This window comes from Aquila chrysaetos, chromosome 4 (genome assembly GCF_900496995.4).
Source record: "Aquila chrysaetos chrysaetos chromosome 4, bAquChr1.4, whole genome shotgun sequence".
Taxonomy (NCBI): domain Eukaryota; kingdom Metazoa; phylum Chordata; class Aves; order Accipitriformes; family Accipitridae; genus Aquila; species Aquila chrysaetos.
In genome coordinates, this window is record NC_044007.1 from 35,969,555 (window position 1) to 36,041,643 (window position 72,089).

The window sequence follows — 72,089 nt, forward strand, 5'->3', positions numbered from 1 at the left end:
AAACAAACTGTGTGTATATACTGAACACTTAATCAGCTGTGATCTGCTTCTTCTTGTGTTGTTTCCAACAATATATTTTTTAATTTAGACTGAATAGGGAAGTAAACAAAATCACAGTTTGCCGTGTTTGCAAGAACGCTATTAATATCCAAGCTAATATTTAGAGTCCTAACACAATCCACGTAATAAAGTTTCTACTAACATTATAAGCACAAAAAAAGGGACCCAGTGTAAATATTTAAACCACAGAGATCTTTATCCAGCCGAGGCTAGCATATATGGAGGTGGCAGCTGCAGACAGTATTTCAAGTCTTTAGCCAGCTTCTGACACAGGCAAGGCATGGCCTAGCTCTGATGGAGAAGTCATACAGCCTATTTTTCCATCATTTGATGTCTCAGTTACTATGAGCCAGTTGAAAGGCTCACAGGATTTTCAGACTTCCAGCTTGTATATCTGAGACTCTTTTAGACACAAACATCTTACAAATCTTTCTAACACATTCCTATTTTTCAGCAGCTCTCAGTTGTATTTTCATTTTTCATGGCAAGATACTCTTGGCTGGAGTGACTGATTACCTTGGTGTAGTTTTAACAATACTTTTAGGGAAGCAATTCTTTTTCGAATGGCTTATGACTCTTAATAAACAGAATGAGTCATGTTAACAGATGTGGTATTGCCTGCTACCAGATGTAAGCATACTGCTATCTCGTGACTTCCTATGCAACCTAATTGATTGGCATATGGCTGTCATCCTATTTGTTGCTCTGTTTAAATAATGTAATCACTGTGGGCACTCCAAACACACATTTGGAAGTTTAATGCAGTAGGCAAAGCTGACAAATGTTGTAAAAGGGTAAATCATTTCAGAGGATCTAAGAGAGTTACAAACCACAATTCAATGGAGTATTTACTGCTGTGGGGATCTTTGAAACATCCTAGTAAGAAATAAAGTAAATTGGCTACTGTCATGGATGTAAAAATACTACAAAAGGTCAATCCAGGTGGACTATTTATAAAAAATTATATGTACTTACAAATCAATTTGCTTATTGCCAAAGAGGAAGAGACAGTATAGAAGCAGTAATGACCAAGAATTCTCCTTTCTTTCCCTGCTGCCTGCCTCCCTCTCCTTCCTGCCTTCTGCCTGCCTCCTTCTCTCTCCCTTGGCCTCTCAGCACTTCTCTTCCTTTCTTCCCTCCCCTTCTTCCCTGACATAAGGTTTGGGCTATTTGTTCTTCTCATTGTAGGAATATCTGGAATTATACATATAAACTCAGGTTCTCTACGAAATTGTGAAAGACAGAAACTTAACTCCCTACTAGTTTTGTGTAATTCACATGCCATTCCATGGAGTTTCTAGTAAAATGAAAAAGATTATTCATAGCTATTTCAGTAAACTATTTTATCTAAAAATCCAGTGTCATTTCAGTGACAATGACTACTAGGATGCACTATACCAGGTCCTACTAGGTTTTTTTGGTTTGTTTTTTTTTTTTTTTCCCAGCAACTAAAGAGTGACTGTGGGCAAAATCTGCAGAGTTCTAATAAATATTTATTAAATAATTACTTGATGTTAATACATGCTTTTTCCATTATAAGCATTCACATAAAATCTACAGGTTTTAATAATAGCAAATATAATGGCTAACAATATTGGAAAGAGCACCTCCTTCTTTGTCTTAAGTATAACTGAAGCTTTTCTGAAGTTCGGTTTTCACATCATATTTCATCCAGATTAATGCATACATATATTTTGACGTATAAGTTTCTGTGTGTTCTTACATCAAACTGAGCACATTTGTAAAGAAGACCAGATAAAATATGTTGATTACTATTTTTAATTCCTGAGTATAAATACAGAATCTCTCTGAGACTCAATATAATATACTCAGGGAAAGCATATGAGCTGGTTAGACTTAAGAGGAAAAGAAATTCGTAATACCTCATACTTGTTTAGCACTGAATACAGGATATTAGAAAAAATCAACTATTTGTCAAGTACAAAGACAATTACACAATTGACAAATGAGTCCTAGTTGCTTTAATCTCTTTAGTTTTGAAATCAAAGGGATACATTTTCCATTGAAGGCATCCCATTATGCCTTTCTGGGTTGGTTAAACTGCAAAAATACAGCAGATATAGCTTTTATGTACCCAGTATTTGAGAATCCTGTGCTAGGAAGGGAGTGGCTCGATGCCATACCTATGTCCCAGAGCAGTTATAAGGCATGCTAATGTTCTTGGTGCTGAACCAGTAACTCAAACACTGGTACAGCCAGTGTACTACTGGAACAATTTTGACTTTCTTCTAATGTATTCCAGTCAAGAAGAAGTGAAGGATTTTGAATTTGTTTGAAAGATATCTTTTGGTTTGGCAGAATAGATGAGATGATTCACAATGATTTGTATTGAAGTAGTTCTGTCAAAGTGTTAAAATTCTTTAAATTACATACTAATGCCTTAAATATACTGCATAATATACTTCATACTGTCATCCCATTGAAGTCAGCTGTATCCTTAGTTATCAGAATTTTCACTAAGTAAAAAATAATATCTATCAAAGAAGCAAGGGTGTAATGCATTTTTTGCAATGTGACATTAACTTTTCTCTTTCAATCAAATGAAGTGGTAATGAAATAATATATGAAAAAAACAACTGTCTTTTCATAAAAGCCACACATTCATTGAGAAGATAGCACAGTGCAAGCGCTAAGCTTGAACTTAATACAGGTTTTATCTTTAGATATATATTCTACATTATTTTAGCAACATTAATCTTGTTTCTTGCTTTGAAATCTAGTGCAGTATCTCTGTTCCAGAGAGCAGAAATGGAGTCATGAGGTAGAGAAAATGTTGAAGAAAAATCAACAAGTTATCCAGGATATATTCAACTGGATGTATTTGGGCAATATTTCTGATTAAAATCTTCTAATTGTCAACTGCCAAATGGTTTCATCTTTTACAGATCTGAGTCCCTGTTGTGTTTTGACATTATGCATGAACTATGCATATGTTTTCTCATCTTCAGTTTGTAATGAAACTCATTAAAGCGCAACTTGCCTTCAAGGAAGAAAACACTTGAATAGTATTTCACTAGTTTCTCAACTACTCTCCGCTCTCCCTTCCTCACAGTACAACCACATGCAGATACCCTCTAAACACCCCCTCTCCTACCTCTCCATTTATCCCTTCTTTACTTTTTTTTTTTTTTAATTAATCTCAGCTCTGGACTCACTAGATGTGATATCTAAAATCATTACTTTGACTTTACCACTGCTACTCCTTCACACTTTCCCCACCCTATGGAAGGTATTTTCACTAAAATATCTTTGCATTTACTTTTTCTTTTTTTTTTTTACCATCAATTCTCTTTGCTTTCTCTGCTGCTTTTGATTCTGTAATACCATTTAATCCTCTTCTCTGACACAGTGTCCTTTGCTGCCCTTTTCTGCTTTTCTCTGTATATGTTATCACCAGTTACCACATGACTTACGGAGTGCTGCCACTTCCTCCCCAAACTCCTTCTGACTTGTATGACTCCTGCGATGGAGCAATAAGCCTTTCACAGGTAGTCTTCCTAATCCTTTAGTGTCAGTCTTAAAAAACAAATTCTTAAAATGGATAAATGATTCAGGTTCAGATCCTTGTGATATTTAAGTACCTAATTCCCATTCATTTGATCAGGGCCTATTTTTAGTTTGATACTTAATGACTTTTAAAGGTTAAAGAATGCTTTCAATACTTATGTGATGAGGTCTATAAAAGATGCTGCAAAGTTTATTTCCACACTGTATACAGCCTAGGCACTCCTCTGGCTGACACAGTTGCATCCTGGAGGTCTTCCTTTATCACGCTATACTGTCTCTTTCTTGCTTTTTCCTTAAGTGGGGTATCTAGGAGTTAGGGACCTAAATACCCTTGAAGCGTGGGTCCCAGTGTTTCTCAGCCCTCATGCTCGATTTGTAAATCCCTACCCCCAGAGGGATACAAGAAAAAAAATGCAATCTAACCATCAGGAAAAGAGAGAGGGAGACATCTTTGGAACACTGTTAGTCTGTGTTTGAGTAGTCAAAAGCATGACTTCACTCTCAGGGCAACAGAAAGGGTTACAATGAGTTCATTAGTCCCATTAAATGTTCTGAAATTAAGTCCTAATGTACACCTGGAATTCTTGAAAGTGCTGTTACTTGCACAGCTGCCTGCTTTAATATTCATAGAAATAAAAAACTACAAATTGCTATTTGAAAACAGTGAGAACAAACAGGAACAGGTCCCAAGAAACTGTTAGGATTCGGGGGAAGAAGATGAAAGAATAGTTTGGTTTGCTGAGTCTGAGAATAGCTTCAAACAAAAGACCATGTTAACCAAGAGGAAATGGTCATCCCCAGATCATGAATAAATTTAGACTGGAAACTACAGAAACATTCCTAACTATGAAAACAGTAAGGTATTGGAGAAGCCTTTTAGCAGGAGCAATAGGGGCAAGAAATGTAACTTTAGGCTTTAAGATAGAATTTGTTCACCTGATGAATGACATGGTGAGACCACTTGGGTTATCAGATGACTGAATTTAGCGACTATAGAAATCCCTTTTTAAAAACCATTCATTTTGAAGTTTCTCTGCAAAAAATGACATGGTGATTTGAAGTTTTGATTTTGAGGAAATTAGGTTTTCTGACTGAGAACCACTATTCAATATCCACAAAATTCCAACCACGTCCCTATTAATGAACCAGTGCCCTGTATTGTCTAGTTACCTGCTGTAACAAGAGTCTGTGAACACAACACATTTCATGCTTCAAGCACTGTATGGCAGCACTGGAAAATAACTCAAAGTGCACTGGTTAAGTCCACAAAGTCTATCAAGACCACTTTTTCTCAGGTTCTGTATTTTTTAAAGATAATCATGTTGTGTTGTAAAGCTTCAACTATCATTTAGACTATTTTCATATTTACTGAGATAGAGACTCCATAGCCAAAGAGACAGATAAATAGAATTATGTAGTGATGGTAGACAACTTTTGTAGGGAGAAATGTCTAAATTGCTTGATTGTAGCGAGGTTAGAAAGCTGTTCTCCCTCTGTCTCCTTGAGTCACTAAGCTATCTGGTCACGAACAGAGCTAGCATGGCTGAGCTACAATACTTGGTGGGTTTCAGCAGGTTGAGGAAAGATGAGCTGCAGAATCAGAAGCTCCGTCCTTGTCAAATGTCAATTTAGGAGACTTTATCTAAAAATACATTTAGATAAAACTTTCTCTAAATTTAGAATAAGTATTTGATTCTAAATATTTTGGTGTTGTCCAGCTTCTATGTGATCAAAATGATAGAAAAGCTTTAAAATGTGCCTCTCTGAACCACAAAGTGAATTCCTTGTCTGAAAATCAGTAAATTCTGAAGCAAGAAGATGAAATCACACAGAACTTGAATTTGTGATACTGCTTGGAGTACATAAGCTACTTTCCACAGATTGCACAATTATGTATTTTAGTACATGTGTTCGGACAATTTGATTGAAAACCATCAAATTGATTGAGAAAACATTGTTCTGTATCAAAACGTTGGCCACAGTAACTGTTCCAGCATCAGGGAACTGTGTAGTCCGACTTTCAGTCTAATGCAGATGGGGCCAAAGAGTCATTTGAGAATTAGTTTAAATGAACTGAGCAATTTTGTGGTGCTTTGCAAATAAAGTGCAGAAAACAAAGTATGATTTATATTTCAAAAAGAAAGCACATGCATCTCTTATGCTGCCCCATATTGCATTAGGTATTGATCACAGTCCACTACTTCTTATATGGCAATTCTAATTTTTGAAACATTTATTAGTAAAGTGAATCTTCATAAGTAGACAGTATTCCTCTTCGGTGATGTTTAGATCTTCCATTAAAAGCAATTAGTTCACTGCAAATAGGTAAACAAGTACCCTCCAGTGACTACCTAACAAAACTGAAACTACTCTAAGATATGGCATTAGAAAAAAACTTCTGGTATGGAAGGTACATTTGCAGCCAGAAATTAAAATGGATGGGGTTGGATTAGATGTATTAAAAAAAATAAAGCTTCAAGGAACACTTGATGAGTATAGATGCGCCTCCCACACTGAGCAATGTGCACCTACCGCTTTTAAATAATGTCTGTCTACACAGAGCAAGCCACCAGATGACACAACTGGTGGCTTCACACGTCACAAGAACTTACTGATATAAGCATCAGACAAGGATTCAAATAGTCATATCTTTGTGTTCTTTATATATGTGTTGCTTCAGAGAGAAACCACCTGCAAACTTCTTGAATGGTAAGCGTAATATAGTTTTCCTGTAGCTGAGATTCTGTCACTCAGATTTTTGTTGGGCCTATTTTTCTTTTGCTTTTAGGGAGATTTCTGTGTTAAAAATACAAGGTAGAATATTTGAAATTCATATTTAAGTGTGAATTTGGCATAATTTCAGCTAATTGAAGAACTGTATCATACATATCTTAGTGAATTTTAATAAAATCTACTTTTTCCAAGCAGAAAAATGCAAGTAATATACAAATAATATGGCACCCTTTCATGTTCAGTATGACTTTACATTTCTTTTTATTGGCAAAATTTTTCCACAATCTAGTTTTTCTTTTGGCCATCCAACATTGTTTCTTTTCCCCAGTAGATCCATATGAAAAAATATCCTAAGTATTGCACCTACCTTGCTGGTAGATATTATCTTTATTTCTAAGTAATGTTTGTAAAAATGAAATATTTCGTTATATTTGCTTAGACTAAAATAGATTATTATTACTGAGAGTCTGGTCATAGTTTTGTATGTACTGAATATGAAATAGAAAATATATTTCAAACAGATACCGATATCTATTCCATCTAGTAAGCATGCAGAACTTAATCTTAGTCAGTGAAACATGATCTCTGAACAACTTTGATATGACTACCATCCTTCAGTTAGGACAGGAATGTCCAGGACTTGAGGAAATCAAGTTAAAAGTCAGCAAGTCTTGAAGACTAGCTAAAATATGCAATACTGTACTTAAAGTAATTTCATTAAGGTATTTTGGCCTTTTTCTTCCTTCCTGAATTATATTTGTTTAAACTGACTAATTTAAAAAGAATCTATATATTTCCCTATTTTACAAATTCAGGTATGTAAGCATAATTTTCATTCAATTATACATGTAACCATTTTCAAAATATTTTCTTTCATTTTAAAATTATATATATAATTTATTTGCACTATATAACATACATTTTAATAATTCTAGTTTTTAACAAGTCTTTTTTTTCCTAATGTGATAGAAATATAGTTTAATATACCGAAAGTTCTGCTTCACAATTTCAGTTCAATTGCATGGGCAATTCACTGAGAAGAAATAAAAGTGATATAGGCATCCTGCAAAATAAATTATTGATATTTGAAAGAAGTGAAAACCTGGTGTAATATGACATAGGTAATAAGAACTGCATTCTATTTTGAAAATTGATATTTTATTGCAGTTATACCAGTCCGTGATGGTCCATAGAAAGCATATATTGAACACTTCCAGTGTTGGCTGCTTCTGTGATATAGATTCAATTCTTTATTCCTAGTTACTTATACAAGAGGTTCAGGTTAACCACTGGAAAGGTAGGATCCATGTCTCTCTCAGATATTAGAAATCATGGAAGTGCTTTCAGAAAATGCTTGTACATAAGAGAGTTAGAGTTAAATGAATCTTAGTTCAAAAAATGAAACTATAGTCAGCAGAAGCTAAGGCGAAGAGAGAATTTGGCTGGATAATATGTACAGAAAGAAAATAATGTCAGGGCAAGAGAAGAAAGAGGATTAAACAGCCCTGAAGTATAAACAGAGAAGCCAAGGGAGAAGAACAGGCAAGAGAGGAGATAGCAGGAAGGACAGAGATACGGTCAAAAAATAAGTTTGAAATGCCAACATGAAGACAGTTGGAAATAATGTGCACTATTGTTTTACTAATGCTACTTTTCCGTGCTTGAGGTTGCCACTCTTCATTTTCTGTGCTTGCAAACTGGTGACAGGGGAAACATCCATGAGATTTTCCATCAGTGGTTCCCCAGCACAACTATAAGCATGAAAAAGTTTGAGCACTCTGGTTTAGCAGCAAGATACACACCGTACTCTTCGAGGAAAATAGTATCAGTATGTCCTCCTGAAAATGCTGACATGCGTTTTTCCACAATTTTACCTATTTTTATGATCCTAAAGTCTAGTTCATTTCTCTCTGTTTATTTGGGTTCCCTGCCCCTCTGCCCCTCCAAGTTGAGACTTTTCTACTTCATTCTGATTTCAAGCACTTCCTGGCACAAATAATCTTTGATATAATAGTTATTTTCTACAAACATGAGTATGGGTAGATTCACACTCACCTAGTAATTTTTAACATATTTCCATCGCTATTTTAATCCTTTAATGATGAAATTTCTTTTGGAAAGCATCTTAGTTTATATCTAAAAAGGTATATCAGACATCCTACAAAATAGGGAAACTCCAAGACAGTGAGCTTAAAATTTAGTGTGTGTTTTCATTAGGAAATAATGACTGCATGGATACATTCAACAGAATGATAAATAAAGCAGTTAATATAGCTGTAGTAAGGAATTACTCCTATTTATTTTGCCTTTCTGTTACTGTATACGGTAAACTCAATTATATTCCAAAAGAGTGTAATGAATTACTAGGACACATTCTGACAGGTTTTGCTTCATACAGTCATTTTTAAGAACTTCCATCTTTAAAGGTGTTTATCAATAACAGGTCAATATCAAGAACCACCAGTGAGACTAGATTATATCTCTGAAATAACAAGAGTCATCGAAGCTTTTTCGAGCTCTTCAGAGAAGAAGAGAGGGTAGGAGTTGTGCAATTAAGATGTCTTTATAGAGGACAGATTTTGCTGCATAGGATGTCCAGAAGAGAAAAGGGTTTCTAAGTAGGCAGATAAAGAATGAAAAGCACCATTGCAATGTGGGTGCTGTTCCCCAACAGGCACGGCAGCATATATACTGTGTAGGGGAAATCTGTGGATACATGTTAGGACAGCTATGGTGATGTAAAATACACAGCTGATGAGGAAAGACCAAGTAGCACTAAGAAATAATGCTTTCTGAATGTATCATTGGTCAGCAAGAAAGTGCCTAAATTAGACTGAAGGTAGGATTTAGGCTTCTGAAATCTAGGAGTGTGTTGCCTAAAACAAACCCTTGCCTAACCCTTACATGTATAAATATCCTGAGGCATCTCTATCTTCAACCAGATCTAGTTGAAGATGTCCCTGCTCGTTGCAGGGGGTTTGGACTAGATGACCTTTAAATGTCCCTTCCAACCCAAACTATTCTGATTCTATGTATTTCATTACTAAGATTCTCCAGCTTTTTGGAGTTGGTATAACTGGAGGTATATCTTCACAATATCCAGAGCTGAAGTAAATTTGTCCATAATAAGCAGTGTAATGCATACATGGCATGCCTCAGCCTGACTGGACTTTATGGACCAGAAAGTTTCTGAAGCCTGATAATTCAGCTTTTCCTAAATTACATAGTTAGGGGAAGCCCAGGATTCAGGTCCCTGCTTCACAGATGGTTACTGGGTTTGGTCAGGGGTAGCTGAATGTAAAACCACAAAACCAGTCCTCGAGGCAGGAACAAGGTAAGTTTTCCAGTGTGGTAGGGAACCAGACTTCAGCACTGTGACCCTGACAGTCTCTGGCTGTACATTGGCACAGGCTTCAACAGCAGGAGTAAAGAGCATCATTACCAGAATGCAAGCTGCCATTTGGTGGCCACAATTGCTTTTATTATGAAGCAGACAGAGTATGTTTTAATCTCTTTAGTTTGAGGAAGTCATATGATGCCTGGCATGTAAGAGGCCCTCCACTTGTTTATAAGATAGTTTGCAAGAGATGGCTTAGTTCCAGGCTTCACAGGAGGATTACTGTCTGAAATGGGTATCTAAGTCACCCCTCACCTGTACACACTCCACTCGGAAGCATCCAACTCTCATAGGGACAGGGAATGCATTCACTTTTGCTACCATACACCTAAACCTTTTCTAGATCCAGCTTATATACTTGAAAGCATTTGTCTAGGAGTTAACTTGAAGCCAACAGTCACTGCAATTAATTGCTGGGCTGTACTAGACACCTTGGGAAGTATCCTTACCAAGAATGCTCTCATGGAGTGTCACCTCACTTACTTATTACAATTGATATTATCCATAAGATCAATTTATATTTACTTTCAAAGCATAGATTATACTCTATGGGCCTCTATTTAAATTTCTTCTTGTCCAAAGCATTAAGAGTAGGAATCAATCTGTAAGGTATTATTTCATAACTGATTATCATTAGAAAAAAAAAAAAAAGACTCTCTGGTGTGGTGGAATGAATTATTGTTTTCTAAATCCTCTTTTTTTTTTAAAATAAGGCATGTAATAAACCTGTCAATAACTTAAATTCTTCTGCTGAGCATAGCAGCATGTTGCTTACTACAGCAAAATCTCAAGAAGAAAAAATGCAATGAAAAATCCATTAGACATAAGTGTAAAATATGAGTTAAAGTCATCTTGCTGGTTTAAAAAGACAGTAGCATTTTTCTCCATGGTAAGTACATGCATGTTTCTGAAAACTTGTAGGAGACAATGCATTCTTGCTTGTTTAGGCAGTAGCTCAGATTAATTTCTGGATGACTGTAATCAATATCTGAAGTAGCATCATGAATTCATTTGGCTTACTGAATTAAGCTGACAACACAAATCCTAAATTTCATTTTACACATCATAATTTGTATAACACTGTTGTCAAATAAATCACTTCCAAAGCAAAAAAACATACAGTACATCCTTTTCATTAGTGATATTTGCTTGAATATACGGTTCCTAGGCCTGCAAAATTAACTTAATTGCAGTAAGGCTACAGGACTAGAATGGTCTGTATTTACTGTATATACAATTTAATTATTAAACAATCATATTTTTAATGAATTGCTGCTCTATGATTACCTTTAGTGAATTTTGTTTGTACTAATGGATCCACTGTTCTACCATTAGCAAGATCATGTTTGAAATAAAATGGTATAAATGTATTTTAATCCACTCTTGGGAAAAAAAGCTGTAAGAAAGGTTACTCTTTGACTACTTATGTGAATTAGTTCCTTATGTCAAATCATTATGCAGAAATAAAAGGTGTGGTCAGCCCACTTAAAATTCCATTTGATTCCTTCTGGGAATAGAAAACCTTTGTATTATTTTTCATGCTCTGAACATTTACTAGAAGACCGAAAACTAACTAATTTAAAAGAAGGGGGAAGTATTATCAGATTCAAGAAAATAAGTAAAATTATGGTTGTTCGAGGATCATGACTTCTATTGTTTCACAGTATTACTCTGAGTACAGTTTAGGGGATTTTAAGAAAAAAATGGATGATAGATTTACTAATGCTTACCAATTTTTCAGTGATACCTCTATTTCCAGGTAATGATCCTTGCAGAAAATAGCATTTATTTTGTTTATACGATATCTAGACTGTTACTTGTTGAGTTTAATTTCTCATAAAGAGGACTATGGGCAACAGAAAAGTTAAGGACTGTTACTTGTTGAGTTTAATTTCTCATAAAGAGGACTACAGGCAACAGAAAAGTTAAGGCCAGGCAGGGAATTCAAAAGGGACCTCACCATGGGAGGGTAAAAAATCTCACCAGCTGGGGCTGCTCCTAATTGAAGTAGCAGGAAAAGGGTTTAATACAGAGGGCTCCTCCAGTGGCTTAATCGCAAGTCACATAATCAGAATCTCTGCAGCACTAATGGCTAGCTTTCTTGAGTACAGCTTTCTTGCTATAGCATAAACAACCCTGTTTCTTTTGGTCAGAATTAGTGGTGACATAACAATAAAAATGTACCTTAATGTACTGCTGTTGAATGTATGCAATACCTATGGCTACAGCAGAATGTGGGCTGAAGAAACTTTTTTTGTTCCATTTTTTAATCAAAGCTCTACACCAGAAGCACTTAAAACCACCCAGTTAGTCTTAGGACTATTTAGTCTTATGATCTTAAGACTACTTAGTTAAGGTTGTGTAACTTAAGCAACTTACTATAAACAATTCTGGAGTTACAGGCTCTAGGATCAAAACAACAAACAGCATTTGTAGAGAGGCATCTGGTGTTACACACGCCAGTGAAACTCTCTGAAGGAATCGGCAAGCGTAAAGGTACAAATGATGCCAGTGATAAGAGGATTTGTGAAAGTTCTTCAGCAAAGTCCCTCCTCGTAGTCTCTTAATGAAACTAAACTGTCATAGGACAGGCAGGAAGGATGTCCTGAATCTGGTTAAGGGTTAAAAAATATGGAATAGGAATACATCTTCACAAAGCAAGGAGGTTCCTTAGGACCCCTTAAAGTCATTGTTGGGTTCAACAGTGCAAAGACATTCTGGTGATCTGGAAGTTGCTATAGAATTTTTCAAAATGACCAAAAATGCAGATGATTGTGGGAGATCCCACAAGTTTTGGTGATACGGTAATGAAATGTCAGATGAAATTCAACGTTGATAAATGCTAGGTGGGTACACAGAGGGAAACATAACACTAACAACCCTCATATGAGCGAGTATAGCATGAGTGCTACTTATTCATACTATCACCACTCAGAAAAGGGATTGTGGTGGAGCAGCAAAAATTCTCAGGAGACTTAGCTCAGTGGCATCCAAAAAAAAAGCAAATACCTTTGTAAGCTTTTAGGAGAGGAATTAATTAAAAATTGAACAATTAGTACCATTGCTCGAAGATATATTGACTTGAGCATCTAGGTGTTGCCATCCCATTTCAAAAGTAACATGGAAAAGATTCAGGCTAGCAGGATGAAGTTGTTCAGAGATACAAAATGGCATCCCTAAGAAGGAAAACCATATGAACGAAGACCCATCAGTGAGCAAAGAGCTGGAAGAACTTTATGAAATTATGAGCATTGACAGGGATAAAAAAAATGGGGAACGACTCTCCATTTCTCAAAAACACTAGGGAGCACTAAGAGAAGCTAGTGGTAAAAGAAAGTATTTTTCATAAACACATAATGAAATTATGGCACTTAGTGTCACAGGACGTTGTGGCATGGACATTACAAAAAGGGTTCAAAAAGGACATGAGTGAAGTAATGGAGAATTGCCAGTTGACAGCAATTAAACAGGCTGTACTGGGTGCGACACCTGGTTCTGGCAGTCCTTAAGCTGCTAATTGCCATAAAACGGCAAAAAGTCATCCCGTAGGCCTCCTATTACTTTTCCTAAGCGTCTGCCCCGGCTGCTACCTGACCTTTGGTAGGTCTGCTCTTACCACATTAAGTAAACTGTTAGTTCTCCGAGTTAAAAACGTTTCTGTTAAAAGACTCAGCAAGAATGACTCAGTTAAAGTCGCTTTAGTAATTAACCCTTTGGAACACTTTGTACTGCTTCTTTCTATACTCTTCCTATAGCTTTCCTACACTGCTCCAAATTTGCTGGTAAAACAAATTCTACCAGAAAATTTTGTGACTACAAAGTAAAAGCTGAGAAGTCAATCATAGAAAACTCAACTAACTAACTATTCTAAAGTTGCGAGGCCGGCGTAGAGCAGTGCCCTCGGCACCGCAGCAGGACCGCCCGACCGCCCCACGGCACCGAGCCCGGGCGGGACAGCTTGTCCCCTCACAGGTTGCACCACGGGCGCTGCCTAGAGTCCGACCTCGCCGCTCCTGTTTCGCCCCGCATTTATTTATTTACATTTTTGCACATCGCGCTCTCCGTGCTGCAGTTCGCGCACCTACAGATGCGCACCTCTCCAGGGACCTCCGTCGCTGTCAGATACTCAGGGAAAGAAAAAAAACAACCCAGCGGTGATCGCTTAGCCCTCTCCCGCAGTGAACGCTCGGCGGCGGCTCCCCCGCCGGCAGCGGGGACAGCCGCCCACCCGCCAGGCGCCCAGCCAGCACCAGTTTAGGCGGTGGCCCCTGAGGAGACCGGCGCTTCGCGCCCCCGGGGACCGCCCGGGACCTGCCTCTCGGCGGGGGGCCGCCCCCGCCCGCTTCCCCCGCCTCCCGCCGCCGCCGCCGCTTCGGCGGGGTGGCGGGGCGCGGCCTCGGCACCGGCGGTCACTCGGTCTCTCGCCTCGCAGGTCTCCGGAGCGGACGGGGCGGGCGCTGCTCGGAAGCGGGCGGGCGGGCGCCATGAAGCGCTCTCTGCTGCGGCTCTGCCGGTCGCGGGAGAAGGCGGCCGTCTCCAGCTCCTACCAGGGCGTCGTCTGCGAGGCGGATGCCGCCTCCGTCGCCTCGCAGGATGTCTTCAAGGTGCGTGCGGAGGGGGCGGCGGTCCCGAGGGCTGGGGGCTGGGTGTGAGTGCGAGGGGACAGCCTCGGGGCAGCCGAGCTGCCCGAGGCACCGAGGCCGGCGTGGGAGTGGGACGGGATGGTGCCCAAGACTGGGGCTCGTGTGAGGGCGTCGGGACAAGGAAGGGTGAAGGCGGAGAGCGAGGTGGGCGAGGGTGGGATGGGGCTCTGGCGGCAGCCGTGCGGGCTGGGCGGTGGTTACGTCCCGGAGGCGCTCTCTTCCGGGAGGCGCGTCAGCGGAGCCATGAGGGAAGAGCTGTGAGGAGTGGGAGGCAGGCTGGGAGCCGCCCTGGCCAAGGGGCATGGAGGCGCGGAAGGCCGTGCTGTTGGGTGGCCAAGTCTGGGCCGGGGCGAGCAGGAACGCGGGAGGAGAGCAGGCGAAGGAGGATGAGGGGTGCAAGGGGCGGGTGGGTGCGGGGGGGGCACGCGGCTGCCGTGGGGCTCGCATCCCCCTTGGGCATGGCTCCCCAGGAGGAGTCCCTCTCTTAGAGGGAGGTCCAGAGGTCGTGGTGGGAATGAGTAAACCATCGAGAAAAAATGTCACGAAAGGAAAGTTAAGAAGCACCGGAAGCGTTACGAAGGGCAAGGGAACCAGCAGCACAACCTACAAATGCAAAACTGCTGCATAAGGAAGGATATAACCTCTTCCCTTTTCCATAGAGAGTAGGACAAGAAGTGATGTATTTATGTTGCAGCTAGGGAGAGCTAGACCAAATGTTAGGGAAGCGTTTTTTAAGGGTAAGCATAATCAAGCAAAGGAAGTGGTTGCTTACCGGACGGATGACTTGGGTAACTTTGAAGATTTTTAAGAGCAGGCTAAACAAATTTGGCAAAGTATGTGGATGGGTTTAAAAACCTCTTGAGATCATTTCCAGACTTGTTTGCTGTGTGCTGGCTGTATTCCTGAGCAACACCTCTTCAGCACAACACGGCTTGTCACTCCGGTGGGTGATCTGCCACTACAGAGCTGTTCAGACAAAGTGCAAAGGAGCTACTGTTTGTTTAAAATAGCTTGCTTTGCTACTTTTGAACCAACTGAAATACTGAGAACACCTAACTGATATCTTCCTTTCCTATTTTGTTAATGAAACACTGAAGTATTGGCTGAAAAATCTTTTGTTGATAGGAATTTTCCTCATGCCACATTTCGGCCATATTTTGTCTTACATAGACAAAAAATTCCAATGTAAAGAGTGGCAAAATGTGGTCTAAATCAATAGAAAGATTTGAAATTCATTACAATTAAAATTAAGTTAGAATATAAGTAATAGAAGATACTGGGCTTTATAATAAGGTTTTCTTACATAGCTTTTTGATGTGTATAAAATGTATAGATATTTATGTATGTAATTGACCTCTTATTTTTATGACAGTTGAGTCATCTTAAATACCCTTTCCACAATGATCTCCCCTGTTTTCTGTTAGCTTTTTCTAATTGCATTTTTGAAACAGACGCTACATCTGTATTTGGCCTCAGTCTTCTAAATCTTTAAACACATTTGTAACATTATTCACATAAGTAATGTCACTGAGGTCAATGGGACTATTAAGCTGAAAGAAGTTAAACACATGCTTAAATGTATGAATGGGCTGCCCCATAATGTATATTTGCTTAATGACAGCAAAAACTGTTGAGTCTTTGTGGCTCAGGGGATCCTGGAGAGCAAACTTTTCCTTTTCTTCTGCAGCTGAGGAGGGAACAGTGATTTTTAGGGGATTTCCTATTTTCACCCTTTCCTTGCTTACACATCTTTGGGAAGGTTTGCATTAGTTTTGATATGCATTCTCTTCCCCCTCCCGCCCCCCCAATTTTGTTGAGTTGTTTTTCTTTTTTATTCTCTCTTTTTAATAACTTGTTTTTAAATTCCTGCCATTCTACTGCAATTGGTTGCTCTGACATAAAGAACATCACAGAAACCCAACAGCTAAACTTTAAAGCCCAGGATATAATATCAGTCTCTGTAGAAAGGTCTAGAAAATTAATTTATCAAGATTATTAATTTTTCCTCTCTGTTGAATTCATTTGATGTGGCTACAGCTGGAGAGAATATAAAACAGTAAGTGATTCATTTGCTTGTTTGAGATTTTCTGTGGTGGAGGGAATATCTTGAACTCACTACAGAAGACAAAATAATGTATTCAAGGTAATTTCCATTTTTGTTAATTTTGCACTGTTTCTCAACTGGATCTGATCTTGCAATCAATCTAATCAATCTGAGTTTCACTGTTGACTCAGTCTGATCAGGATTTGTATACGTCTGTATGAAACTAAAGAGTTGGGAGAAAATTATTGAGTGGTAACATGCCCACAGTAACACATTATAACATTGCTAACATTGCCGATTAGGAAAATGAGAATATTTGTGTCCAAAATAGGTTATTTCAGATGGAAGTGCCTGTAGGCTACGGAGCTTCATTAAGAAGAATCGTTCTGGGCTTACGAAAGTGGATGAATTAAATGCTACTCCACTGCATCATGCTGCAGAAGGAGGTCAAATAGAATTAATGCAGTTGATCATAGACGATTCTTCCTGTGAAGGTAACACACATTTTATGAACTATTTTATTTAACAGAATAAAGAAGTTCAATAATCAAAGTGTTTGTTACCCAGCTGAAACGGAACTGGTATGTGTTATCTACATTTATAGATTTAAATATAGTTCAAACTGTCTGCCACAGTTTGCAGCATCTCAGGTGTGGTTTGGATCGCCCTGGTTATGTTAGGGCTGTTTTCTCTCTAATGCAGTGATTCAATATATCTTATTTTGTTTGGGACTCAGATTTACAGTCTTCAAATATGAAAAAGAAAACTGCAGTGAAGTACAGTAGGCCTGAGTCTTTATCTTCCTTGTATACATTATGTAACTTTTGTTACATTTAAAATACCAGAAATGTAAAAGAGAGTTCATTTGGTTTCTCATACTTGTCATTCAAGCTGTCATCATAACTTGTTTACTTAATAGGAAGAATAAACATTTGATGAGGTAGGCCATCTGAAGAAATTTAGGGAAGAAGTGATAAGAAGGAGAACATGGGGCCTTGAATGATTGAGAAACACTCTGTGTAAAAGATACTGTTTAGTAGTTATTAATAAGCATTGTGAAACTATGTACAACTCCACTGATAGACTGTGGGCTACTGAGCAAACATACAATGGTCCTAAAAAGCTCATTTTTTCACCTAATGATGGCTAATCTACTTTTAGATTATTCTCTCTGAAAAATGTTCTTTTTATTTTCAAGATATAATTTTTGTCTTAATTTTTAAAGATATTTGTTGAAGTTTAGTTCTAATTTTGAAGCACAAAATACATGTGTAGAACAGACCAGTTTTATAACTGGTGTGAATTGATTTACCTCTCTGTTCCTAAGTGAATCAGAATAGATATGGTCTTTAATCTTATAATTTGCAAGCACTTATTTTAGTTATTCACACTCACTTGTTCTGTGCAGCCTCTAAAGCAATAACTGCAGAGTCAAAGAAGGTAGGAAAGTGAAAAGTCAAGGAAAGAGGGAAATCAAGTAACTCTTGGGGGGAGAAAAAAGGTGTATAACAATGGGAAATAGACAGGTGTTTCACCTCTCCCATCCCTCCACTATTATAATTTCAAAAGATCCCATAGGAAGCTTTATTGCTATTTGCTAACCTTATCAAGCTTTCTCTCTGCTATTTTAGTATATTAATATCTTTAATAGAACATTTTCTCTAACTAATACAGTGTATTCAGCACAATAATTAATCAATTTTTTCTCCTCAAAGAAATGCAGTTGCCCAGACCTAAAGCTCCATTGAAGATGCTTTTTTTTTTCCCAGTGGGATCAGAACATTTGATGGTTTTGCTTTGGTTTTGTTTTGTTTTCTCTCCTTTGACCTAGTATTAAATGTGATGGATTCTTCTGGAAATACCCCGCTGCACTGGGCCACAAAGAAAAACCAGGTTGAAAGTGTTAGCTTGCTTCTTAGCAGAGGAGCCAATCCAAACATTCTCAATTCCAATATGATGGCACCTTTGCATATGGCCGTGCAGTCCCTGCATAATGAAATTGTTAAGGTAAGTCTAAAGTCCACATAAACGTACAGACTTGACAAGTAGCTCAGCAGCAGCTGCGTGCAGAGCACCAAGGCCTTGTTTATATATGCTGTATCTCCTCATATGCTTTGTTTAGCGAGCTGGATGTGTAACATATGATGCTTATAAAAATGTCTGTGTCTTCTTAGCACAGCAAGGAAAAACTAACTTACTGATTCATATAAATACTAATATTTGTGCCATGATAGTAGTCGTTATGTTTCATGAAGAATTCTTCTACATTTTCCAAACATAAGGAATTTTCTTTAAAAAGGTTTTTTTTAACGCTAAAATTTCCTGTAGGCATGTGTTATTTCAAATGTTTACATTCTAATTTTTTTTTTTTACAATTGTATAGGGAGTCATAGAAGTATCAACATTTTCTTGAAACTAGTGTATTTTTTTTATGAAAACCAGATTAAAACTAGTCAGAAAACGCAGTTCTTAAAACCCAACATTTTAATAATCATTCGAATAATAGCAGAACTAAAGCTGCAATTAAAAATCACAAAAATACATTGTGAAGAAATTACTAGTGTCCATTTTGAACCTTATAAAATAGCAACAGCATTGAGATTTTAAGCAGCATCATTTTTTTTCATCATTTGTCCAAGTGCAATGAGAATGTTTTCACTCCATATGTGGCATTTGGGTAGGATTTTAGAATTTGTAAAGTTCTTGAATTTACTAAGTGAATACAACCTTAACACCACATCACCTGCTTTTACCTTTAAAGTTGTCTCTTTTTCTAGTTCGTTGAAACAAAAGAAAGAAAAATATATTCCTGTATTCAAGACTTAAAATCCTTTAGAGATTTTCAGTGCTAAAATATTTCACTGTTTTCACATCTTTTACCAAATTTGTATTTATTATTAATTAAGAACAATAAAATCTGAAGTACAGTGACATTTTTAAAATGGGCTTTGTATCAAGTTTGGATTTGGGTTATTTTACAGCTCTGCTCTCGACTAAATATGTGCTCTCATTTTTTCCCCACTCTGTTGTTTATTCAAGCTAATTCTTCTTTGGTTTCTGTTGTTAAATTGCCTGAGAGTGATTAAAATATGCCAGTTCCTCCAGTACGGAAAAAGTCATTGAGATTACTGAAAGATAATTAAATAAGTATGTAGATAGAGTAATAAATATGCAGTGCAGTATGGTCATTATAATTTCCAGATCCTTGGCTTCTCAAAAAATGCTGGAAGCAGTCATACCGGTACTTGGTGATACTGATAGGTCAGTGTTAGCTGTTAACATAGGGACTGAAGCAGGAATTCAGGGCTGGAAGGGTCCCTGTTTTCATCAAGTCCTGTCTCCCTTTATCTTATAGAACTGTCCTATAGATGCCAAATTGAGCAGGATCTACAACATTGCTACTTCCCAGGGAATAGAGAATATTACAAGACATTATAACAAACTTCAGTTGAAAATCCCCACCTGCAGTTTGCTACAGAAAAGATTTTCTCCCAGTATTGGGGAAATTGTTAAATAAAACTTTAAGATGCTCTGCAGCTATGTGCAGTATTTATCCTAGGTACTCAAGTGTCTGCTGTAAAGAATTTTACTTTGCTTTGTCTGTTCTCACCTGTATTTTTCACCTGCATATTTTTACATTGTCCCGCATTTTATCCCTCCTCTGCCTATGCATTGTGGGCTGCTAACATGCAAAAAGAACAAGTTGCAAGAGTGCTATGGGTGATAAACAACAAAAGTAATGGAATAGGCCTTTGTTGTGTTTGGCTTATGGTTGACTGAATGTTTTCTTAAACATTTAGATTTTGGTCCAGCATAGCAGTACAGATGTTAATTTGGAAGGTGAAGCAGGGAACACACCTATAATTGTAGCATGTTACAAGGATAATCCTGAAGCACTGACAATCCTGGTAGGTATAATTATCCATCACCTTTTGATGTGATTCTGTTTACCTCGATGCAGTGTTATTCTGTTTCTGTGTTCTGTCTTTGTTCACTGGAGGAAGGTTAATCATGGACCTAGTATTCAAGTTACTTTGCATAGGTTACTAAGAAACTAATCTTTTAAGAGCATATATAAATATATCTGAGTATATATCTGAGGCAAACTTAAGAAAAAACTTCAGCTGATTTTGAAGGTCATGAGGACACAAAATGAAGCACATTTATGTATAGATGTATGGATATAACATGCAAAAGATGTTTGTATATAAACTTCACAGTGCATATACAACATAAGAAAGAGAGATTGCTACCCAGGAGACTATATCTGTAATAGTGTGTTTATTAGTCAGAATTTTCTGTATGTCATTAAGCTATATCCAGGCATTATTTTTCAGATTGAAAACGGAGGGAAAATATGTAAACCAAACAAAACAGGATGTATGCCTATCCATGCAGCTGCATTTTCAGGTGCAAAAACATGTATGGAAATTCTTTTAAAAAAAGGTAAATACGTTGTTCCCAAGCAGTCAGTAGGCTTTATTATGTATAGTAGCGTTACCAATTTACTCCTTTAATTCTCAAAGAACTGTAAAAAAAAGCACTTACAACTGTGACTGAACTTACAAGAAGTTAATGTGATTATTCCTATGGGCAATTTATAACTTTTGTAGGATTGTAGCAGCAGCTTAACTGCTTTCCTAAATGTGTGTCCATCCATTGTTTAATGACGGATGTGAAAGGTTCATATTTTGAGGGGGGATGGATATTATTCCACAGTTAATATACTTGCTTTGAAAGCCTTTATATCTTCTGTTATCTCATTCTCCCTTTAAAAAATTCCATTTATTTTCATCTCTTAGGTGAAGAATTGGGTCACTCTGCGAAAACCCACATCAATTTTACCAATAATGGAAAGTGCAGTCCACTTCATTTAGCAGTTCAAAGTGGGGACCTCGAGATGATTAAAATGTGCATTGAATTTGGAGCCCAAATTGATCTAAAACAGGTAAAACTCGAGTGGAGCAAAATACAATTTTGATAAAACCTAGGTATCTCCAGATCTCTGAGTGGTATGAAAAAGAGATGAGCAGATAATCATTGCTCATTGTCTCTTCCAATGCAAAACCTAGGGAGCAGCAAATGAAAACAAGTCTCTAGTTCAAATCAGGCAAAATGTCAGGTTTCTTTACACAAGTTACATAGGATGTTGTGGGTATGAAAAGTTTTCATGGATACAAAATGCGTTTGGGCAGATCTATAGAAGAAAAATCAATCCTCAGCTACTGAATACAACAACATCCCCTCTGGCTCAGGACATCGTTCAGTCATAAACAGACGGAATCTGGGAGAGCACTCTGAAGAATGCTACAGCCTTCTTCACAAACTCTTTACTATGCAACTGCTATCATCCCTTCCCAGAAATGGGATCTTCAGTCTGACCCTTTCTCATCATTCTTGTTTATCTTCAGCTTTGCCCTGGCCTTTCCAGTATCTTCTTTGTAAGCAAGCACAAATTGTGATACTACTGCTGCTACCATGATACTGTTGGTGTAAGGGCCTGTGCCCAGCTTCATGGTGAATAAACATTTCTGAAAGTATCTATCATTAATCAAATTGTTTGCAAGGCTGAAATCAACAACTCATGAGGGCAAAGATAAACATGGTTTAGCCTTTTTTTTTATTGGTTGGATTCTCTGAACACACAGCTTTTGAATGAGATCATTTATGCTGCTGATTTTGTGATGCATAAGACTATTTTGAGAAAGCCTATGGCATTGCAGAAAAGCCCATTCCAATGCATTCACTGAAATGTTCCTGATCTAAAAAGGTCAAAACCCTCAGTCATGTATAAAAGCTAGTTTGTCCCATCTAGCTAAATGAAATCCTGTTTTGGCAAATATTGTTCTAATAATTTATTTATTGCTTAATAATTTTATGACTGTCTAGCTTATAATAGTTTAATAACATATTAGACCAAGTTATTTGTGACCTGCAGAAATTTTTTTTTAAAGAACAACTTCTAAGGAAGATTCCATTTAATGAAATTAAAAACATTTTAAAATAATCCATTTTCTGTATGATGTAGGCACATTTGTTTCCTTATTCATTTGTACTGGTCTTCCTATGGTTTTCTGTAGTTTTCCTTTGCTTCATCTCTTTTATTGAAGGGTGCTGTGTGTGTCTGTTTATTAATTCAGTTACAAAAGATTCTTAAGAGTGTAATTATCTCATATCTTGGGGACTTGGCATAGAATAATAATAAGCTTTAAAACTATCTCTTTAGTCTTTTCTGGTCTTTAAGCTCTCTTTAGAGTTCCACTACTTTAGTTAAAGACTAAAGTTTCATTACTTGCATAGAAATTTATGCATTTAGGAATTACAAATCCTGGGCTAGTTCACTAGTGTGTTTAATAGGTTGGAGGTTAGGTTGTTGGGTTTAAATATTTAAATGTTGTTTTATTTGCCCGTTTACAGAATGAAAAATGCACAGCACTTCATTTTGCTGCCACTCAAGGAGCAACTGAGATTGTAAAGTTAATGATGTCATCCTATGCTGGTGAGGAATCCATTATTGATGCTGTAGATGGGAATAAGGAAACATTGCTTCACAGGTAGGAGGCTGCTCTGCCAGACTTCACCATAAATTGTGAGCCGTGATATTCTTAGTTATTCTCAGCATCCAGTTATACTTTATAGAGTATACTTTGGAACACCCTTCCAGAGGGGTTGGAACTCCTCCATGGGATGGAGGGTGGTTTTAGTACAACATGAAAGAGTCAGTAATTTGTCAGAATGTTAAAGATTTTGGTGCTGATAACAAAATCAAAACAATTCCAGTTACCTTGGCACCATGTCAAGGAATGGTCACTAACAGTTTGTATTGAAAATTTACTCCAGTGAAGTAGTAGGAGAACAAGTTTATGGAAGTGTTAACAGCTTCTAAGGTTGTGGAACAAATGTCCTCATCTAATGGGGTTATGTTCCCCAGAAAATGAATGGAAAATAATTTAAACAGTTTAAAATTTTTTTTTTCCCCAAAAGATTATCTTATACCTGCTCAGTTACAAGTAGATGTTGGTACACTTCCCTATGACTACAAAGTTGCAGATGGCATTTGTGTATGTAATAATCCTGTAGACTTAGAGTCTTTCACAGTCCATTTGAAACCAGAGCACTAGAATGTGGAGAAGTTTGAGTCTCCTGTAGCAGAAAGACGCTTAGTTAAATGTGCTGGCTACAAACTCTATGGAAGATAGTATATTTCCTCATCTATACATTTTTGCAGGAAATATATGTCTCACTGCATTTAAGTGTAATAATTTTACAGTGTTACTCTACAAGGAGTTTTACAATATGAAATAATGGGTAGAAAGTCAGAGGCAGTGGAGGTGATTGTTCGTTGGACACGGTATAAAGCGGAATGATTCAAAGATAATTGAAGAAATTAAAAGGAGAGTGTGTTGTAAAGTTAAGATAAGGTTTGGGTACACTTGGAAATGCTACCATGATAGAACATGATTGAAGACAAAGTGATGACACAATGCCAAAGAAAATTGTGCAGACACAGCATACTACATAGATAACTGGCTGTCATATCCATGAAAATGACTGTCCTTGGAAAAAGCTTGGGAAAAGAATGACATTCTTTTACTCCCTGTGTCTGTGAAACAGGAAAAAAAATATTATCAAGAATCATCAGAAAGGTAGAAAGTCACCCAAATCTCTCAGAATACAAATAAACTGAATAGGAACATTAACTTGTTGAGAAGTGAAGAAGCAGTGAAGCATAGGCAGGACTTGATCCTGTCAGATTCCTACTGTCATGTTTCCATCTAAGTATGTTATAAAATCACTTCTTTTTCTCTTCAGTCACCTTGGAATTTATTTTGAGTGTGTGTGAAGGATTCAGTATTTGTGCCTGGCTGGAGGGGTCTACTGTAGAAAATACAGGCATCTGTACTTGGAACCATGACATGATTTTTAAAATATGTCTTTTGAGTAATGAGTTCTAAATATAGTACACGCAGTGTTATTACCTCTTATAATGCTGAGGGAATTGTTATCTTTGAGATACAGTACAACATTGGAACTGTCCTTCTGTGTTGCTCATTGAGTCAAAATATTTAACAGAGGTCTGACTTCTGAAAACATTTAGACTGTGTGTATTAACTGTGCTATACATCCTGCTTTGACCATTTTTTCCCTATAATATATAATTCAATGTCTTATTGTAGAATAAAACCTGAGAATTTTTCATGTGTATAGACAACTTTAAAATATTTTTAATAAATTAATAAATGTCACTACGATTTATATCAGTATGTTATATCTTTTCATATTTTTTCAAGTAGTCTTGCCTGCCACAGAATACATGTTTAGCCATTGCCATTTTAAACCCACCCTAGCATTATTACACAAAACATATAGCAAGTTATTTTTGAAGATCAGATCAATGAAATGGATTTGAGGCTCTAGGTCTGCCTGGAACAAACTGAGTCTGAAGTTTATGGAATTCTATATTGACCTTGTGTGGTACAGCAAGAGATCTGACATATGAAATGACTGGTTCTGTTAAAAATCAGTAGTAAAATGCCTGTTGACCTACCAATGAGGTCTTTGTTTCCCGCAGTGGGTTTTCAATGTATTAATTGAACTGAACTTAGTTTAAAAACAAAACTCCATGACAAAAATCAAAACAATTTATTAAAAGGAATTATGTAATAAAGGTATCTCTCTGTCTCTTTATTTAAAAATGTATTTATTTGAAAATATTAGAAAATGCAGCAAATGAAGAAAAATGCTACCCTTTGGCTTGAAACTTCATTGTCCTTTCTAATGTTACTGTATTTTTGCATTTTTCCCCACAGGACAGCATTGTTTGATCATTATGAACTGGCAGAGTATTTGATTTCAATGGTAAATATTTAATCAAGCAACATGTTTATAGAGATTATTGTTATCTATTACTACAGGTCTGCATAGAGAAATTCATAAAGGAGAATGTGTTCTCAGGTATAGGTCACTTAGATACATATATTTTTCATAATGCATAATTGACAGTTACAGTACAATGGTAGTTATGGCTCTGTAATAGCATCCCACACTTACAGAGGATGAAAACTTGCATTTTTATTTCCATTTTACTTACTCAGAAAGGTTTCATAAACATCTTTTACCAAATATTACAAACTGGTTTAGTCATTCTCACTTTTAGGATATGAAATATGAAATAAATACTAAACATGCATTGAATTTAATGTGATTTTTCCAGAAGAAATCCTTTCTTTAAGGTATGTACATATGATTATTCTGGGATCACATAGCCATATATTGAAGTTTGTGCATGATCTAGAAATATTTTTTAAGCTGTGTAGTTTGGTTCTATTTCTTTACTGAATACTTATGAGGGAGAAAGAGAAGAAATGTAACCAGGGATGCTACTGGCTATGCTCCAAGTGTCCATTCGTACCAATTAAACTAAGGCTCATATAATCATTATATGCCCTACTCTGCTGAGGAAATTTTTGGAAGTCATCAGATTTCTTTTTCATTTTATGTACGTTTAGATTTTTTTACTTAATTTCATGACAATTATATTAACAAAACCTCTCTTCTACATATAGTTTTGCTTTTCTCAGAAACTCTGTTATAGGGATTGAATTTAGTCAGAACTAGATGTTGTGCTTATTTTTAATTCAAATGTGATATGGTGAGGTTTGACTGCTTAAACTTGTCTGACAAAACAACCTATCTACAGAAGTTATTACCTGAAAAATACAAGCACAGGTTTTTGCATGTGGAGGCTTGTGTGATCAAAGTATTAGAGGGAATATCTTTAACACTGCATATGCTAAGAACAAACTTTTATTCCTTGAGTGCCATTTTGACTATTTTGGCCTCTTCCATAGAATCTATGCTGAGGGGTTTTTTGGCTTTCCATATAAAGTATGTCAGCTTTGAAGCTTTAGGACTGTTTTCATTTGCCCTGTCTGGGAATGGATCAAAATATGCCAGTTAGGGTTAGTGGGATGTGGCACATACAGAAAGTTCTCATGATTTAGCTAGTATCTTATCAATTTCACTGCATCTTTTAGTGGGGTTTTTTTCTTGTATAGTGGACAATTTAGCATTGAGGTGTCTGGTGCTTCCTGAGTTTACGTCATTAATTTCATTGAAACGTGCTTATTCAAAGTAAATAAGCAGCAATTTTACACATTTTCTTGCTTCTTTTTTTTGGACTTCCTTTTTCCCCTTTTGCTTCCTTTGTCTTCACTAAAAGAAAAATGAAAGATTAAATCGGTATAAATACTAATTGATATTTACAAAATTTGCATAGTATTTATTTTTATATGAATATCTGCTTAATTCATATATATTAATGTATAAATGCAAAAGTAAAAGGAGTTCAGAAACTAAATTTACAAACTCTTAATTCAGCTGTATCGTAAATATGGTAATATATGAGTTACTCCTTATTGTGATAAATAATGGTGTAATGCTGCTGAATTCATTTTGCTGAAGGCTGAACAATGATGTTAGCTGGAGGGAAGGTGATTAAAGATTGCGTTATTAACTGGAAATTGCTGCCCTGTATTCACTGAAATGATTGGGACTCTTGGATAAGAAAGGGCTCTGTTTCTTTGATGGATAAGAACATTTTTAAGAGGTTGTCTGACTTTGTAGAAAGGTAACTGGGGAAAGGGTCCTGCATTTGTTGCTCTCAAACATTTCATCAACATACATTGGAAGCTTCCTGTTCTCTGTGGTAAAGTAATCATTGTACATTTATTAAATGTTTCTTATTAACTACATTACAGGTTTTACTATCCTAGAAAGTAAATATTGCTCATGATTATGATTAATTCTCTCTCAAATTAGGAGTGGACCCAAAGATGATTCAAGTTAATGGAAAAACTCCCATTGATTTTTTTTCAGTGATCTTTGGATATTATCTGAAATAAAATAGATTTTTTTTGTGTACTTTGATCAACTCGTCTAGTTTGACTTGCGAGTCAATATCTAGAAAAATTATATCTAAAACATCATAAAATACACATACGTGTCATTCGTTCATTTACTTGTATCTTCATACTCCCTTGTTGGCGGGATTTTTTATATAGATATGTTTATGCTCATAGTATTTTGCTGATATGATCATAGTGATACTGTGACCATAGTGACCATACTGTCCTGGCAATATGCATCTTGTGCAAAAGTAGACAAAACATTAAAACTGGGCTTTTGCCAGAATATCTCATTCCAGTCCACGTGCTTCCCCTAAGGAGAGAGGTCATATCAAAAACCTTGAGTTTGGAGAATAAAAATGTGTCTGCTGTTGATACAGCTACTTTGGAGTCAAAATTAACTTGGCACATATAGCTTATGATGAAGCATAGAAAATGAAGATAGATCAAGATGTACAGATCAAACTATACTAATCTCTGGATGCATTACTTCTTGAGCAGTATTCACATAGTGTAGAGGTTCAGAAGGGTTTTGCTCTGGTAATTGTTTGATAAGTAAGACCACATCATTCAAAAGGGCTGCAATTTTTGTATTCTTCCAGAGCTTCAATCCCAGTATTTTCAAGTTAGAATTATATATTTTGAGTATTTAAATGCATGGAAAGGTACCCTAACAAAAGATCATACCTAGAAGTAGGCCACTATTATTTAAGCATCTAAATTTATGTGTATAGGTGACTGGGCTGTGGCTGATAGTTTGAAAACATAGTAGTTTTATATAGAGATGTAATGTGTTTATTGAATTTACTTATCTGGAGCATCTGGAGTTATTAAGAATGCCTGTCATTCTGCTATGCTTATAAAGGGCAGCACCATTTTAAAATTTCTTTTATTCGTTATTCATGATAAACTTGAAATTCTTTATTGCAGGGGGCTAATATTGATAGTGTTGACATAGAAGGTCGATCCCCACTTCTGTTGGCCACTTCCTGTGCATCATGGAAAATTGTGAATTTACTGCTCTCAAAAGGTAAAAAGGAATATACACATATGATACACTTCCTTTGAGCAGGGTTCATACATGTTAATGCATACTCTGCGTCTAACTTTCCTCTGAATTTCAATTCCGTGCTTCAGCATACAGTCCAGGAGCAGCTGAGCTAAACAGCTGCACAGTGCTGGTATCCTGTAAGATGAAGAAAGAATTAGCGCGATGATTTCACCCTTTTTAATACAGAGTGAACAGGCTGTAGAAAAGTGTGTATGCCATGTGTCTTGCTTCTCAAGGTAGAGGTCACACTGGCACTCCACCCCTGCATTCCTTAGCAGTTCACAAAGTGAGCAGATCTGTGGAATAAATACACCACTTACACAGAGTCATGTTTTGTACCAGCAATCAATCTTTAAATGTTAAAGCCCATATTTCAAGCATTACTTGTGATTTTATATGATCACAGTCACCTTGAAAATGTTTGAGCTATGTATTTCAATTGCTACACTTTTGGTGCAAGTTAAACGTTGTTACTATATTTCTTCTTGTTAATAGTAATATAACTGATTCTGTTAATAAGCCCTGGAATAAGTTTTGAAGCTGTATCAAGATGACAACTTTAAACAATTAGAAGAGGTGTTCATCTGCATCTTTAAATTGCCTCTTTATTTGTGGGTGCTCAGTGCCTCTGGATATAAGGGCCCCACATAAATCTTAGTGCTGCAATGAAATACAAATGCATACATACATGAGATAACGATGAAATCTAAGTGTCAGTAGGGGTTTTTTTGTAAGTAAAATTATATGTTATAATATTGACTTGAAATAATATTTGTTATTTTATAGATTTATAAACACATTTGTTCCTTTGTCTTAAACATCATAATTAGTGCCAGGGGCCAGCAGTTTTGAAGTTGCTGGTATTTATTTCCATATTTATCTAGGAGCAAATGTATCATTAAAAGATCATCTTGGTCGGAATTTCTTGCATTTGACGGTATTGCAGCCTGGAGGATTACAGCATCTGAATGAGAAATTTCTGCAGGTACAGTAAGCATCAATTTATGTCTTTCTGTTACCCTTACTAGAACATGTAAAGAAAAAAGCAACTACCATTTTATTTTGGAATGTTTGTAAAAGTTTGTGGTACCTGTTAGGTTGCCCAGTGTCACAGAAAATAGTTTGAAGAGGTACATATCTCATGCAAACATTTCAAAGCCAATAATACAGTTTTCTTATTGCCAGGCAAAGGAATAACATAATCCCATAAATTATTTTGCTGTTGGGGATTGAATAGCTCAAGAGGTAGGCAATAAAATATAGAACTTTTCACTTCTATTTTCCCAGCTTGCATGCAGTAAAGCTAGGGGATGTGCTCTTATTCAGTCAAATTCTAGGACTTAAATAGCTTACAGCATATTCTGCAGGAGCTTTCTGTGGACTGGACTGTAATGAAATCTTGGATTTTGTCTTAAAAAGGATTTCAAACATGGATTTGTATTTGGCTATGCTGAGGTAAAGCACTCGTATTGCTAGAGCCCAAGCTTGCTTGAAAGAGTTAAATTTGCCAGCCTCCAGAGCTCCAGAAACAACTTTTAAAATGTGAATCAAGTATAACTGATCTTAAAACATCTGCTGAAGTCTGTACACAACTTTGATTAGTAATGCAGAATGGATTTAACCTCCCTTTTCAGCAGATGTAGAGAATCAGTTTTAAACCAGGGTGATAACTCTCAGCTGTCTGCATTGACTTTCTAATTATTGATCATACTAATAATTCAGACAAAAGGTGGAGCAGACCTGGGGAGGAGATTTCTAGTTGCTTTAAGAAAGGCTACACGTAGGATAGTGTTAGACAAGGTGTGGAGCTAAAACAGGGAAATGAAGATGAGAAAGAGAAATGGGAGAAATAAAATTACACTGTAAACCAGTGAACTGATGGTTCTTGACAGTCAGAAGTTTTGCTACTGAATACAGAGTATAAACTACCCTTACATTCTGTACAAGCCTTCTGCTGACAGCAATGAGTATTATGGTTGAATGGCAGCAAAGAAGAATCTCCTGTACACTTGTACTGTGGATGGATTGCAGTAAGGGTGCAGACTGGCAAACTGCTGTGTTCTTCAAAGAGTAGTTGTTTGAAAAAATGGTGACCCACAAATGAGCAGACATTAAATGCTTATTGTTGCTGAATTTACTTTTCCTAAAGTTTGTTTCTTATTTTTAGATACTGCTTTAAAGTATTAATGCTATTGTTACAAGCTATTCGAAGTTGTGGAGCGTTAGTGATGTAAATGTAATTCTGTGCTTTTGGGTTTTTTTGGGGGGGTAACAGATGGAACATATTAAAAATCTTGTAGTGGATGAAGATAATGAAGGATGCACGCCATTGCATTATGCATGCAGACAAGGTGTGGCCCTTTCTGTAAATAATTTACTCAGCCTCAACGTTTCCATCTACTCTAAGAGCAGGGACAAGAAGTCACCATTACACTTTGCTGCCAGGTTAGTAGTGCAGTCTAGGCAATGGAATCAATGCCATTTTTTCCATTTGTATTTTTTTTTACATTAATTTCTATGTTTATCTTTCAAAGCTATGGGCGCATCAATACATGTCAACGACTTATAAGAGATATGAAAGACACAAGACTTTTGAATGAAGGTGATAAGAAGGGAATGACTCCCCTTCATTTGGCAGCCCAGAATGGTCATGAGAAGGTAGTTCAGTTTCTTCTGAAGAGAGGGGCCCTTTTTCTCTGGTAAGTATACAGATTTCCATTCATTAAGGCAAAAAAGAACTATCACCCTACATTTTATGTCCATCTGCTGGGAAGTTAATACAATATAAATATAAATACAATATATGAAAATATTTAATAATATATACAAATATAAATATACAATATAAGAGCATATTTATGAAATATTTGTAAAACTAAGCTGATAGTGCCTTGCTTCAGCCTGACACAGAATCATGGCTAACTTTAAAGCAAAGCTTCTAGTGCTGGGGAAACTGAGATTTCTCTAAATACAACTGAGAGAAGAATATTGAATCTTTTGATGTAATTATAATATTTCCCAAACATTATTTTTTCTATCTACTTCACTTACAGGCTTGAGTAGGGGTTCTTAGGATTGATGGTTCACAGGCAACTTGCCTCACACTCTTAAGTGCTGATTTCAGGTCAAAGATCCTCAGATCATTGGCAGCCTCACAAAAGCTTCCAGGCTCACACCTGTAAGGCCAGGAGCCAAAGCTACCAAAAGTTGAGAGTCCTGTTTCCAGGGTACAGTCTAGAGCTTTAACTTTCAAGTCCTGTGCTTCCAAGTTCACTGCAGCTACACCTTGGAGCTAGAGGCCTAAGCATTCTGAGGAGATCTTTAGCAAACAGGCCTGTCATACGTTCATTATTTGTGACTGCAGAGGACCCATTAAATGGACTGCTGTCAAACCCTTTATTTCCAGTGTCCTTAGCTGGACTAGTGCACCTAGCAACGATAGAGATGATAATATACATATACATGTAAGTATATGTATGTATATCTATGTGAACACATGTATGTGTGTATGTATTTAGGCTTAATTTAGAGTTAAATCTGGCATTTTTTAAATAAATGTCCTGGTGGGTTCTATGTGATAAAAGGCTTAATGAGTTTCGTTATACTAAGGTAAAGTAATATTGATAGGCATAGATTTGTATGCTTATAATGTTTTATATATTCACTATGTTTAAATGCAAAATTCTGTAATGTGGCCATGGTCTATGCCACATCTGTTGGCAAGTATTAGTAACAGAATATTGCTAGGATTTCTGTCACTTTCAAGGGACATATAAGAAAATGGGCACAATCCATATATATACAGAAATAGAGAGAGAGAAGAAAAGAGAGAGGGAGACCCAAATACTATTATTGAGTTGAACCTTTTACTTCCAAACGATGCATTGATAATCACATAATAGTTTACAGAAGGCATGGGCATCTCTGCAGTAGTCATGCCAAAGAAAAGAAGTTTGAGTCAAAGGAGGAGGCATTTAAATTTACTTTAAATTTATAAAAAGTTTTCCATTTATAATTACTAATTTTATACTGCTACATGTAAGTGATTATAAAGGCTGGACAGCCCTGCACCATGCTGCCTTCGGAGGATACACTCGCACAATGCAGATCATTTTGGATACTAATGTGAAGTGTACTGACAGAGTGGATGAAGAAGGGGTATGTGTTCACGCAGCATTATTTGTTTCTTGTCTTCTGTTATTTCTAGACCAAACGTCAGTGCTGTTAGTAGTTTTCCACTGTGCATTACATGTGTAATATTTCATTTCTTGTAGCAGATTTAAAGTCTTTATACTTCACCACTGTTAAAGTTTATTGCTTAGATTAATATATGATTGCTGAAATTGTTACCCAGTTCTTTTAAGTGGGAGACAGAAAAAATGCAAATAGCCTAATGGAAAACATAAAATACTGAGTATGTTAGACATGTTCCCCTTGCCCCCTTTACAATGCAAGAGTATTTTAACAATGTAGTATAAACATCTGTAATTTAAGTTTAAAGAGCTTATACAGATTTTAAAAAATCCAGTATCAACTGTAGCTCATTAACATGTTGTTTGAAATCCATCCGTTCTGCACAGCAACGTCCAATAGATACAGCTGCTGTCTTGCTCTGAAGTTTGGACAAATGCAGTATCTGTTGGGTCAAGACAAAATCCATTTCCTGGATTGGAGACCTCTTGTATGAACCTGTCTAACAGTTCTCCATCAGGCAATATAGGGTGGTCATTTTAAAGAACTATTCAGTTTCCAACACAGAAGGTGTTGCTAATTTTTCTGATAAATGGTGTTGAAAACATTTAGAATTATTACATTAGAAACAAATCTTGCCTAGAAATTAATGAGAAGCCAATGCTTAGTTCTTAATTTCCCTCAGAAAAATCTGGGTGAGTTGGGAAGTCTTTCAAAATTCAGTTTCAGTGTGACTTGATTCCTCAACCATTCATTGCTTTACTTTTATGAAAATGCCAATGAAAAAAATGTTCCTCTTACAAAACTGTGCCTGCAGATTTTCTTGCAGATTTGTTTGTATGAGCACATCTGGATATAATTGGATGCTTCTCTTCCTGATTATCAAATGCAGGTGTTCTGTATAAGTAGATACCATCATTTTTTACCTATTTGTGACTTGCAGTTTGTTGGTTACAAAACTAAAAGATATTAACGAATTGGCTTTTCTTACCTACAGCTGAGTTTCCTCTTCAGATTTAGCGCTACTGTTGCTGTAGAGGTAGAATAAAGAATTTGTCTATAATGTCTATCAGAATCTCTGTGATGATATTAGATTTTTTAATGTTGCTAGTAAAAGTATTCAGAACTTGCAACTGAGAATAGCATGTGGCTTTTCAATGTGGGAAACAACTGAAATATGTACCTTTTTTTTTTTTTTAATTATTCTCATGGATGCATTGCTGTACTACTTTTCTGCACAGAACACAGCTTTGCACCTGGCTGCAAGAGAAGGACATGCAAAAGCAGTAAGGTTACTTCTTGACTATGGTGCAAAAATTCTGTTCAACAAAGCAGTAGCTTCTTTTTTCCATGAAGCAATACACAATAGGAGAAAAGATGTAGTGTCTGCTGTCATTTTGCACAAAAGGTAAGGTACACAGAAAATGGTTTTTGACTTTATTTTCTGTTGTGTTTTGTTTTGTTTTTTAACTGAGAATAAGTTCTGAAAACCTGCAGTTTAATAAGTAAAACTGAGTGCATATTTTAAAATTCTAGAGATTATGTTGTGTTCTAGTGAGAGCATATAAAAAAAGGCATAATTGTAATGGACATCAGATACGTGGAACGTTGTTTTCCATGTTAGATTGAGTATTCAGATTCTGTTAAGAAAACCCACGTAGAAGCCATTAGAAATAAGTAAACCTTCCCATGTCTTCCCTCTTCTTGATGCATAATTTTGGCTTTTCACATAATGCTTCAATATCTACAGAATTTTAAGCAAAATGTAAGTACAACTGATACCATTCAAGAGATTTAATTTAAAAACGTTGTTTTAAATGTTGCAAATATTTAAAATGTGGCAGTTCAGCTGCAGTTCAGAGTATTTTATATTACAATATAGTGAAGCCCCACTTCAGAAATAAGTGTTGCACCATTGCCCAATGATCACATCTCTTGGTAAGAGTTGCAGGAACACTGCCAGTATTTCACTGTATTTATTATTACTCACCTAATCGTGTAACCCAAGATTCCAGCTTTAGTTCAAGTTTCATATTTTTAGAAGGTCTTAGCATAGTTGAAGCATTTCTGTTTAATTGATAACAGAATTAAACATGAATCGTTCTTAGAGAAACATCCAAAATGTTACTCAGTTACTCCCCAAACAGCTGATTTTCCAATTAGTGGTATGTAAACTTGTTACACATTGTGATTTGCAAGGTAATATCTTAAATAAAACAAATAATCTAAACGTAGTTAATTTAGAGAAGCAATGAGTTCATTTTACATTATCTTAACGCATTTTTGCAGATGGGAAGAAGCTGTTGTGTCATTCTCTCACTATTCTAGTGCCAATAAGTGTCCTTTGCTGGAAATGGTTGAGTATCTTCCTGATTCATTTAAAGTAAGTTTTCTGTACATATTAAAGAAATGACCACACAAAAAAACCTTAAGTTATGTTGCATCATTTGCCATTGTTTTTCTAATGCGATCCTCACTAATAAGTATTATTATAAAATGGAAACAATATAAATTCACAAATTTATTTAATTGTATTTTAGTGATAGTTTCAGTTTGGCCAGTTTAATTTCTTTAGTATTAGAAAAAGTTCTTTGCTTCCTGAGGTCACTGGAATCATGAGTATAAAAGTAGTATAAAAAGGAGTATAAAAGTGATGAAAGTCAGAAGAGAATTTGGTTCAAAACCATTTGAGATATTTTCATCTTCTGAGCTAACTGTTAAATGACACTACAGAAATGCTTTTTATTAAAATAGCAAGTGACTTGGTATGTATATATTCATAAGCACTTCACATTTTGTACTTGCAAGCTAACATGTAGCCTTGTAAACTGCATAGTTTCATTATTTAACTCCTACATGTAAACTCTGGAGTTTTACGTCTTCAAAACATACACCATAAAATCTGACTGAATCATCACTTCCATTAGATGTCTGCTGTATTTGAAGGTCATTTTCTTCAGGTACAAACATATTCTTTCTGATGAACATTATTTATATCACCTTAATTCACTTTTCTGTTCATCTACAAAGCTGGTTTTGGACAACTGCATAATTGAGTCTTCAGAGGAAAAGACAAGTCGAGACTTCTATGTAAGTGGATGAAAAAATTTATGAAGACAGTACATTTTACAGTCTTACGATAGAATATGTCACAATGTGCCTGGCTATATGTTAGCAATAGTACATTATTTGGATAATAATTAAGTTACAAAATCATCAGCTTGGCTTTTAGCTACTAATACAGAACTAAATTCTAATACCTCTTAAATATTTTCTATAGTTGCAATTATAGTTCTATAGTTGGTGAATTGAAATCAGCCAATACTTAAACTTGATTTGTGAATAATTCAGCAGTTATTCACCAATAACTGTATTTGAATCTGTGCTTTTAATATGTATTTGGCAAAAAACTCCTCAGTATTAGGATGACTTTTAAAAATCACTTCATCATATACTAGCAATCTTCAACACTTAGTCTCTTTTGGTTTTTTTCTCAGCAAAGCCACTGATTTAATTCTCTTTATTGCCTCTGTGACACTGAAATGAGCACATTTGTGACTTGAAAGTTTGGAAAGTACACAATACGTATACTTTAATGTATATGTCAAGTTCCTATGGATAAGATACACTTGTAGATGAATATCAGATCTTAACAGAAAACACAGGTGACTGATCTTATTTTATCCTTTGGGCTGTAAACAGCTTTGAAGTTCAGTTTCTGTAATCTTCATGCTTATGCATTTTCACAAATATAACATTAAACCTGAGCAATCTATAGACTTTATCTTTGCCGTGTTAATTCTTGCAATCAAGCTGGGTATCAGAGGTTATGGATATTTCAAAATAACAGTAATAGAAGACATAATATCTATTTATGCATATCAAAAGCATGCCAATCATAAGTAATGCAATTCTCATCAATAATTCAGAGTCCAACATGTTGTTTTTTTGTAAATTCTTGTCCAAAATCTTAAGCAGTAGATTGCTTTCACAATGCTAAGGAGGTATGAATGTTCTACAGTTATGTTATCTTTCAAGCCATATTGAAAACCACCTTATCAATTATTATATTGGATTCTGACTACATCATTAACAGAAAACTTTCAATTTTTCTGCTACTGTACATTTTCTTTATATTGTGTTATCAAAGCCATATAACTTTTAAACACAAGCTTTTCTTCAAAGTAACATTAAAACATATTAGTTATGAGAGTGACCTTTTTAAACTGCAATATTTTAGAGAAGAAATGTGTGGGTTTTATTTTACAATTCAAAATGGCTGTTTAATCATCTTAAAGTCACAGATGTGTATCTTGATGGCATGCGTTCACTGGCAGAGAAACTAACAATCAATATACATCAGTGTTCTAATTTGATACAATATGCCCTTTTTTTCTCTAAAGGATAACCTTTTTTAAATTAAGCACATTATCTCAGTCTTAGATTATCAGTTTCATCACATTTAAATGCTGGTGCATGTTTATTATTCAGATTGAATATAACTTCAGATATCTCCAGTGTCCCCTGACACTTAACAAGAAACTAAAGGATGGTGAAGACATTTTCTATGAACCACTTACCACTTTAAATGTAAGTTCTTTATTTTACTGTGACATTATTCCATGCTGTCTTGCTTTAGATAAAATCAAGAGGTTTGAATTTTTCATCATAATATTTCTTCTCCAAAGCCCATAACTCTGTATATTTAAAGTGTATTGAAATGAAGTATGGGCTAAAGTTCTTATGGTCTAAGTAATAAATAACATTTCTTTTAGTTTTAGATAAAAATTCTTAGTTTATTTAAACAACTATGAATGTTTCGAGAGAACATGCTGTACATGCAGGTAATACATCAAAAAACCCCATACTCCAGTCATTGTAGTGACCATGCACTGGAATGTAAGGCATTGAAAAACCTGACAAAACTGATTTTTTCATACGCTAATTGCAAAATACTTCCTGTGCCTAAAACACATTTTGCTGTTCTTTCACGTTGCCAGTATATTCTCTCATTCTTTGTCAGAAAATGTTTACAGAACAAACTTTCTGGGTTAGTCAATTACTTTTTGGGCTTCCTGTTGGCAATTAGACTTGGTATACTGTCAAATAATAAATAAATAAGTATTTTCTTGCTAAATGTAACCAGAAAACTTGGTCAACTCACAGGTGTAGTTGGCAATAGTCTGTAAAATTTTTTAAAGCTTGAAATAGATTAACGGAGCAGCAGGAGAGAAGCTGAATGCCTCAGTAGGCAGAGAAGGCATGATAGTAATAGCTTTGGACCAGAGTGCATAAACAAAAGAACTTTGCAATATCTCACAGACATTTTACTTTTGATTAGGCTAATATTCAAGTAAAGAAGGTGGCTTAGCCAGTTTTGTAAGCACTTTACTTAGCTAGATGAGATAAATTTGATCCTTCTGCTTTCTTGTTTTGTAGGCCATGGTACGCCACAATCGCATGGAGCTACTCAGTCATCCCGTGTGTAAAGAATATTTGCTTATGAAATGGTAGGTGTATTTAATGTACATAAAATATAATACTGCATGTCAGGGTGAAGGCTTTTGTGCCTGAGAGTTGTTTACTAAGGTGTACATATTTATAGTGTTGACTGAAGCAAATGTCTTTTCCATATAACCTCTCACAAGCATATTTAGAATATGCTGATGATCATTGTATAAAATGTAGCGTAGTATTTAGTAATGATTCTTTGATATTTACAGCAAAGACAACCACTATCTTTGTTTCTGCTTCTTTGCAAAAATACATAATAGGATTGCCGAGTTAAAAAGAAAAGGAGTAATATTTCAGAATGGCCAATACACTATTGTCCACATAAAGCTCAATGAACACATTCATCACAAAAGGACATTTTAAGAAATGCTTATTTCCTCATCTTGAAAACATTGTTGGCTGTTACATTTGAATGCATGCTCTTCTAAATTTGTAAGTGTTGTAACTTTCACGTTCTCACTTTCAAGGATGGCCTATGGGTTTCGAGCACATCTAATGAATTTAGGCATATATTCTCTTGGTCTCATCCCACTGACTCTTCTGGTCACTCACATACAGCCAGGAAGACCTCTGAATGGAACAGAGATCTATGAAGCAAGACCATTAGAATATGAGGTACTGAGTTTCCTTACTAGTTACAGTATATTTAGGATTTTTATAGCAAAAAGGTATGATTATTTAAATTCCTAGAATTATTTATGATTTAGCAACTCTAAGGAACAGAATTGAAGTGTGTATTTTTAAACATTCAGCAGCAACTTCTGTAGATAATTTTCAGTTCTTGTTTCTTATTTTTAATCTTTTCTGAAAATTTTCTGTCTGGTAAATGGTTACTTATACTTCTTCCCTGAAGTGAATATTTCTTTAGTGTTGAAGAAAAAGGATTAAGGTGTATTTAATTATGAAAAGACAGAAAACAGTGGATTCTTTAGCTTTCTACGTCCTTTTAATTTTCAACCAAAATAACTGGATATTGCACATTTAAAATTTGACATAGAAAGAGTAGCCAATAATAAAGTGCTTTTGGGTATTCAGATACATCTTTCTTTGCCCATATTATATATTACTTTCCCTTGCAGGCCCAGTATTTCTTCATTAGGCTCAAAAACTATGAGGCTAGGACAGAACAATTTTTGCCCGTCTGTATATGGCTACCTCATATACCACAGTAGTGAAAAATGTAACAACAGAATTCAGTCATATATGGATGGAAAACTCTGTGAAAGATTTTTAAGTATATTGGTTGTTTCCTATAATCCCTGTTTATAAACTTAAAGAAAAAAAAATAGAAAAAGTTGTGTTGTGCCAAAATGTGAATGATATACCCCCATTTTGGAATTACGGTATCTCAGAATGAAAAACTTGATTAGGTAGCAAAGTACATGTGCATCATAGTGACTTTTTCATATCTGAGTCTCAGTCACAACTGTGATAGGTATGGGGCTGCTCCAGTAATTTATGAATAGTGATCTCATTCATGATATGCATTGGATGGAAATGATGCTTTAGTTAGGGCCATAAGACAAAATCAGAAATCAGAAATAGTGTGGCCAGCAGGAGCAGGGAGGTGATTGTTCCCCTGTATTCAGTACTGGTGAGGCTGCACCTCAAGTACTGTGTTCAGTTTTGGGCCCCTCACTACAGGAAAGACATTGAGGTGCTGGAGCGTGTCCAGAGAAGGGCAACCAAGTTGGTGAAGGGCCTGGACCACAAGTCTTATGAGGAGCAGCTGAGGGAACTGGGGTTGTTCAGTCTGGAGAAGAGGAGGCTGAGGGGAGACCTTATCGCTCTCTACAACTACCTGAAAGGGGGGTTGTAGTGAGGTGGGTACTGGTCTCTTCTGTCTCAGGTGGCTGGAGATAGGACAAGAGGAAACGGCCTCAAGTTGCGGCAAGGGAGATTTAGGTTGGATATTAGGAAAAATTTCTTTACTGAGAGGGTTGTCAGACATTGGAACAGGCTGCCCAGGGAAGTAGTTGAGTCACCATCCCTGGAGGTACTCAAAAAGCGCATGGACAAGGTACTCCAGAACATGGTTTAGTGGACATGGTTGATGGTTGGACTCGATCCTGAAGGTCTTTTCCAACCTAAATGATTCTATGATTCTATGTTTCTGTAAGGAAAGCAAGCAAGGATGAAGCCTGTCTCGGGATAAACCTGTCCTCCATAGATACATTTGGGTTATTAAGAGGCAAAGCTCCAACTTTTTTTCAGAAGCTGGAACTGGAATAATTAGGACATCATAGTGAACTGAAGAAGTTAGACTTGCCAAGTCCACTGCTACAGGAGAATGAGGCTTTAGAAAAGAAAGACATTGGTGTGACTGGTTGATGTCCTTTTTGGAAGTGTTTCCTTCCTGCAGTTAAAACTAAGCAGTATTCTGTCTTCTAAGAAGGCTGTGTTGTCCCTAAGCTGAATATTGTACTAAACTTCCAGAGAGGGAACTGCAAATTCTGCGGTTTATTGAACCTGCGAGTACAACTCATACATAGTGTTACACTCCTGTGTCCATGTGAAGGGCAGGAAAGTCACAGAGCTCTGTCTCCACAACATGAAGTCATATATTCTGAGAAGAGACACCTGTGTCATTAGCCCTGAAACGGTAACATACTGGTGTTAATGGGGACAAGATTTTGTTGTGTGGCAAACTTTTTGAATGGTCCATTTCAAATAAGTGATTTTTTTTCTATAAAATGAAGGATTTTGGCAAGAAAAAAAAAAGAGGCAAGAAAATATTTTACAGTTTTTTGGGGAGATAAAAGACATAAAGCTGAAATAGAAACTCAGAAAGCATATGCTAGTAGAAATATGAAATAAAATTAAATCAAGGGATATAAAAGGTTCATGAGGATATCCTGATATATGAAAACATCTGGAGAATCACATACCCAGCCCAGCCCAGTACATGCGGGATTCTCAAAGATTCAGAAGCCAGAAGAACTTGCAGAACTGGAAGAATTCATGCTCCACTAACTCACTGATTTTTCTGGTGGAAGACAGAATGACAGGAGCTGCATACGGCAGACAGAGGAATAACTCAGACTGACCCAGGTCCTTGAATCATCAGGGACTGGGTGGAAGAAGCACAGTTGGAAGAGGGAGTCCTGTCCTTCAGTGAGCAGTGATGCCAGCTGGTGGAGAGGCAGTGCACTGAACAGGAGTCATGAAGGTGCTGCCCGAGAGACTAGAGTAACAGCAGTGTATATGAAATGTCATGCACTGGAGGAAATGGTGTCCTAATGACCCAGTAATGGGAATGGAGTGGGGAAAGCCAGCTCTGCAGGGAGAACAGTGTTACAGAACATGGTGCTATACTCTTAACACAGGTTGGAAAGGGACATCGCAATGGGGCAGATGCTGATGTGTATTGCAGCACCACTGAAAAGCAAGTGCCATGGATTGGTGGTCTGCCTATGAGTTAACGAATTTCTCAGATGGGGAATTAGCTCTACAAGTTATTTATTAAAGATGAAATTCAATATTGTTATCTATGCCAATAGAAGGCTTTTCACAGCAAAGTTTTCTTTGCCTATACTGGTTGTAAAGGGAGACATCAAAGGCAGCAGCCACATAAGGGTGCCAGGACTTCCAATTTGTCCAAAGACTTCTATTGCTGTTCTGGATACTACACTATGGTAGTGAAGTTATGGACAACAGAATTTGTCTTTATGTTCATCCAGTGGCAAAACATACTGAAAATGCATAGATACTGCAATTTCAGTTCCCAAACTTGAACAGTAGTAGTAAGGAAGTTGCACAGCAACTATTTATCATGGGAATGCTCAAACTTTCATACTTGAATTACTTAAACACAATATATATGACATGGATTTCATAATAAATACTAGTAAAACAGAATTTAGATAGTAATAAGTTTATATGAAGCAAGCTAACAGAGTTTCTTAACTTGGCGATGTAAAGTATATGTAGTAGGTAGAGCTGAAATAAGTGTTCATTTAAAAATTTCTAATTTGCTTTGTGCTCTGATTTTTGTTTCAGAACTCATACTTCACAAGGGTGTGTATGTGTTTAGTTTTAATAATGAGTTTACTGGGAATCTGCAAAGAAATATTTCAGCTGATTCAGCAGGTAAATACATAAATAACATTAATCAGGCAGTGTGCTTGCATAGCAGTTTGAGTGATATTTAAATAAATCTGATTTTTCCCTAATTAAAAGGGAAATAGCAATTTATACAAGATTAAAAGTGAGAAGACGATTTAAATACTCTATTGAATTCAGTGCTTTAATGATGCATGACTTGTAAATATGTATCTGTCTCTCTTAAATCCTAGAAATTGAAATATTTGTTGGATTACTCAAATCTACTGGACTGGACAATTTATACTACAAGCATAATTTTTGTGTCTTCTTTATTTATTAATACACCAGCTCATTTGCAGTGGGAATGTGGAGCAATTGCTGTATACTTGTCTTGGATGAACTTCTTGCTTTACCTTCAACGGTAAAAGTTATTTACATGCTTTACAATAAAATACTTTTAATATTTTCAGATATTTTACATATCCTAAAGCGTGCCTGTTCAAGTATGATAGCCCTGTTTTTTATCTTTATTTTTTCAAGCTATACAAGTTTCCAGATTAGGACCATAAAAATTTTTTAACCTAATGAACTGTAAAGTAGTTTTTAGTGTTTTTCATGTAGGGAATCACAGCATGTGTTATGGCAACTAAAGAAGTAACAAGATTTATTTTAATGTTAAGCAAGCAAAGCCACCATGTATGTCTTTTTAAAAATGTGTTTCATTATACTGTATAGACTTCCACTTAAAAAAAAAAAATACGAATCACAAGAGGCAAAAGGAAGTCTGTTTTTTTACCTGGGAGAAGGTAAATTCTTTCATCATTTTACAGGTTAAATGGCACACCCCACTTTTCTAAACCATAGTGTCCTGTAAAAGAATTACAATGGATGAAAATATTTCTTGAGTTGACATTAGGTCTATTTATTGCCATTAATGATCTTAATGCTGTCACTGGTACAATAGTATCCGAGAGTCATGGACTGCAGGAGAGCTGGGTGGAGGGAAAAATAGTGTGGGTGTAGTGCTTAAGATTAATAAATTCAACATGTTTGTGCCTGAGCAAGACTGCCTTGCACAAAGATGAGGTGTGGCTGATTAGCAAAAAAGTGGTGATCTGGAGCTGTTCAGAAAATAAGGATGACAGTATGTGATAACACTGCATATATGCTCTTCTGATTCTTATTGTATATATTCACTAATCACCCCATAAAGTTTGGCAGACAGGCAAACACGGCATTTCCTGATTAATTTCAGGATCATTTTACTGTGGTTGAGATGTTTAAGGACAAGGTTTGTAAACAGAGTTAATGTCATAAAGAGAGCGCATCTTTATGGTACTGGGTCTGCTCGCAAACCTTGTCCTACTTGTGTCTGACCTTAGATGACTAATGAATGGGTACATCCTCTCTCCTCTGCTGTGTGCTGTGGGCAAAATGAGGGTTGAACCTAAACAGTAAAAAGTAAATTCATGATTGCCCAACCTTCCTTCTTCTGCTAGATGAAATGCATCCCTGGCCTGAATATTTCTCATTTGTATAGCAGTAGAACTCTACACATCATTTTTCTAACTCATGCAGGCCGTCTCTTCTCAAAGCAACCTGTAGCTCCATTCAATGGAGTTTTGCCTAATAAAAGCCTAATAAATAGGAGATCAGGTTTGCTTTGCTTCCAGATTGATCTTTTCAGCCTTGCACATAATTTTCGGGGAAAATCCTGTGGAGGGATTTTTTCAGTTGCTGCTGTTATAGCATAAAACAGTCATCTGATCCCCGAATCTGGCAGAGGGCATAAATTCCCAAGTTCACGTTTGGGCGAAAAAGTAGCTTAATCTGCTTTATAACAACTCATGTTCTGAGATCTGGTTTTTGTGTAAGCCAAGAATGGGAGAGGCTTGCCAGATGACAGACTGTTGTTGGAAGCACAGGTGTCTTCAAATTATGCTACTTCCCTTCTCTTCCTGAGCAATGTGTTTCTTTTTGTTTGCTTGTTTTCCATACTTTTTAGTCTCATAAAAAGCAAAATCTTTTAAAATCAGGCATGTCGCTGCTAGATGGATCATGGTGCCCATTGTCCTTTGTTCTGGTTGCTAATTTGCTTCGAAAAGCAGAAAAAAAATGGATGATTTCCTAATGTTATTATTCCGAGTACAACAGTTGTACAATATTGTACTGTCTGTGGCTATGGAGAGAGTAAAAGTTGTCCATGAAAAATAGTATCTTGAAGAAGTGCTGCTCTGGTGCATTAAAATATACGATTATGTAGTTTAGGCTTGCTGTAAATAAGACCACTGGCATTCTTTTGGATGTGAAAGTACAATATATTTATACCATCTCAGAATGTCTCAGAGAGGCAAAATGTCTCTTTTCACACATGAAAAACAAGCTTACTTATTGCCTTAGATATATAAGTGTAAGGAACTCTAACTTCAGTATTTAATTTTGCATGTCTTTTCTGTTTACTTATTGCCTAGATTTGAAAACTATGGCATCTATGTTGTGATGTTCTGGGAAATTTTGAGGACTTTGATTCGGATTGCTGTCGTTTTCTTTTTCCTGATATTGGCCTTTGGACTTAGTTTCTTTGTCCTTTTGGGTTCACAGGTTAGTCGAATGGCATAGTTAATTTTTTATCATTATAAATACTGTTTATGACTAAAGAATCTCAAGAGGTTATTTACAAATTTCATCAGTTCGGATTTTTTTCTTGATTGCTATTTCTTCTTTTTGCAGCAAACGTATAGCACACCTCTGCTTTCTGTAATGAAGACATTTGCAATGATGCTGGGAGACATTAATTACCATGATGCATTCCTTGATCCATTACTAAGCAGTGAATTGCCATATCCATTCCTGAGTTACACAGTTCTCATAATATTTACCTTGCTTATTCCAATCCTTCTTATGAACTTGCTAGTAAGTAAACTACTTATTAACGTACAAAAGTGGATAAGCACAGGTTTATACACAATTTTTGGCATATAGAATTTCTTTAGTGCTGATTCATGGCATTCATTCATTATTTAACAAATTGATATTTTTCAGTAAAATATTAAAAAGTTGCCTTTCCCTGGACTCATTTTCCCTCCAGTTTACTGTTCTGAGTATTTTCCCACAGTTAACTCTTGCAGGGTTATCTTGTATATCTTTAGGTAGTAGCTGTGATGGAATTTGAATTGGACCTGCAGTGTATCATTATGAGGTCTTGATAAAAAAAATTGGGGAACAATGATTTTAAGAAGTACTTTGATAAATGTGTGCCTCCTAGAGTAGACATAGTCTTAGTTGTTCAACCCCTTTCTGTGTCATAACCCAGCACTAACAATATTTTTTTTAAAAAAAAAACAAAACCCAGATCTTCATTGCACAAAAAACAACAGTCAGCAGTAGTGTTAAAACTAACTAATGAGCCTGACCTGAACAAAAAGAATCAGAAAACCTGGTAATGGTGAGAAAGGGAGAAAATATTTAATACATCTACAGCCATGTTCCATTGAACATCAATTATTTTTTTTTTAGGATATCAGGTTTTTATATGAGCTGAACAATAAAAATCAAACAATTCAGGTTTTTAAGTTGTTTATTGCTGCCATGATCCTAGTCAATCAAGAGATCAACAATTTTTTTAACATAACAGCAGTAATGAAGAATCAAAAAGAAGGGGTGTTATTCTTGACAAATCTTTGAAGTAGCTCTTTAGTGCCTTACTGGTAGACAGATAGATGACATTAAAAAAGCTTACTACATTTCTTGATATGGATTTTCCAAATATGCGCAAAAGGCGTATATTTCCAAATTCAAGTGACACAAAATAAATTTAACTTTTGAGTCATATTAAATATGAATAAGCAATACAGTTGAAGTCATAGACTCTGAAAAAATAGTGAAATCTTGGTCTTTTTAGATTGGTTTGGCTGTTGGGGACATAGCTGAAGTACAAAAATATGCTGCGCTCAAAAGGATTGCAATGCAGGTAAGTAGCATACCATAGAAGCGCCAACTATAGGAAGTAGGCATCATTGTTAGAATACCATTTAAATAATTAGCTGATTTATCATCAACATCCCTATCTAACATCTTAGCATCTCTGTAAAGCAACTTGGTGAACATGGGCATCCTATTCTGAATCTCATTTTCAGTCATGTGAGTCATTGTCAAGGAAATGTATAGGCAAATGCATTTTTAAGGAACTTTTGAACAGTCAGTTCGATGAATTCTGAGTTATTCCAGCAACAGAATCTCAAAATGAGTAAACGCAATGTTTGAAATTGGAGAGTTGCCTTTTAAGGAGAGAATTGATGCAGTGGAAAGAAGGTTAAGGTACACAGAAATCAAAAGGGCACCAAATTCATTGCAGTATACTGAAGGCTCACACTGGTCTGTGTACTGAGGAGATACCATGCAATACCAGCTATGACTAAGGAACGTAACATGACATTTCTAAATGTTTTTAGTTACCTTAAGATATATAAAGACACCTAACAGAATTTCTGTTGAAGTCAGAAGAGTTTAGTAAGCTATATGCTTTTGAAAACTATGTGCATCTTAGATATTTTCCAAGTAGCTTTTGCAAATGTAGTTCTTACATCTTACATACTGGGGCTAGGGCAACAGCACAACTTCATAAAATTTTCATTTTAAGAAATGATAAATTTGGCACACAGTTTTTTACAAGCTGTTTTTCTAGTGAACTGTATATCAAGCTTGACTTTCACAAGTGGAAATACCCACAGTATACACCTGTCAAATAAAGAATAAAGATTACTTCTCACTAACATGTTCTTAGAAACTGTCTGTCCACAAGTTTCCTTGAAGTTCTGCTCAAAGTCTGTATTGTGAGAGGAACAGACCATTCATAAAATTGATGCAGGGAGTGGCTTTGCCTAAGTTCCCTGCTGGCTTTGCATTTTCTATAAAGTTTCAGAGCCTACCTAGTGGCTGAGCATAAAGAAAAGAGGTGTGCACAGACAGAATACCCAAGAACAGTAACAGCTCAGAAATAACTTCTGGTAGTCACGTAACTTTAAAGCGTGTGCTGTACTTGCTTAGTTCAAGCATATTCGAAGAATTCTCTTTTAGAGTAACATCTCCTCCCAAGAGATACTTCTTTTGCTAGAGATACAAATGACTAAAGCAGAAGTATAAGGGCAGTTCTTGTAGCAGTTAATGCATTTCACCTGGTTCTTTTTTTTTTTTTTTTCCACCTGGTATTTCTTTGCCAATGGAATGCTCAGGAAGGATGTTGTCTTGCAACTTCAGACAGTACTACGAAATCTTTATTAAACATGTAACCTTCTGTATGTTTGTCAGGATTATGGTTGTCCGCAATAAGCTTATACTGTACATCCTGTTCTTTTAGATATATATGCTCAGTATTTCTGTAGCAATTTGAGAACGACTGGAAAGGTAGCATCACCTGAAAAGGCACTCATGTAACATACTTGTTTCTACCCAAGGGAAAACTCCTTTTCTCACAGGCATTCCACCGTCATCTTAATCTATACTGACTCTGTCATAATCTAGTAAAAGGATATAGCACAATTAAAGAGAGAAGGATCACTCTCTTTCGCATTATTATTTGGTCTTAAAACCCATGGCTATGATAGGTATTCTGTCTTTTGAACTTTTCTGCCCTGTAATTCTATACTGCAACCCACAGTGTACTAAGGAGCTATTGAAGCCATTACACAAGAGCTAACTCAGTTTTGGAACCATTTTAGTTTTAAGACTGTGCATCTATGTGGAATAATTAATTCTGCTAAGATACTCAATACTGCTATGACTGGATGGTTTTAGTGTCTGGACTGGACTGTTCAAATATTACACCATTGTTTGCAGCATAGATATCCTCTGAGACTTGACATCTGGTAATAGTGATTTGAATATAATGACATGATGGTTATTTTCACATGGTGATGTGTCTTAAGAGAATATGTCTCATTCTAAATACAAAACTATGTTTAGGTTAATCTTCACACCAACTTAGAGAAGAAGCTACCATTTTGGTTCTTAAGTCGGGTGGACCAGGAATCAATCACTGTATATCCCAACAGGCCGAGATACTGTGGATTTATGGTAAGATGGTGAATCTTAGACTAAAGAATTCTTACTAAAATGTGATATGATGGGCTTACTTTGTACACAGATTGCTAGGAACGTTGCATTAATAAGACTCAATCATTAACTGACATCAGTGGAATTGTGATTAGACCTTGACAATCTTCAGTGAAAATGATAAATCAGTTTAAGTGCAACCTAACTTATTCAGATATAATTAGTGTCTGAATTCTCAGTGATCTGTGACTTTATTAAGCGAGACAAGCTACAAAAGTTATTCAGGCAGAAAATAGAATTACTCCCTTTTGGCATTTCTTCTTTTATTTGTTTACTTTTCATTTAAGCTGTTGTTGGTAGACTGAATTTTCTGATTAAACAAATTTTGCAAAACAAATGTTTAATATACAAAAAATAACTTCATAACAGAAACTGTTTTCAACTTTAACACTTTGTGGAGACTGTTACCACTCACTTATTTGGGAATTTTAATCTATTGTCAGACTACAATACCTGATTTCAGTTTGGTTCCATGTTTTGTTTAGAGCGTGTTCCAGTACTGCTTTGGGTGTGAGGACTCTACCACAGATGCACAGAGCACTGATACAACATTAGAACTGGAAGTTCTGAAGCAGAAATACAGGTATTTTGTTCTGTTATTTTACTGCTGTAAAAATAAGTAGAATCAATATTACAGATACACTCCTGTTTAAAAAAGTGTTCTAAAGCCCCATACTGTACATGAACAGTAAAATTCAGTGTATCTAGTGTCCTTAAGTGAGCTCCCTCACTATGGTAGCTTAGTATTTTATATTCTGTAATGTATTTACCTTCTAAATACTTGTGTGGTAGAGAAATATTTTTATCCCATGGCAGAGAAAGAGGACAGGCTTCTTTGCTCATTAATGTAAACTGAAGTAATGGGGAAAATGCATTTGCATTTCAGAATTAGAGGTTTGTGTATGGAGGTTTTCAAGGATTATTTTAAACTCAAAATTGATGTAATTCCAATTGGTTTGCAGATATACACAATCTGTAACTGACTTTCCACTGGTCCGATGGTAAATCTGCTTCAGATTGTTTCCCCAAAAATAGACTGGTGTCCTGGTTCTCCTTTGAACAAATAATCTGTTTCCCAAAGCTTTGGAAGGAATTCTCTGTACTTGTTTTTCTTACTCATGTTACCAATATATCTGTAAGAATGGTATCAGAAAAGCCTTCTGTGAATGTGTAGCTAGGAAAATCTATTCTTTCTCACTCTGTCTCACTCTCCCCTGCTCTTTTTTTCCTCTTTTTTTTTCTCTTCTTTTTACTCCTTTTTTTTTTAATCTACTATATTTTTGTCTCCCTGCACAGATTCTGATTGAGTATTTTTTTGCATGAAGGACTCAGCAAGAGTTGAAGGGGTGAGAATACACCCTACAGATGTAGGCAAACCATGGAATTTAACAAGTATTTCTTCAAATCCATATTACATCAGTATGTTAGGAACCAGCATAGAACACGCTCTTTTTTTTTTCCCCACAGAGAGGGAAGAAAACAATAATTTTATAAAATTATAAAATTATTTTGAATACAGTAACTTGTGGCCATTTCACTATGGAAAGTTATATTTACTGCTCTGAAAATATTGGCTGAAAACTTTTACTGTGTTGCCAGTATTTTTATTGTCAGAGTTCAAAACAGAGTTCAGTTCCTACTGTCAGTGCTGAGTGTATATGGTTTTGGTTTTTGATTTGGGGTGGGATTTTTTTTTTTTTGCTTTATATTAATGTTAGCTAATTGCTGCACTATTTTAATTCTTGTGGTTTTCACACTTCGTAAAACATATTTACTTTATTGTAAAAAAAGAAAAAGGCAACTACATCTAAAGAAGCCCCAAACTGTTCTTCACAGAGAACCTTTTCAGTCACAATGTATATTTCATGTTGTAATTTTGTGAGTCTAGACATTCTGAAAAGTAGATTTTCAAAAAGTCTGTTTGGTAGTTTTATGAAGACAGTTTCTAGACATATTTCCCGTTTCTTTCATTTTTTCTTAAAAGATAACAGATACTGTGTTCTGTATGCATGATGCTAACTGATGTTAACTCTTTATTTGTATCAATTGCACTTTGGATAGCACTTTAAAAGAGACCAGTAAGTGCCTTATCAGTATCTCTCGTATGCTGTTAAAGTAGTTGTGAATTTCACTGTTTGAGGATGCTTAATTGCCATTGCAAATCTGACCCTTTTTTCTTACCAGACTATTTCAGTCAGCAGGAAAAACTTTTGATAGAACTGTTCAGAATTTTATTTTGAGAGTGAAGTTGCTCTTACCTTAAGTATATAGTAAGTTACTTTTCTCAAGAACCAGGACTTTGTTCTTTAATCCAGTTTCCTGAAACCTGGAGAAGCTTGAAAAATTAAATGTACTCCAGGTAATATTCTTTGTTAGCAGAAGGGTGAAGTGGAGGACTGTCAGGTCTTTTGCATCTGTAATTTTAATGACTAAAATGTACTTTGAAACCAAATGACAAAGCCTGCTGTATGCATATTTTTCTTTTTTTTTTCTTTTTTTTTTTAGGCTCAAAGATATATCAACACTGTTGGAAAAGCAACATGACCTCATTAAATTGATTATCCAAAAAATGGAGATAGTGTCAGAGGCTGAGGATGAAGACAGCAATGATTTATTTCAGCACAAGTTTAGGAAAAGGCAGTTAGAGCACAAGAATAGTAAATGGGATACAGTGTTAAAAGCTGTTAAAACAAATGTGCCTAACCCAAGCACAGAAAAGAACAATAGCTTCTTCTAGACATGGCTATGATATCATGTTGTATTATCATTTTATTTTACTTTAGGGTCACTTCTCTTATTGTCTGTGCATAATGTTAATGTGATACATCATGTATTCAAGTATAAAAAAAGGCCAGATCTGAAAAAGGGATGCAGATGCTCAAAACAGTATTTAAGGAGACTGAAGATGTCTACATCCAAAACTGTAATCCTAGAAGTGGCTGGCTAATCAGGAAGGTGCCTAACTCACCAGATGCCAACCTTGCTGTCCTGACAGTTCCCAAGGCTTCTGCCTAGATCTGTTCCCAGATTTGGCCCTCATACTCTTAGGTCTGTACTTAATTACATTATTTTCTGTTACGAATATTTTTAGAATTTCTGAATTTTTAGGAATTCAAACTCTAATCATTTAGTGTTCAGATGTTTTGAGAGAGCCAATGGGCTTTATGTAGCATAAAGAAAAAGTAAGAAACTAACCTGACAGATTGCGTTGGAAGTTTTGCTGAGTAAGGACTGCAGGATCAGGCCTGAAAGGTAAGAAATAAAAAGATCACAGAAATGTAAGGTAGGGGAAGGACTGTTTTCTTTTGTAGATAACTGTATGCAATTCTCAGAGGGATCATTTGTACTAGAATGCATGTAGCAACGATAGAATGACATGTTAAATATTAAGTCATTTACAACTTGCTGTCCTTAGACTGCTAATGTGATTTTGGCCTTCCTGATAACCTAAAACTGACCTTGCTACTTTAATCTGCACTTTGGTTTTATTATTTATTTACTGGATATTCAGTGCATTATGTAATATACAGTAATATATCAAATGTGGAAATAAACATGAATTAAGCTGTGTTTAAGTACCTGAGTATATTTGTTTCAAAAACAGTGCTAATAAACTAATTATGACTATATGTGGTTGTAACACTCTCTGGTCTGCTTTTGAATTCAGACATTTTCTTTAAGAGCTTAATATACATTAATTCTTCATGTAAAGAACAATTATGATTCCTGTTTATTTAAAAGGTAGCCACCAGAAGGTAATTCACACTGTACAGAACTTGTCCAATCTTCAGGAAACACAGGAAGATGCACTGTAAATTAGTGAGACTTCTGCCTTAAAATTGCCATGGATGACACACTCTTTGGTAGGGAGAATGCTTTCACACCCAACAGCTTTACTCCAGCTTTCAGACTTTAAATCCTTGCCTAGAGAAAGGAGGAGGTTATCGCTGGTTTTGCCTATTCTGCTACACTTACTAAGGTGAACGGTTGCTTAATATCAAATAGTGGATGGCATCTGTAGAGATTCAGGAAGCATTCGGAGTTTCTCTTTACTAGCAAGATTCATTGATACCTTTGAATCCTGTGGCATAAATCCATGTCAGTTGTAACTGAAAGATGTTTACTGTTATAACTGAAGTTCTGTTCTGGGTTTGCCTCCCAGAGTCTGCACAAGCGTTTTGCATTTAAGTGTGTCTGTAATAGTTTAATAGTTTGAGGCAGAAAATAATCACTTGGCTACTCCATTCAGATGGCAAATTGAGGGCATGGACATACGCACTGCTGTGTGACTGTGTCCACAGGTGCGCTCCTGGGTGCCCCAGAGGCCCCATCCTTAAGTCTACTCTGGATCACGTTCTAACTGTGCTTTTGAGATCTGGTGTGTACTGTCACTCTCGCATACCCAGGTGGAAACAAATGTGTTGCATGGATAGTGGAGCGTAACAGTGTCTCCAGTTTTCTCTTGGCACGGAGGGAATGAGGAACATGTGCTGCAAAGGACCCTGCATTGCCCTGCAGGCTGCAGGAGGAGCAACTGTGGGTTCTGCTTCAGGGCCAAGTCTGGTATGACACAGTAAAACAGTGAGAGAACCAGTAAGCAGAGTCAGAAGAAAGAAAGTAAACTTGAAGGTAACTAGTCATTGAAATTGCATTGTGGCCTCTAAACTCAGGTCTATTCCTGTGGATAAACTGTTCAGATTTTCTGAGCTGCTGTGCATCTGCAGCTCCCTCTGTCAGTGGAAATAGGAATGTCCAGGTTGTCAGGATAAGGCCAAACTTGAAAAATGTAAATTTATTTTTTTTTAATTCTTAAAGGCAGAAAAGCAATTTTAAATTCCTGACAATCTGTACCATTAACACTAGATGGCAGTGAGTGATAACATTTTTGAGTAAGTAAATTGGGCCTAAATGCATAGTTTTGAGAGGAACAGCAGTACAGTTACAGCAGAAGCGAAGTAGTCAGCATTCATACTTTTGAGCCTTTCAAGCCTCTTTAAACAGAACTCTGACACACTTATACACAGCAGCCTCTCAGCTTTTCTGAGCATGTAACTTACAATTTGAGAAACATTTTCCTTCCCCCCCCTCCCCCCCCCCCCCCCCTCAGGCTTCACTTCTTTCATTCATTTAGCAGCTGTCATTATGGTGGAAAATATGGATGCCATATCCACCCTTACCCCATAGACATCCAAAGCTGACCCTAACGCCATTGCATAGTTTGCCTGCATGGTTTTGTTTTATTTTCTTTTCTGTGACATAGCCTTAGCAGGTTCACAGCCTGTTAAAATTCTTAGAAACTGCTCTTCCGCAAATTAGTGTGACTGGACAGCTTGGACATCCAGTGTGGGTCTAAATCCAGTATTGGCTCATGATTAAGAAGCCAATCCACATCATCGTATACAGAAGTGATTTTGGCAATGCAGATGCTTCTGACAAACTCCACACTGTGTCATAATACCATTTATAAAGGTAAATACATCTAAGGATTTAAGGAAAAAATGCCACGTATAGATTGTTTACTCAGTAGTCTGTACACAAATATGTAGTTGAATAGATATTAGGATTTATTGATACATTGTTTTAGGTAGTTGCTCCTGAGTTTGGTATGCATTCTCAGGCTACCGTGCCCATCAGGACACACTGGCAGAGAACTGGTCATTTCCATTGTGGCGACAGTAGGACTATACAAATCAAGGGTAGAAGAAAAGTTTATGGTGGTTGGCATAGAGAGAGCACCTGTTAATTCAGCCATCCTTGGGTGCCTGCAGAGCAGGACTTTTCATGGTGCTACGCAGAACCAAAATTGGCCAATTCCTGGAAGAAAACACAGAAGTCTAAAAAAGGTGTTTCCTGCAGTTTAAGGTAAAGATGCAAAGTTAGGACCTGGCCTTCCAGCTTTGTGAGAGAGCAGTTCTCAGCAGATAGAGAAATAACAGTGGATAGAAAACAGTTAAACCACCCACATGTTAATTAATATGGAAAGAAAACGCAATTTTGATCAACAGCTTTTATATGGAAAGACAGTTAGAAGGTATTTTGTAATTAGCTAATATTACAACATTGAATTAGTTACTTACCTTTCTATGGAAATCATCAGACTAAAATTATTTAATTGCCATGTGATAGAAATATCTAGTAGAGTCTAAGTACAAAAGTGCAGAGCTTAAGAAACGTAATACAAGTGGTATCAATTGGAATACAAATCACAGTTGTGTTTGAAGAGAATTGTGTAGGCTGAGGTGAAGTTACCGGGCCATTTCAGCAACCTCTAGAAGCAGTCCTGTTAGTTGCGTCCGTGTATGTTAACTCGAAGTGTCATCATGGGAATTTTTAAGTTCCCACATGGGAATTAACATGGATAAATTCATCTGAAATTGATTTTTTCGCTGTGAATATAGTATCTGCAAACTCTGATGAGTGTAATCTCTACCCAATCTTCTTCACCCACTTCCCTTTAATCTGCATGGAAATACCACCTGCTCTTCATTCAGGGTGTGGACAGTTCTGTAGCATACGTGGTCATCCTTTCTCTCTCTCAGGAGTGTATATCAAATATTTCTGATAGTGAGGGTAAATATTCCAGCTATTTCCTGCTGCTCAGGCAGCACTGGCAATGTTTTCTCCTCAAAGCGAACACCAGCGTGATTCAGGCAATGGCACCATCTCCATCCACCAAAACCAGGGCATCCCCAAGAGTTCTTGCTGGGAGGTTTGATTTGTGCCTCACCTGTGTGATACACTGGAAGGTCACAGTTTGGGACAAGAAATGCTTGCAATTACTGTATGATTTGGCAGTCTGAAACAAGCTGGCAATCCTTGGCTGAAACTAAATGTCCAGATGCCTGGGCTTTCTAGTGAATGCATCAGACTTGCTGGGAAGGACCGACTAGCAAAATACTTTGCCCAAGTGAATTATAATCAGCTGGAGCAATAACATGCATCCTTATGAGAAAACCTGGAGTGCCCAAACTTGACGTGGACTAGAGTGAGACTATTTTAGGGCTGGAAATCCCAGTAGGTAGGAAATAACTTGCTTCAAGCTGTCTAGTGTGCATGTTTGTGTTCTTTATATGATCTTATGCTGCTGGAACGAAGATAGAGCCACTCTGTAAGTAAGCCTCCATCATTTTTTGACTCACATTTTGTCTCCAGAGAAACAGCCTTGCATTCCTTTTACTCTGTTGTATAATAGCATTTTCTTATCTGTAACATACTGAAGATGTGGCTTTGTAAAACATTTCACACCAAAATGTCATCCTTTCAGATCTCCAGGCAGTACCTGCTATGTGAAAAATTGGATTCTAGAGGATAGGTAGAGGAGAATCGCCCCACTGAAATCAGCCAGGAAGGATTTTAAAACCTTGGGAGCTACATGTATTGAGGAAGAAGAGAAATCTGAATGAACAAAGTGGTGGTCCTCCTAACTGCTTAGGTTTTTGTTTTGTAAGATGAAATGCCCATAACCAGAGGGTGTAGCGAGAGAAAGAAAAGGAGGTGAGAAAACATCCCTAATCCATATTGGAGGACCCAAGAGAAGAAAGCAGAGCCAGATTTTCCTTTAGGTTAAATGTCCTTTCACCCCACCCTGTCAGTGTAAGGAATCACTTAGGCTGCAACATAGCATGCATCAGTTGTAAGATATCTTTACACTGACTGTCCAATAGAAGGGGTCCCACTGTGGGCAGGAATTGGGCCCATGTTACCAGTGATGAATGGAGAAAACACAGGAGTGTACCAAACCTCTCCCTGAAGTTACGGACAGCAGCAGAGTTTTTTGAGCTTTCCTTTTGAAATGATCGAGAAGCTATAAAGGATGGCACAGGATTTGAGAAAATCTCTGATACCAAAAGTTAAGAGTACTGCTTAAAGGCAGCATTTTCTGAGCAGTAAAAATAGACTGGGTGGTGCCAAGGTGTAAATCAGTACTGGCACTTGAAGTGCAAGAGAGCTCCTTGTGAACCTGTGCATGGGTTGGTCTGTGCACAGGCCCCTCAAGCATGTCTGAACCTGCTAGGTAAAGGCGTTGGCATCCTTACAGAAATGCAACAAGGCAATGCCACAGTAATCACGACAGAAGGTGCTTCAGACACTTCAACAAGTAGCTCAGGCAGGGAGAAATCTCAGCAATGGTAAGACTTGGTTTAGAAGTCAAGATGGGAAGTAATGCAAGTGGTGAGAAGCAATGCATTTTATGTTGTTTCATGATGGGCAATCACAGCTTAGAAAGCAGAGCAAAGTTTAAAGCCATTCATTTCAGAAATGAGCAATAGTATTGTTACTATTTATCCAGAGAGGTGACTGCAGTCTAAAATCAATCAGCAGCAGGAAACTGGGGATTGCAAAAAACAGAAAGTTCAAACAAGCCAGTAACTTGGAGAAAAAAGAAGGGAGAGAAACTGGGAGTAACAGTGACATTAGTTTGATCACACTAAAAAGGACTGAAAGCCCCAAGACACCACTGGCCCAGTCTGAGTACAACGGGGAGCGTCTTGCTGGGAGTGTGATGAACAGGAACCAAAGAACTATTTGTTCTAGTCAAAACCCAGCATTGTTATGGTTCAGCACAGGCTCATTTCTCACATTTACTAAGACACGTGGGATGTGGTTCACTTAGAGAAGAAAAAGATAAAATGTGAGAATGCTGTTCCTTCATCCTGCTATTGGCCCAAAGCTGTTTTGGTTACCACCGTGGTCAGCCTCTACCAAAAGCAGAGCAGTAATAAACTGCATCCATTGCTCTCCAGCACAGGAACTTGTAATACAGTTGCTAATTTTGATATGAAATTTAACTTTTAGTGTAGAAAGAGAAACGTACTGAGGTTTGCCTGTAGCCTCGACAGTCTGCAAGGGCATTTTATGTACTGTGAGGCCTCACTTTGTTTATTCTCAAGTTAAGGACTGTGCTAGTGGTTTTGTCTGGTGTCTGGCCAGGAGGTGGCTTTGTCTGGCCTTGCCCACAAGGGCATCAGTATTTCTAAAATGCTCTTGGACAAAATGGATACCTAAAAGCAAATTTGTCCTCAGAGCAATACTGCTCTGTTCAGCAGAGGCAACACCTTGGCTTGATGGAGTTGCATAAGGGTTGGATCCTTGCTCTGACACTGCACAAGCATACAGCTTTTAAGAAGTTGCCTCTCTGTTTCATGCAGACAGAAAGCGGACTAGTTCGCTGTCTGGAGGAAGCAGAGGCAACTTCTTTGAGCTAAACAAAAATGTAGGCTACTGTATGCACGCGTTCATATCTGACCATCTGACTGTAATAATACACCACACACTTATAATAAAATAGTCTTTATTTTTACCTACATATATACATACTACATATAATATATATTTTATTTAGTATATGTATCATATATACAATATATGGTCACAAATATTATATATAAAAAATCGATGGCAAATATTCCATACTTGTGAGAGTGGCAATCAGAACACGGGGTGATGGTGTGCCCCCCATCCCCAGGTAGAGTAGTCAGTGCGCAGAGGGGCACCTCTCCCCGGAGCTGCGTGGGACTGGCTGGAGTCTGGCACTCAAAGGGCCCACCTGGGAGAGAAGCCTCCTCTTGTTGGATTTTAGCCAGGCTGTTGTCAATATGCAGCAAAAGAAAACGCAGCACCGCTTGAATCTCAGATGGCTCTAGTAAGTTTGCAGGATGCTCTGAGCATGCTTACCTCATTTGGTTTTGAGAAGACCGAGGATTAGCATTTCAAATCCATATCTGGTCTAAGTTTGGGCATCAACTATTTCTCCCTTAAGAAAGCTAGCTGATAGTCCTGTAAAATCCGTACTGCTTTGTGAACAAGTCTCACACACAAAAGAAAAGCTAGGGAATTCTGCATTACTGCAGCCTTGAACTTCAACCCAACAAACTTTAATAATTAATGGAGTTGGATTGATTTCATTTCATTACAACTTGTTCCCTTGCTAGTTACAGTAAGATTTTCTTTCTAAGCATGTAAAAAAACCCTGTTATTTCATGTTTCTTCATTAATACATAAAACTAGCCAAAAGATTTCACTACTCTCTTAATTCCTTCATCTGACTCAAATAAATGACATTTTGCTTTGAAAAGGTCTCTCTTATTCTGTAACGTAAGCAGATAAGTACTGGGGGATGTAAAATACATGCTACAATTGCGTCAGACGAAACAGAGACAGATGACCACAATCAGAAGCCTGCATCTTCAGCCTCCTGCCCACCAGACAGGCGGGGTCTTGTGGAAGGACTGAGGGCGATCCAAAAGTCAGGCTGCTACAAGCAAGGAAAAACAGCTGGGGAAGTGAAAGCATGTGTTTCCTACTAAAACTTGTTACAGAAAGGCAAGGCAGAAATATGCATTGCTAAACACTATTAAAGGATCTTAGAAAGTGAAGGTGACTGCCAGAGTACACCTCTGCTGCCTTCAAGCCACAGCATCAGCTGTGGCCTGAAGTTGGGAAGCCTCCCGTGACCTGGTGGTTCCCGGTGTCTATTCCTCCCTTAGACCAAACCCAGTTATCGCTTTCCCATCTGCCTGTGCAGCAGCTGAGGCGGATCTATGATGTCTTCTCTGCCTGAGATCAGTTGTATGATGGATGTCACCACAGGGAGAGGTCAGGCACAGGGTGGCACAGGGGGTGCCACCCCTCAGTACCCCTTCCTGGCCAGGGCACACCTGAGGCTTCCCCTGAGGTGCACAATCTGGGTTTCTCCGGAAAGCGTGAGCAACTGAACATGCACTGTTAAAATAACTATTTTCTTAACTGTTCAAACTATAGACATGGACAAAGAGGCTAAGAAAGATCTGTGTGGAGTAGTGAGTGCAAGATGAGGAGGAGGAGGAGGTGCAAATATAAAGCATAGCTGACCCAACCTGGGGGCTGTGTGCAATTATGGCCTAACTTAAAAGGAGAGGAGACAACGTGAAAGGTGCTGTAGAGAAGCTAGCTTAGAGGGCACTTGTGATCTCCGGGTTTGGGACAGCAAAGTTATGAATGCTATAAAGCTTCTTAAGTTTGACTGGTGAAAGAAAAGGCAAGGGGTGCTGGGGCAATTAAGGATGGAGCCAATAGTCCACAACAAGGACTGTGAGTCACCAGGGAGCTTTGTTTGTTTTCCAGCAGAGTCATAAAAGCACCATCCACTTATCTGAATAAACACAACAATGCACAAATTATTCCTGAGGAACTTATAAAACATGTATTAATGACTCTAGAGATAAACAACAGAATCTTAGCTCCAGCATGCGTATTTTCTGATGTAAAAGTCTGCTTTTTAATGCCTACAATCCTACTTTACAAAATAGCCTTTAAATAAAGACCAAATGATTGGTAAATAGCTTACTCTTGAATTATGAAATCAAGTAATAATACATTTCTAGGCCTGTGGATTTCTTTCCTCTTAGGCTTTAGAAATAGTTGAAATGTCTACCTAGAGAGAAATAAGAGAGGCTGAAGAAAATAAAAATAAACATCACTTAAGCTTGGATATTTTGTTTGTTTTATAGTGTATCTAAATAGTTAGGGTCATGAAAGGTGAAATGCCTCAGTAAGACTAAAGCAAAATTAAAGCAGGGTTGGTCATTCTTAGATTCGGCACCCACAATCCTTTTGTGTCATCCCAACTCTTGGTCTGCCCTAATGTATGCATTTAAATGGTGCTGCATTAGACAACAGCAAATTAAAAAGCGGAATGGTCTTTCTGGCCCCAGTGATAAATCCACTATTAATTTCCATGAGATCTCGGTTTCTCTCAGGAGATCGTTCCTTCGGGAATCTCACCTGCGGGTGGTAATCCTTGTTCAGTCGCACTGAATGCCACACCTGGGCTGCGATGGGACTCGAGCCCTCAGCCAGCCCAGGCGACCTGCTCCGAGCCCTGTCCCACGCTCTCCAGGTCCAGCTGTTCACCTGCACCCCCACAGTGGGACACATTGCTGCTCTGCTGTTTTACTCAAATGGCGAGAGAGGGCCTTAGGGTGGTTTATTTCAGGTACTCCTTTTTTTAGTTATTAGGGGTGATTTTTACAGTGAGTCTTCCCTACTTTCCTGCCACAGTTACCCTTCACATTGCCTAGGAGTTTAGAAAATGCTTGAAGGGCCTACTGACTGCAGGTGACAATCCTGGTCCCTGCCTGGGGACACACACGGGTGGTTGCACCTTAGTTTAGGTATGGTATTCCCAGCCTGATAAAACTTTGGAAATGCCTGAGAGGTTCATGCAAACCTTCCAGCAAATTGTGCCGGATTTCAAAGCATGTGTGGGATGTCTGAACACATCCAGAGGAGAACTGCCAGCAACATTTTGCCCTGTGTTACAGAATCCCCCAACAAGCACATTCTTAGATGAAGGAGCAGCAAACCTGTACTTCTTTCAAAGTGTGAGTAGACTATATGGTCCCTTGCTGTTCAAAATACAGCAAGTTTCTGTTTACTGCCAGGACCTCCATGCGAGCACAGCACTTGTTTCTTGGTTTCTATCAGCAAGCTCATTTTCCCAGGGAAGCAAGATAAAAGGCATCCCAGTTGTGGCAGCATTAGTGTTGTCATTAGTGGCATCCATCTCATGTTAACACCCTGCCATCCATAATTTAAGTTGGTTGGGCTCCTTCTAGGGGCAGCTGGGCGATATGCTCAGTTTTTGTCAGCGGTAACATGGCACAAGCTATTCCCAGGGCACCGGTGGTGGCACGTGGGCATTGCTGTTCTCCCCGAGCGCTTCCCTGGTGCGCAGCAGCAGTGAGCCCGTGGTCCAGCCTGAACAGAAGACATGGGGCTGTGAAGCACAACTGGTGCTGCAGAGTGGACCCCCCCGACTTCCCTGGCTCTGTTTGCGGGGTGCGCTGGGCAGAGCAGCAGCAAGGAAAACCGAATAACAGGTGCTGCAGAATGAGTTATATATTCCAGGACAAAAATAACCTCCAAAAGCGATGTTGGACCTAATCCGCTGGGAAACTTCTAACCTGCTGCAGAAGCTGAACTTTTACCAACTGTTTGGCTTTTGCTGGTTCAGTGGCCTGTGCTCTTCCTGCAATACACCCTCAGGATGTCTATAAGGAGAAGAATATGCATTACTGTGGTATTGTTATCACAATAAGCAGATTTTTCAAGATCACCTTCCACACCAGAACCAGCAAAGCAAAGCAAAGCAAAGCAGTGACTGGCAAGAAACGAGTAGCAGGTGGCACAAGTACTGTAACGTGTGTGGTCTTTCCCAAATTGAAGCCATATGATGTTTCCTGAGAGGCTTTCAGAGTTGCAGAGCCTTGTGCATGCCCTTTCTGTAATGTCACGTGTTGGTACCCGGCGGCATTGGTAGCACAGCTCACAGCCACGGGAGTGGAGGGACGGTGTAGCTGCCCTGAAACCTGCCAGTGATTCTTCATCCCCCCTCTCATATTTTGCTGTTTGGCTAATTCTTAACTGCATAGAAGCAACAGTGTTGTAACGACCATGGCAGCAAGTCCCACAGATCATTGAAAGCAAAGGAAAGATCCATTTTTACTTCAGAGAGCCTGAAGTCAGCTTCCAGGTGTGGTTCGATGTAGACAGCAAGTTGAAGACAATTCAGGCATAGTCAATACAATGGGTAGACTAAAGGAAAGCAAGTCCTGATCGAGAAGGACAGAAAGACAGAAAACAGTAGCCTGTTCTTCATAACTCCTAAGTTAATTCAATTGTCAGTGCAGACTAAGATTCGCCTTCATTTCTTTCTCTGTTATTCTGACCCTGGCCAAGGCTCCAGGCTGCCAGAAGGTCTCCTGTCTCTGCACGGAGCAGTGACACCCAACACAGAGCCTCGCTGCACTCACAGGGAGCTTCAGATGTTAACATTCACCCGCAGAAGGTTGAAGCAGGCTCCAGGGAAGCCAATTTACCCTTCCTGCGGGCGTAGCAGGGCAGGGTAAGCAGCCAGCTGATCGTGGATGCCGAGTTAGTGGCTGGACTCTCAGCCCTCCTCCCTCCCACCCCTCCTGCATCAGCCCGTAACATGCCGGAGGGTCTTCGCTAAGTGTAGAAACCAACTCTTAAGAAATTGCGTTCTCTTTTGTAAATTTATCCTAACCACAGTTTTGGCTGCTGAGGTGGTGCCTGACCAGGCAAAACCTAAGCTGTCCATACCGAGGTCCCCCACCCACACCATTTTGGTGTGGCAATCTCCAGGGGTGGTTAAAACCAACTTGAATATTTCTCTATCACCATGGCTCACAACCATGGCTATTTATGATTTCCTAGCAGTGACAGTCTTTCTGTTTACTATTTTTCTCCTTTTCCCATTAAAAAATAAGTTTGCTCTCTTTATATAAGGATTTCACCAAATACAATAAAGACCCCCCTACTACAACCAATATAAGACAATACCACTGACCCTGGGATGCTCTTCTCCCCATCTCAATATTCAGTAGAAACGTAAATTGGATATCTGCTAGAGAAGACAGTAGGAATAGGCTCTTACTTCCTAGTGCAAAAAATAAAAATCTGAGTTTCAATTAACCAGGATACATATATTGTGTGCTTAATTATAACAAGTGACAAGTTAGCAGCCTGAAAGATGTTTCTGGATAGCAGTCACCATTCTTATGGGTTTTTTTCTTTAAAAAAAGTAAAATCATGCTTAACGACTTATAGCTTTCCATTTCTTTACCACCCAGGAAGCTGAGAGAGCTTTGTAGGCACTACTACGTGGCATCTTCATGAGGCCACTGCTTTTAACTGCTTGATAAAAGCAAAGAAACATCAGCACATGCTCATTGGATTTTAAAATATTTTTTTACAGAAAGAGTTTTTTCATCAGAAAACACTGATTCATCAAAATATAAATCACTCACAAGAAAATCAGGATTTCGAAAACATTGGTAAATTGTGAAAATATCCTATTTTTTATTTGTTTGAAGTCAGAAGGGGCTAACAGGTTTAATTGATTTTCATTTTGAAATTTGAGGGTTTTGTAAAAAAAGAAGAGAAGAGAAATACTGAAAATATATCATAATGATTGAAATTAGATATCAGAATTAAATATAACAGAGTTTTGGTCATAAAGTTTTTAACCATCAGCTTCATGGGTTTTATTTTGGATTGAGGTTTTTAATTTGTTGTCTTGATCTGTCCTGTGAAATATGTTTTTAAAACCTGCAACGTGTCATAGGGAGGTATGTTGTGCCCACCCAGCTCTAGCTGTGGACTTTCTGGGTGCTCCCAAGCTGTCCGTCGGTGTGGGTGACTGCATCTCGGACCCCTGGAGCTGAAAACCCAAATGTCACTGTTTAGGTCCACAGGGCAGAGCTGTGCTTGCCTCTCTGGACAGCCTGGGGAAGGTGAGGTGGCTCAGTTTGTACTCTCCTGCTCAAACAAATGAGCGAGGATCCGAAGATAGGGCACAAGCCCCGCTCTCCGGAGCGCCGCCTTAAAAGCCTTTGCTTCTCCAGCCAATGCTTTAGTATGATTGTATCAGGGAAACCAGATAGAGAAAATTCTGTTTTGTTTTTCCTGCCAGCTCTCAGTTAACCTCCGAGCCCTTTGGATTAGAAATATAGTGAAGATGTGTGCCTTGTACATTGTTTGCTGACTTCCAAGTTGCTCTGTAATGCTCCTTTCTGGGAAAGCAAGCAGTGAGGACTGACTTTGGGGGAATCGCAGTTTGATGGATGTGGGAGGTTTTCGTGTTTGGAAAGAAGTGTTCCAGTTTTCTTCTGATTACTTTTTTGTACACATGCCCAGAGATGTGGCTATGGGCCCACTTAGAGCTAATTAAGAAATACATTTGAGGCTTTGGGTGCTCTTAAGGCAAATTTAACCCCCTTGATCATCCACTACGGAGGCTGTAGCACCAAGAGGCTTGCTAGTCACACACCTTTTTGTAGCAAAGGCAAGGAGGAGCATGGAGGAGACGGAGCTTTCCCTCTTCGTTACCAGCTCCAAGCCCTGTCCCCGACATTAATGTTAGATTCAGAGGAGAGTGCCAGCATTAGCAAATCTCCTGTCAGGAGCCCATCGGTGGCTCTGCCTTCCTTGCCTCCCTCCAGGGCTCCTCCGGCCGCCCTCCGAGCGATGCTCACTCGCCGCTGGACGTCGGCCCCGCTCTCCCCTCTGCCCCCGCTCTGCAGGCAACTGTCCCGAGGTGTGACACCCTGCCCTCTCCGGCCTTCAGCAGAGAGCCTGGGGAGCTATTAAAACGCTGTGATAAATCATAGTTATTAGCCAAGTGACTCATCTTACAGCACTGAGAAGGAATCTCGGATCTCCCGAGTGCTTGGTGTCTCGCACAGAGAGCGCTGGGGTGTTGATGAGCCTTTATGGTATCCTTGTTTTGCATTTCCAACAGCAAAACCCGACCTGCGTTTTACTCGTGCTGTTTATATATCTAATCAAAGTGAGTCAGGAAACGTGGAAGACAGCACCAGGGCTGCCTGAGAAACATAATATTTGTCAGAGAGCATTAACTCAGCCTCTCTCTTTCAGGGAATGATAGATGAAGTGTGCCTGAAACTCTGTTTAGATTATGTGAAGTAATGCACTGGTGGTTACATTCATCCTAAGCAAATCATTTTCACTCACTTGAGCTGCCTCACAAAATTTTCCAATAACACTTTAAGCAGCCTAAAACAAAATGAAGTCTTCACGGGTCGCTCACGTGGGAGTTCCTCTCGGAGCCCGCTTGCACACAGACAGGTTCGGAGGGCTCAGTACCTAAAACAGAGGTGGGCCCCAGGCCAAAGCCTGGATCAGCACCGGGACAAAGTTTGGGAGGCGCCAGGGCTGGTGCCCATGTCCACTGTGCCGTATTTAAGCTGGTTCGAGCAACGGAGAGACTGACACCAAAGAAACCACAGCAGCCCTTAATGAAACAGTAGGGTGGCCTTGGCGGAGACTCTGAGAAGCTTCTGGGTCCCCGCAGTGACCCGGGCCAGGGCAGCTCCCTCCTCTCTGCTAGGGAGGGCAGAGGAGGACAACTCCGCTCCTGCTGGGAGCTGCTCCCTCCCTCACCCCGATAGCGTCGTCCCCAGGCAAGGGTCGGTGTGGGGGCATCTCCTCGATTCGAGGACCACGGAGGCTGTGGCCCTGCCAGTCCCCCAGCTCTGCAAGCTCTTGGGAAAGAGGAATAAGCCAACATGATGATCCTTTTCTTCCCCAGGTGAGCGCAGCTCAGTAATAGCGCAGGGAGCCCGCGCCAGGCCATGCGCCAGCAAACCGGGCGCTGGACTGACCCGAGCCAGCCTTGAGACCTGTTCCTGCTGCTCCACAAAGTGTGAGCGAAAGGGCTGCTCTAACAGAGGAGACTTCAACTTCAGCATCTCTCTACTGAAGCCCAGGGAATCTTACTGGAGATAATTATGGACTTGCTCAATTTAATAATTACACAGGGATATATTTCATCTGCACTCAGTGCCAATTCTAAGCTGAAGCGAACGTATTTGCTTAAGTTTAATATTTTTTAGGGAGGAGTGCTCTAATTTTCAGGGGAGGAATGCAATTAGATGATGCCTAACAATGTTTCTGCTAGCCAGCATATTTTTAAAGAGTTTTGCCTTTATCTTTTTTTCAAAGGAGCCTTTGTTGACATCAACTCCTGCTTTCACATGCGGTGTGGCCCCAGCAATTAGGAGTTCTGGGGATTAAGTAAAAAGTCACGTTTAAAATTTTTCAGAAAATACCTTGAACAAGAGGGGGAAACCACTTAAGTCAGCTGCTTCTGTGCATGTCTTTTTCTGCTATGAAATATGACTTCAAAGAAAACCCTTCTGTTTTCATTTCAAGGTCTTTTTGTAAGGCAAGGAAGATAGGCAACCGGCACTGGAATGCTGCCGCTGGGAGATTTATTGAAAGTCTTGAAGGGCTCAGTAGACTGGGAAGGTAATTTTTGTATCCTACTGCACTCAAGACTGATTTAATTTTGTGTCAGTTCTGGAACTGCAACCAGAATATGAGCTGTGAGTTTATAAATTGCTCCTCCGAGTGCCTGACCTTGCAGGCGAGGGGAATCTAGAAGGAGTTAGAAGATAAAGAGATCTTGGACAGCCGATCAGATGCATTTCACTGGGTGGGTTAGTGGACCTCTAACTTGTTCCTTATTTCACCCTCAAGTGCTCTGGCTTTGATAGGATGCCAGCCTCCTTGCCAGTCTCCATTGTGCCACTGACCATCAGGGTACCTCTGAAATTTGGGTCAGATTTTTTTGAACAGAGGACACAGCTACTGCAATAACATATATACATAACTATTATTATTAAGATTATTTTTTTGTTTTGTTACTATAATGTATATAAATCTTGAACTGAAGTGGAATTTCAAAGAAAATATTTAAGGGCAGCAAACTTCATTCAAATAGCAGGAAGAATATATTAATGGGTTGATTAGATTTGGGAATATTCTCTGAAGAATGCCAGAACTCCCATCATATGAGTCACTTAAAAATATATTAGACAAAGCTCTTGGGAATGCATTTCAAAAAGCAGTTTTATTTTGGCAAAAGTTAAAGAGAAAGTGAGCTAATAGTACTGTAGGATTTTTCATTGTTCAGTTCCAGCTCAAAAATCTATGATTCAAGTCCTGAAATGTGTATGATCTATAAAGTCCCATTAGAATCTAAGTTTCATTTCCAAAGAAAATTTGATTAGAATAAATTGCACTTTCTTGACATTAAATCATTGCTATACATAAGATATGAAGCATAGGGTGACTGCCTTTAAGAATCATTTCAATAACCTGAGATTAATATAAACGTTACACTGTAGTTGCAACAAGTTTCAGTTTTTCTACAATCGATCTCCGCAACAAGTGCAGAGCAATTTAAATAACACCAGCCATATCAAAATAACATCATCTAATTGCAGAGGCGATTACCACCACCTCGCAGCAGATCCTCCACGTGGTGGATGTATAATACAGGATAGGGACCATCAGATGGCAGCCCCTTGAGCTGTGGCGGACTAACTGGTCACATGTTGCTGAATCCTATCCCTTTTTCCATCTGATATTTTTGCTAAAAGAAAGCTAAATTATACTACAAACATTGCCTGAATATCAACTTACCATGTAAGCACTCATTGCTGCACCAGGAGTGCTGTGCAATCAGTAATGGAAAGCCAAGCGATCCATGAACTATGCTGGTGAGATAGAAAAACTGAAATCCCCCTGTTACATATCAGATCGACAAAGCCTTACTGTATTATATACAGTTCATTAATAAATGTCATGTGTGATTAGCATTGGTGGAGCTGTTAGGGGAAATACATTTTGTGCCTTTATATTTGCTGCGTTGTCCATTTCAGCAGTCGCTTTGCAGTTTTATCTTTTGGAGGAGTTATCTCAACACCAGGTGGGAGAGAGACCATGTATTACCTCCCGATTCCCCCTTACCTTGTTCATTCACTGCTGTGAGCCAGAGGCATGGAAGGACTGGCACAGAGTTTTCCAGGCAGAAATGTCTCCAGCGTTGAGATATTTCACTGAAATGGGAAATTGCCCTAGAGAAGCAACAGAAAATCCAATAAACTCCATCTTTATGGGATCACCAGACACTGTACATCTGTGACTATAGAAACATGCCGGTCTGCCATCCTTTCCTTCTTTCCATTCTCCATTTTGTCTGATTTTCATCACTGCTTATTGTTCCCTCATATTTGGGGTTTTTGGATGTGGGGAGGGAAGGGTTATTCTTTGTAACTGATCTATTGCAGCACTACCGCAACAGTCTATTGTTGTCCAGAGCACTGCGAAATGTTCTTGGTGTGCAAATCCCATGTGAGATAGCCTATCAGATATCATCTTGGAATCCTTTGAATTCATTTACTTTATTCCCACTGGCACTAAGGAGTCCACACATCATGACACGAGCTGTAAAAAATCTCTGAAACAGTGGCTGGTTGACTTCAGCTGTAATTAGCAGTGGAAATCTCAAATGGAAATTACACATTATTTTACCTCAAATGGGGCTGGGTGCCATGCTTGCTCACATTAGTGCTATGATCACACTCTCTGCACTTGATTGTGGTGACATTTTCTATTTCATCTCCAGTAGACTATGGAAGACAGTAGAAATCAAGACACCAGCATTTATTCCCCTTTAAAGGGGAAACTGATCTATCAAGTATTCAGCAGGACTAATTGAACCCCTAACTGAAAAAAAAAAAAAAAAAAAAAAAAGGCAAATAATGCTAGCAAGAAACGATGAGGAAAGTTTTTGTTATATGCCTGTCTGTTTGCTAAACATACCTGTCCTAACTAGGAACTGCAAAGATAGAGGCTACTGAAAACTCTGGAAGGACTAGTCTAAAGGAGATGACACAAAGCCTAAAGCTGTATTGTTACAGTCAAATTATCAGCACCATTTAGCTTGGCTGGAGACAAGTTTCCTTCCTGATACACAAGCTAAACAGAGCTGGTCACCTCTGCATAGAGGACTGAGACCCAGCCCCATCTGGGATCCAAGCTTCTGTTTTCATGACAAGTATGTAATTCCAGGTGCTGACTTTGCAGGTGTCTTCTCATTTGCGATGCTTGAGTTGTCAGGCTATAAACCAAGAAAATATAATTCCAGAAGGAATATCAGAGAAAGAAACAAGCCATCACCTGGTGCGCATTTAGCATTTCCCTCCATACTCCACCCCATTTTACACCATCCACAAGGGATCAAGAGATGGAAAGCAGCTCAGAAAGTCCACGTCTATCCAGGCAGGGGATACCTCCATTTGGCCACTTCAGAAGACAATTGTAAGTCACCTTCAGAGGACACCATGGGGCTGGACTGGGAGCACACATGATTCTGGTGGGATGGAGCTACATCTCTAGGGCTTCAGGTGTTGACAGTGCTCACTGAGAAACCACCAAAAACCACTGGCCTGTGCCTTTGCGAGAAAGCTGAGGGGCAGAGAGGGAAAAGAAATACTGTCAAGCTCACCCTCCCACTCAACAGAGTTTATCAAGACATGAGAAAATCACCAACTGCATTTTGAAGTTGTTGCATTGCAACAGCTGCTTTAAGGACCTTTTTGTTAATGCTGGGTGTTGGGATACTTCCCTTTGGCCAGATTATTAATGACATGCCCTAAATGAAAGCATCAGACATAACTTTAGCTTGGAAAAATGTTGTCTTTGCTAGATATGCAGAACCCTGAAGTACTGCAGAAAAGTCTCTGCAGTCAGCAGCCAAATAAAATCTCCAGGTTGTCTCTGCAGCGGCTGTCAGTGCATGACACTAATGGTTCCTTTCTGCCTGCTCATACACAGACTTATTGCACAAAAGTGAGATATTTTTCCACTGTCTACCTACAGTGTCTGCAACTGGCACATTATCAAATAGTAGTAGCTGCTGCATACCCAGCTCTGAAAATATGTGTCGCTAGTGAAAAAGTCTATTGCATCTGCAATATTAGCAGGACTATCCAAGTGAAAGCTGAAAATACAAGAGCTTTGGACATGTCCATTCAAACCAGTGTTGACAATAGAGTTGCCATTTTTGCTTTTGTTACTGTAGAATAACTCCCATGCTTGGAGACACAGCAGCCGCGATGTTATTTCTAATAATTTTACTGTTGTGTCTTAACATCTGAATTAATACTTCCATTAATATTTAGACCTGCAGTGCTCTAGAGAACATGCTGAGCTAACATGTTTTTATATGTAGCAAGATTAAAAATCATGGTGTTTAAACTGACATATAGCTTGATGTTAACTAAGTGTAATCCCTATCACATTTTTTTGGCTGAATGGAAGCTCAGCAAACGGAAGACCTTTAGTAGATGTGGCTCTGCCAGGTATCATTAGGCATTGGCTGGCACTGATTTTACTCACTTTGCACACATGCTCTTTATTTTCAGATGTGTTTGCAGGAGATGCATGCCTCTCAGGGTATTGTGTGTTTATAATCAGTAGCTGCATCGAGGACTGGTGTATTCGCTGAAAGCTCACTGAGGCGTATGCAGAGATAAACATTAAAATAAAAACACTTTCGGGACCACGGATTGGAAGATCTTTTTCTTTTTTATTCTTTACTTTTCCCAGTGTGATTCGTGTGTTGTGTCTCCTGCATGAGCAATTTGCAATGTGGAGTTCTGCAAGCAAAGAAAACGAAACCTGTCTTACAGCATTTTATGGAAGAACCACCCAACTTGTCCTGTTGTTATTACAGGTTTTCCAAATCACCAGGTACTTAGTGTTTCCCTTCTGCCCCCAGTCTAATTTCTCAGGTGTAACCTGGGGTGTTTGACAATAAAAGTTTGTTCTGGCAAAAAAACCCCCATGCTATTAAGTACTTGAAAAATCTTTCATTTGGCTCTGTGGTATTCGAATTTCAGTATTCACACATCTATTTTTCTTCCCAAAATGAGCAAAAATGCTACGTGACATTCTGGTTGTTCTTCCCTCTTGGCAGTGCTGCTTGTTACAAGGAACTTTCCCAAGTGGTTCTGATAAGTATTAAGCATTTTCATTAAAATGAATCATGTCAGCTACCTAAAGCACAGAAAAGCAAACTTAAATAAATATTTTGGATGAAGGAGGGGAAACATTCTGAAAATCCTCTGTGTATTTTCCTGGGATCTGATCTTTTATGATTTGTCTGTGAGCAAGCTGAAAGACTTCTAGCTGTTCCTAACTGGATCCTGTTTTGCTTTACCACTCTTCCCTGCTGTTTTTTCAAAACTATAAGGGATCCTTGGATATTTTGCTGTACTGTTATTCAGTCAGAGGATGAAAAGTCTGAGGAATGCCAAGGGATTATTATAACAGTATAATTAGCTTGCAGACAGCTCTCTTCTCAACAGCTTTCAAAAGCTCTTCTATCCATCTCAGTTACCCAAGTAATTAATTAAACACAGCTGCGGACTAGAACAACTGTTGCAAAAAAAATGTGTTTGCCGTTTGCTTTTCCTGCTCAGTGCTAGGCAGTAGAAGAAGAGGAAGTCACGTAGGAGCAGTTACGACAGCTAAGGACCATCCGCTTCGCCCCGTGGCCTGAAATCCTGTTGAGTTAAGCAGGAGAGAGGGGCAAAAGCATCATGAAGCACAGTGCTTGATGCAGCCAATGCATGCCCACAGCAGGGGTGAATCTTATAAAATCGTTGCTAGTCGCATGTGACTATGTCCTGGAAATGACCTAAGGAGGAAAAGCCCTGAGGATCCTTGCCAAAACTCCTGTGTCATGTCTTTTTTACACAGTGTTAGAAATAAAGTACATAAGTGGGAAAAATGGAATAACTGAAGCAGTCTGAGTTTGGAAGGGAACTGGCAGAAAACTGGAGCAGGTGACTTTAATACTTTCAAATGTTCCTGGAAGCAAATGGTGCTAAAAAAAAATAATACTGGAAATGGTGCCGTCTTCTAAACTGCTAGATGTGGCAGGCTCAAAGGTGCGGGAGCTTAGACTAAATTCCTTTGGGAGAATTAAAGGGAAAGCAAACTGCACAGCAAAATCACTCAAAACATTCAAGGACATGATCCATGGAAGAAAGTGACTTTGGACAGGTATATTTTCAGCCCAAGAAGCCAGCTATCAGGCCAGCCGATTGAGCGTTATAGGACAAAGTTCTACAATAAAGGTATCGTTAAATGTGAACAGTTAACACACGGACAAGCTAAGCAATACTGGGCAGCCATGTTATTCTTTCCTTTTAATGGCCTTTACCAGCCAAACATAGCAAAGACCACGAAGAGAAAGTAACCGTACCCCTAACCATACCCAGTATTACTTGGGGCCTTAGGAGCATGAAGCAACTATGGAGGTAAAGACTTGAAGAGTGAATCATATTGCGTCTTTGTTGTCTTTTCACATATCAGCCGCTTTCCCAGCAGAAAATGTAGAGAAGCACAAGAAGCAAGGCTTAGTCTTTGCAAAGGGTGTCTGGGGATTCACGTGTGCTGTCACAGCCTTCCCTCTTTCACAGTTACA

The 72,089-nt window shown here is 38.1% G+C and overlaps 1 protein-coding gene across 2 annotated transcripts; it reads left to right on the forward strand.

Moving 5' to 3' along the window:
- Positions 1-6,285: 6,285 nt before the first annotated feature.
- On the forward strand, positions 6,286-51,819 carry TRPA1 (transient receptor potential cation channel subfamily A member 1). 2 transcript variants are annotated; one of them, XM_030012845.1, is made up of 28 exons: positions 6,286-6,297; positions 14,151-14,322; positions 16,737-16,899; positions 18,237-18,412; positions 20,206-20,313; positions 20,743-20,851; positions 21,208-21,353; positions 22,823-22,959; positions 25,216-25,264; positions 28,243-28,342; positions 29,248-29,348; positions 30,639-30,808; positions 30,898-31,062; positions 32,407-32,521; positions 33,796-33,962; positions 34,844-34,937; positions 35,585-35,644; positions 37,046-37,144; positions 37,994-38,064; positions 38,536-38,683; positions 42,068-42,157; positions 42,364-42,533; positions 44,584-44,713; positions 44,843-45,025; positions 46,014-46,082; positions 48,074-48,184; positions 48,709-48,806; positions 50,729-51,819. In XM_030012845.1, exons 2-28 carry the CDS (start codon positions 14,203-14,205, stop codon positions 50,958-50,960), a joined length of 3,381 nt encoding a protein of 1,126 aa, XP_029868705.1. In that variant the 5' UTR covers positions 6,286-6,297; positions 14,151-14,202; the 3' UTR covers positions 50,961-51,819. The 2 variants fall into 2 exon arrangements, with proteins under 2 accessions (XP_029868705.1, XP_029868704.1); XM_030012844.1 differs by lacking the exon at positions 6,286-6,297 and having other exon boundaries at positions 14,086-14,322.
- The last annotated feature ends 20,270 nt before the right edge of the window (positions 51,820-72,089 follow it).

Coding starts and splice junctions, on each gene's coding strand:
- TRPA1 (XM_030012845.1), top strand. CDS start 14,203: ATGAAGCGCTCTCTGCTGCGGCTCTGCCGGTCGCGGGAGAAGGCGGCC. Junction 20,314..20,742: donor CTGAAGCACTGACAATCCTG/GTAGGTATAATT, acceptor ATTATTTTTCAG/ATTGAAAACGGAGGGAAAAT. Junction 33,963..34,843: donor GCTGTCATTTTGCACAAAAG/GTAAGGTACACA, acceptor GCATTTTTGCAG/ATGGGAAGAAGCTGTTGTGT.